Source organism: Rhinoraja longicauda, unplaced genomic scaffold (assembly GCF_053455715.1).
Source record: "Rhinoraja longicauda isolate Sanriku21f unplaced genomic scaffold, sRhiLon1.1 Scf000645, whole genome shotgun sequence".
Classification (NCBI taxonomy): domain Eukaryota; kingdom Metazoa; phylum Chordata; class Chondrichthyes; order Rajiformes; family Arhynchobatidae; genus Rhinoraja; species Rhinoraja longicauda.
This window is the reverse complement of record NW_027601861.1, coordinates 1-66,819: the sequence shown is the minus strand read 5'-3', so window position 1 is coordinate 66,819 and position 66,819 is coordinate 1. Positions and strand designations below refer to the sequence as shown.

General features: G+C 45.7%; 1 protein-coding gene across 1 annotated transcript; it reads left to right on the top strand.

Annotated features, from left to right (window-relative positions):
• Positions 1-43,822: 43,822 nt before the first annotated feature.
• Positions 43,823-64,814, top strand: LOC144591182 (putative G-protein coupled receptor 139). The gene is made up of 3 exons (XM_078395471.1): positions 43,823-43,892; positions 48,498-49,386; positions 64,577-64,814. Exons 1-3 carry the CDS (start codon positions 43,823-43,825, stop codon positions 64,812-64,814), a joined length of 1,197 nt encoding a protein of 398 aa, XP_078251597.1.
• The last annotated feature ends 2,005 nt before the right edge of the window (positions 64,815-66,819 follow it).

Genomic DNA, 66,819 nt, shown 5'->3' with positions numbered 1-66,819 from the left:
TAGACAAGTGAGGAATATCTTACCGCACTGTGTGTGCACTAAACCTCCCGTTAATTCATCGTTTTGCCCCGGTTCCAGCTCATCACTGCTGACAACTCTGGACTAACTGGTGGTTGAACTTCCTACCCGCGCCTGACACTGAACTCACATGCACTAATCCTGAACATCCAAATAAAGAAATAAATGATAGTTTATCCGATGCTCCAATTACCCACCACTCCTCAGTTGCATTTAAAATATCTGTGAGATTATTTTGTTTCGTTCTGGCCACCATCTCATAGAAATGATTTCCCATCGCCAGAGGCAGCGCAAAATAGATTCACCACGCTGTTATCTTGAATGCACAGCGTTAGCTAGAAGACAGAATCGATCGGGTGGGTTTGGTTTCATTGGAGCACAGAATTCAGAGTGTTGACTTCATTGAGGGTGATAACATTATGACAATTTTAGAGAGCGTTGATGGTCACAGATATTTCACAGGGTAGGGGAAACTAAACCCAGAGAAGATACGTTTATCAGAGAGGTAACAAATTCGCTGGATTTTATGAGGCAATATTTCCACGTTAAATGCGATGCAATCATTCCATAGGAGGAGATGGGTTCAGGTACAATCACAGGGCTTAAACAGCATCTGGACCGGCGCCTGCCTCACAGGAATGCAGCGATATGGGACAAAGAAATGTAGCTGATATTAACGTAAATTGCCATCTCGGTCGGCCGAAGGGCCTATTTCCATGCTGTTTCCATGACCATTTATCACACCACTGAAATCACCGATACTGTATTTTGTAATGAGCTCTCTCTTCGACCTCTGCAGTTAGAGCAACCTAGACACATCACTGGCCGCACAACACTGGCGATACTGTATCGGTCGGTGGTGTCACTAAAACCGTAGACGCATCGGTAATCTATCTCGCAAGCGACCAACAGGTGCTTCACTGACCTCAAACTGAACTCGAGCCTGGAAATCCGAGGAGTTCTCCCATTGATCTGCGTGGGTTTCCTCCAAGATATTCGGTTTCCTCCCACACTCTAAAGACGTGCAGGTTTGTGGGTTATTTGGCTTGGTAAATGTAAAAATTGACAATTTTAGGTATAGGATAGCGCTAATGTGTGGCGATCGCTGATCGGCGTGGACCCCGTGGGCCGAAGGGCCTGTTTCCGCGCTGAATCTCTAAACTAAACACACGACTACGTGAAAGTTAACATAAAAATCCACCACAGCGCATGTCACATTCCTCACTGTGATGGAAGGCAATAAAGTCTGAGATTCTTCCTCTTTATTCTCCCGCGCTCAGGGCAGTCGATGCATCCTCAGCCGGTGGTCGAAGCTCCCATGTCGGGGCGATCGAAGCCCTCGCGTCGGGGCGATCGAAGCCCCCGCGGCGGGGTGATCGAAGCTCCCGCGTCGGGGCGGTCGAACCTCCTGCGGCTTGGAGCTCCAGAAGTCAGTCTCTAACCAGACACCGCGACGTCCACAATGTCAAAGTCCTCAGGCGCACGCGGTTGGAGCTCCACGGTAGGTCCCCGACAGGGACCGCCAGCTCCACGATGGTAAGTCCGCAGGCTCCCGCGGTTGGAGTTCCCGAAGTGGGTGTCCAACAGAGGCCGCCAGCTCCTCCATGTCAGGCCGCAGTGCGGACGCAGATGCGACACGGCTAAAACATCGTATCTCCGTCAATGTAAGGGATTAAAATAAGTTTTCCCCAAACAGCAGCCCTCCCCCCCTCTCCCTTACTATTGAGGGAGTGTAGCGTGGGTTCACTAGGTTAATTCTCGTGATGTCGTATGTTAAATGACTGGAGCGACTGGGTTTGTATCCGCTGGAATTTAGATGGATGAGAGGCCAACATATGAGAACATATAAGATTATTAAGGGACTGGACACGCTGGAGGCAGGAAACATGTTGCCAATGCTGGGAGAGTCCAGAATCAGGGGGCATAATTTAAGAATAAGGGGTAGGCCATTTAGAACGGAGATGAGGAAAAACTATTTCACTCAGAGAGTTGTAAATCTGTGGAACTCTCTGCCTCAGACGGCAATGGAGGCCAATTATCTGGATGCTTTCAAGAGATAGTTAGATAGAGCTCTTAATGATAGCGGAGTCAGGGGGTATGGGGAGAGGGCGGGAGCGGGGTACTGATAGTAGATGATCTGCCATGATCACACTGAATGGCGGTGCTGGCTCGAAGGGCCGAATGGCCTTCTCCTGCTCCTTTTGTCTATTGTCTATAGTCACCGCCCACATAAAACAGGCTAAAGAACACGAAAACATATATTTAACACATACAAAACAACAACAAAGACGGAAGGGATGAGACAGACTATTGGTGAGGCGGTCATTGCGGGCGCCACCCGGTCTTTTGTGTGTAGTTTGCGCCGCCCAATTACAGGAAGAATACAGAGCCTTTGGTGAAGGTGAAGGTGAGGTTCACGTGTATGCTGCTGTATTAGAGGGTGTTAGTACCATGAGATTACGGGGAAATATATATAGCTCAGCAATGGACCCCTTTATCATGTGTTGAACACTGTGGATGGCTCGATTGAATTCGCATACTGGTGACTGGTTAGCAGCCAACGCTGTTCACTGTAACTCGCTACAGACGACGATAAACTCAACTCAATTCAACGTTGACATTTTCAGTTTCCATAGTGATGGTCTCGATTATCAGTCTGACGAAGGGTCCTGACCCGAAACGTCACCCATTTCTACGCTCCGGACATGTTGCCTGGCCCGCTGAGATAACCCAGTATTTTGGGCCTATCTTAGGTGTGAACCAGCATCTGCAGTTTCTTACGACGAACAATTTCAGCTTGGACCGTGATGGGTCTGGATAAGCAGTGACATTAACAGTGTGGTCAGGGATGGGTCTGGATAAGCAGTAACATTATTAGTGTGGTCAGTAATCGGTCTGGATAAGCAGTGACATTATCAGTGTGGTCAGTGATGGGTCCGTATAAGTAGTAACATTAGTAGTGTGGTCAGTTATTGGTCTGGATAAGCAGTGAGATTTTCAGTGTGTTCAGCGATGGGTCTGTAGGGGAATCACCATTTTGGAATACTAGCTTTGTTCTCGTTTCAATGTCACATGGATCTGCTTGAGTACGGCGAGTACGACCACTTTATCAGCTGACGGTACCTCTGGTGGAGAAAATCGGCAGCACTTTGTTCAGCTCCACCAGCAGAGTGACCCCATCACCGGGAGAGATGGTGGTGGCTCAGGACCTTCCCTTGGTCTACGGGTAATCATGCTGCCAAGATGCATCAGGGTGTGATGGTCCCATTTCACATTTGATACAAAACTGGATGACAAGCCTTTGTTTTGCATTATTGCTGATGTTGGACTCTAGCGAGTTAGCACGGGTTCCGTATATGTAATTAATCACATCTGTAATGAGCAGGAACTCTATCTTGCTGCTCAAAGGTTATCCACCGGATGGTAAGTTGCAAACATGTTCAGTCATCTATCGTGGCTCAGCACGACGTCAATGTTGTCAATGGTGTCACCAGTGATAATACATCTGACCAGTGTGCGATAGAACTGGGAACTGGTTGTTGTGTGAGGTGTCCTGGGAATGGATGTGGACCTGTGTGTGATGTCAGTGTGGACAGTAAAGGTCTGGATAAAGAGTGGCATTATCAGTGTGGTCAGTGATAGGTCTGGAGAGACAGTGGCATTATCAGTGTGGTTAGTGATGAGTCTGGATAAGCGGTGACATTATCAGTGTGGTCAGTGATAGGTCTGGAGAGACAGTGGCATTATCAGTGTGGTTAGCGATGGGTCTGGATAAGCGGTGACATTGTCAGTGTGTTCAGTGATGCGTCTGGTTAAGCAGTAAAATTAGCAGTGTGGTCGGTGATAGGTCTGGAATATCAGTGATATTATCAGTGTGGTCAGTGATGGGTCTGGATAGACAATGGCATTATCAGTGTGGTTAGTTATTGGTCTGGATAAGCGGTGACATTATCAGTGTGGTCAGTGATGCGTCTGGGTAAGCAGTGAAACTAGCAGTGTGGTCGGTGATGTGTCTGGAATAGCAGTGACATTATCAGTGTGGTCAGTGATGGGCATGGATAAGCAGTGACATTATCAATGTAGTCAGTAATGGGTCTGGATAAATAGTGACATGATCATATTAGATCTTGACTGCTGAGTCTTACATTTGACTTGATGTAAAATAAACGATCCTTTCTTTTTATTTCAAATGTTTGACTCGAAAGGTTTAGTGCAGTTTCAGTGTCCATAATTAATTTCATGTGGATAACACGACTTCGCTTTACATTTGTGCAGATGTAAAACTCTGACTGTTTAACATGGTTTCAGTATCTGCAATTAATCGTATCTGTAATGAGCACGAACTCGATCTTGCTGCCTCATCCACATTGGTAAACCCCCAGGTGAAGATGCATTAATTTGTAATTTTCATCTTAATAAACACAGGTTACAGTGCGTAATTACCTCCCTCCGGTATACAATGGAAAGAATAATGCAAATTGTAAAAAAGTAAAGCGCAGATTCAGCTCTGAGAAAGGGGGAGTCAAGTATCTGTGACGAACCCTTCACCCTCTGGGGAATATTAGTTCCAGCCGGTGAACACAGGGCGAGGCACTGTTCAATCTGCAGTTTATTTTGTAGTGAACTACTTCAGACCAGTCAGGCAGCATGGTCAGTCTCACAGGAAATGACGAATTCCTCTGTCTGGGCTGAGCACAGCTGTTTAGCTAGAGCTCTCACGCACTCAAACTGTAATAGAAACAAAGAAATTGAAAATAGGTGCAGGAGAAGGCATTTGGCCCTTCGAGCCAGCACCGCCATTCATTGAGATCATGGCGGGTCATTTCCAATCAGTAACCTGTGCCTGCCATCTCCCAATAGCCCTTGATTCCACTCGCCCCTGGAGCTCTATCTAACTCTCTTTTAAATTCATCCAGTGTCGGCTGTGAGTTGTTCTCCACTGCCTTCCGTGGCAGAGAATTCCACAAATTCACAACTCTCTCGGTGAATCTTTCCTCATATGACTGTCCCTCCATCTCAGGGATTAACCTCGTGAACCTCTGCTGCACTGCCTCAATAGCAAGGACGTCCTTCCTCAAATTAGGGGACCAAAACTGCACACAATACTCCAGATGTGGTCTCACTAGCGCCATACGCAACTGCAAAAGGTCATCTACTCAAACCCTCTCGTTATGAAGGCCAACATGCCATTAGCTTTATTCACTACTTGCTCTACCTGCACGCTTACTTAATTTATCAATTAAATCAAAGTAGCATTTTCCCCTTCTTGCTGCGTATATCTGGTTCACATATAAACTGAAGGAAACACTGCAATGATCAAGGACACTAAAATGACCTAATTATATGACAGGCAGTTTTTTTGTTTTTTGTTTTGTTTAATCTGCAAATTTGAGAAAATCCGATGTTTAATTCCTCGGATTTCCAGGCGAGAGTTTAGTTTGAGTGAAGCACCTGTTGGACACTTGCGAGGTAGTTTACCGATGCGCATACGGTTTTAGTGTCACCACCACCCAATAGAGTATCGCCGCTGTTGTGCGGTCAGTGATGTGTCTATGTTCCTACACCTGGGGAAGCCGAAGACAGAGCATATTAGAGAATACAGAACCGGTGATTTCAGTGTTGTGATAAATGGTCACGGAAACAGCATGGAAACAGGCCCTTCGGCCCGACGGAGATACCAATTCACGTTAATATCAGCTACTTTTATTTGTCCCATATTGCTCCATTCCTATGAGACAGGCATCCGTCCAGATGCTGTTTAAGCCCTGTGATTGTACCTGACCCCATTTCATCCGACGTAAAGATTGCACCGCTTTTAGCGTGGAAATATTGTCCCATAGAATTCTCTGAATTCTTTCCCTCTCTGTTAAACGTATGTTCTCTGGGTTTAATCTCCCCCAACCTTTGAAATAACTGTGACCATCAAGGCGCTATGTCATAATTTTAACACCGTCAATGAGGTCACCCCTCTGAATTCTGTGCTCCAATGAAACCAAACCCACCCGAACGAATCTGTCTTCTAACTAACGCTGTCCATTCCAGATAACACCGTGGTGAATCTGTTCTGCGCTGCCTCTGGCGATGGGACATCATTTCCATGAGATGGTGGCCAGAACGACACTAAATAATCTCACTGATATTTCAAATGCAACTGAGGTGTGGTGGGTATTTAGAACATCAGATAAGTTATGATTTATTTCATTATTTGCATGTTCAGGAGTAGTGCATGTGAGTTCAGTATCAGACGCAGGTAGGAAGTTCAACCGCCAGTTAGCCCAGAGATGTCAGCAGGGATGAGCTGGAACCGGGGCAAAACGCTGAATTACCGAGAGGTTTAGTGCACACACAGTGCGGTTAGATATTCCTCACTTGTCTATGGATCTCTATCCTGGGATCATAGAACAGATTCCCATCAAGCCAAACTAGATTAAGTGCACAATTAACGTTATAAGTACACAAATTCTGTTGAATGGTTATCCATGGTTAGGCAACGTACAGACATGTCCAGTCATCTGCTGTGAGTTCGCATGAGAGAAATGTGTCACTAGTTAAAATATACCAAGGCAGTGTGCGACGGAATTGGGTAACTGGCTGTTTTGTGAGATGCCCTGTTAATGGGTGTGGATCATCGAACGAAGTCCATTTGTGACCGACAGTGAGAACAGGTGACAACACCTGCTTCTGAAAAAAAAACACGTAACCATTGGTACGCCTGAATGAATCGTTCTCGGTCTCCTGCAATATCCCCTTTCCGCTCACAACTTGCGGGCAAGGTCGGCTCTAAGCCCATCCATAAATTTGCAGATGACGCCATATTGGTGCGCCAGATCAAAAACAATAACGAAACGAAGTACAGATAGGAGATAGCGAAGTTAGTAATATGGCGCCAGAACAAAATTCCTCGCCCGGAATAACTGCAAGACAAAGGTGTTAGTTATCAACTTCAGTAACCTCAACTTCACCAAATCATCATCAATTGTACCGAAGAGGAAATGGTTGAGACCCTCAAGTTCCTTGGCGGTCATATAGGATTCGTTGACCAACCACACTGACGCAGCTACTAAGAAAGGACACCAACACCTCTACTCCTAACGAGTTTGGGGAACGTCGGCATGTCTCCAATTGCTCTGAAAACGTAGAAAGATGCAGCATATAAAACATACCGTCGGTTTGTTTCACAGCTTGTTTTGGCAGTTGCAATTCCCAAGAAGGCAAGAATCCCATTCCTTCGGAAAAGCAACTAACATAATCAAAAACGTCTCCTCTACAGGTTATTCCTTCTCTTCGCTTCTCCCGTCCACCAAAAGTTACAGAAGACAAACCTTTGCGATTTAGCGCGGTGTATTTAATAATGATAAACATACATCTGCATTTTGTACTATGGTATATTATTCTTTGCACTGTCTGGTGCACTTGTACAGAAAATGTAATCATGTACAGCACAGGAAAAGCCAATGCGGCACGCGACGTCGGGCGCCACACAACTCAATTGAACTTTGCTTCTAAAGTTAAAGCTATACATTTCCAGTCTTTGCTTTTTCACCAATATGCTAAAACTTTAACGTTCTCTCAAAACCCTTCGCATCCTGCAGCGGAGGCCAAATCAGAACTCGTCTGTGAAAGAAGGAAATGCAGATGCTGGTTTACACCGAATGAAGACACAAAAAGCTGGAGTAACTCAGCGGGCCAGGCAGCATCTCTGGAGCGAGGGAATGGGTGAGGTTTCGGGTCGAGACTCTTCTTCAGACTGGTTAGGGATGAGGGAAACGAGAGATAAAGACGGTGATGTGGAGAGATGAAGACCAATGCGTGAGGTATGCAAAAACGTAACGATGATGAAGGAAACAAAGCATTGTAAGCAGTTTGTCGGGTGAAAATGAGAAGCCAGTGCGACTTGGGTGAGGGAGCGATAGAGAGAGAGGGAATGCCGGGCTACCTGAAGTGAGAGAGATCAATATTCATACCACTGGGCTGTAAGGTTCCCCAGCGAAATATGGGATGCTCATCCTCCCTACTCTACAAACGGAGGAGACCAAGGACAGAAGGGTCTGGTAGAGGCTGTGGAAAGGAGACAACCTGAGTGATAAAATCAGTAATGGTGTTAGAGATTAAGACATCTGTGGGATCATGGTCCAAGGATAAGTAGGAGGAGGTGTTTGAGAATTGTCGTCTGGCCTCAGCTCGGTAGAGGTCAACACGCCAGACTACGAAGGCACTTCCCTTGTCGACGGCTTTGATTACAATGACAGGATTGCTGCAGAGTGAGCGGAGGGCTGAAAGTTCAGAGCGGGGTGAGGTTGGAGTAGGGAAATTAGTGAGTCTGGCAGCGTTTGTGGTGGGAATGGACCGACGATGTTTCATGATGGGTCCTTGCCCAAACTTCTTCGTGGCCCCGATACCAAACCTCATTTGTCTATTGCCTGCCCAGATCCAGCCCGACCCGCGGATTTCCTCCATCAATTTGTGTTTTCCTCATATTGTTTTCGTCGGCTGCGGATTATCTGAGGCAAATTCAACCTGGTCAGATATAGTGAGAAATGGAACTGTGCAAATGAAGCGTATGATAGCAAAGAGCGGAAAGGTGTAGGGCATACACCGATCAGCCAAAATATTATGACCACTGACAGGTGAAGTAAACAGCATTGATTATCTTGTTACAATGGCACCTGTCAAGGGGTGGGATATATTAGGCAGCAAGGGAACTGTCAGTTCTTGAAGTTGATGTGTTGGATACAGGACAAATGGGCTGGAGTAAAGACCTAAACGACTTTGATAAGGGCCAAATTGTTATGGCCGGACGACTAGGTCAGAGCATCCCTGAAACGGCAAGGCTTGTGGGGTGCTCCCAGTGAGCAGTGGTGAGTACCTACTGACAGTGGTCCGAGGTGGGAAAAACCACAACCCGGCGCAAATGGGACTTGGCTTTGTTGGATTGGAACATGAACGAGCTAACACCCCAGGTCCAGCTTCCATAAATTATCACTTCTACGGGTGGTCAGTTACGTGGTCACATGGTTACTAAGTTTAAGGTAGACACAAAATGCTGGAGTAACTCAGCGGGTCAGGCAGCATCTCTGCAGAGAAGAAATGGGTGATGATTTGGGTCGAGACCCTTCTTCAGACTGATGTCAGGGGAGGGGGCGGGACAAAGATAGGATGTAATAGGAGACAGGAACACTATTGGGCGAACTGGGAAGGGGAGGGGAAAGAGAGGGACAGAGGAACTATCTGAAGATAGGGAAGTCACCCCGCTGGGGTGTAAAGTGCCCAAGCGAAATATGAGGAGCTGTTCCTCCAATTTGCGGTCGGCCTCACTCTGACAATGGAGGAGGCCCAGGTCAGAAAGGTCAGATTGGGAATGGGAGGGGGAGTTGAAGTGCTGAGCCACCGGGAGTTCAGATAGGTTGAGTCGGACAGAGCGGAGTTGTTGAGCAAAACGATCGCCGAGCCTGCACTTGGTCTCGGCGACGTAGAGCAGTTGACATCTGGAACAGCGGAGAGTAAGTTTATTATGTGTGTTGACAATTTTCGGCAGATTAGTGGGAGTGTAGGGAAAACAAACTGTGCTGAAGGTAAATGGGTGTTAGGTGGTCAGTGTAGACCCGTGGGTCAAAGATCGTGTTTCGTTGTTGTATGATATTCTGAACGAACACGTGTACGAATTGCCCTCAGTGGGAATTTCACTGCGTTCATCAGCTCCTGTCTGAATTTACCCTGGGTCACCACGTATATACACGTGTTGGTGCAGGTACTGAGAAGCTGTAAAAACACTGACGTGACCTTCGTGATATAGTAATAACCGCTGGGCGAGCCGTTAAATCCGATCTTCGCAATACCCGTAAAGATGTAAAAGACCGCTTGTGTTGCCCACAGCAAAATGAAAGTCCCTGTGATACCGAAGAGTATAACCATGGATTTCTTGCGTTTCTTCATCTCCGAATCCTTGTCATTCCTTCCGTTACATTTTAGCCCCCTGCGAGCTCTGCTGGCCGCTAAAATCCGACTGACCGTCAACACATTGAGCAGAAAAATCAGAAAGAAAGGGACACATGGAGTTAGAACGCGGTGAATGATACCGTATGCGACCCATCCAGACGACGTATAGAAGGTGCTTTTCGTGCTGCAACCCCAGGAAAGATTATCAAACTTGTAGCGAGGCTTCAACGTAAACCAACGGGGAACATTTTCCAAACAGCCCAGCACAATCACTGCCCCGATAACCACAGCCGCCGTTCTCTCGGTACAATATTTTGCTTTCAGCTTCTCACAAGAAATGGCCACAAACCGATCGAAGGTGAAGGCTACGGTCAGCCAGACAGAGACCGCGGTGGTTGCAAAGACCAGGAATGAGATAGTCGCGCACACGGGTGTAAAGCTCAGCAAAGAATACGGGAAGTGAATGAGAATTGTCAGACGTATAAACGGATCGGTGATGCCGACCATGAGATCAGATGCTGCCATGGCCACCAGGTAGCGTGTGATGCATTTGGAGAGACCGCATTTACCTCGACAGAGTATCACTATCGCCAGCAAGTTCACTGTGAGAGAGAGAAGAGATATTACGGACACAAGATCCGCACAACAGATACTGATGAACATTGTCTGATTGGGAGATGTTCAACATTGCATGCATTGACCAAATGACCTTTGATCATTTAACCCCGACAAACATCAGAGACCTCAGCCTTTGGCTAACGGTGTCCACGCAACTCACCAAACACCAATGTACACTACGCTCACAGCTTTTATTTCTGCGCATATTCTCGACAACTGTCGGCAGATTGTGCCATTCGTCTGCACGAAGGCTTCTGTACAGTAGTTACCTTAACTATTAACAGGCAGGGCAATGGGATGTGGGAGGAAACAAGAGCATAGCCAGGATTAGCGCGGAGCCGGAGTGCGAACGATGAAACATTGCAGACATTGCAAACAAGACACATAACATTAACTGATATCATAGAAAAACATAGAAACATAGAAAATAGGTGCAGGAGTAGGGCATTCGGCCCTTCGAGCCTGCACCGCCATTCAATATGATCATGGCTGATCATTCAGCTCAGTATCCCGTACCTGCCTTCTCTCCATACCCCCTGATCCCTTTAGCAAAAAGGGCCACATCTAACTCCATCTTAAATATAGCCAATGAACTGGCCTCAACTACCTTCTGTGGCAGAGAATTCCACAGACTCACCACTCTCTGTGTGAAGAAATGTTTTCTCATCTCGGTCCTAAAAGACTTCCCCCTTATCCTTAAGCTGTGACCCCTGGTTCTGGACTCCCCCAACATCGGGAACAATCTTCCCGCATCTAGCCTCTCCAACCCCTTAAGAATTTTATATGTTTCTATAAGATCCCCCCTCAGTCTTCTAAATTCCAGCGAGTACAAGCCCAGTCTATCTAGTCTTTCCTCATATGTAAGTCCCGCCATCCCAGGGATCAATCTGGTGAACCTTCTCTGTACTCCCTCTAAGGCAAGAACGTCTTTCCTCAGGTTAGGAGACCAAAACGTGACAGCATTTGTTTATATCAAATTACGTGACAGCATTTGTTTACATCTGAATTCGTTAACTGTAATGTAATGGCTCTTTAATAGAGTCAGGACCAAGCTCATTGCATTAACTTGCTTTATATAATCAGCTGCAGCAGTAGAGGTCTAAAGCGGGATTATGTTTCACGTAGCAACGACAGATGAATGTGTCGATTTTATATTCAGTTAAGCATGCTCGCCCGATTGAAACAGATATAATTTCACTACCTCATTTCAGACTATCCACCAAAGGAGCCCGGGATGCAATTCTCTCAGCTCCCGGTCAAGATTTATCCTTTCTCAGGGTGTGATTATCTGATACCTTATCCCGGGTCAGGACTCTGGCCGGCGCAATCAGTACAGAGTGACATAGGCCCGGATAAACAATTGTCATGCGGCAACTAGAGTCGGATGTCTGACCAAATTAGTTAACTATGGAAACGGAGAAAAATGTTTATTTAACTTAGGCAGTGCCGAGTACTTCATGGAATGTCTCACAGCTAATGCACGTAAAGAATCACGACAAAACAAATTACCGGAAACAGCGACGGTCGCTATTGTTGGGTAATATATATCTTCAACGCGATAGATCAATGGATATCCCATAGCTGTGATCAACAATTCGCGCCTGTGGCTCCGTCAGTCTGGCAGCGCTCTAGCTCTGTGGCGATGTCTGTTAGTGGGCACCGAGATATACAGAGCGATAGGTCTCCAGCGACATGACCTCATATCTGCTGAGTGTAATTAGTGACACTCACGAAACAAACACCTTGCATTGACTCCACCATGGGAGATTACAATCAAATAATTTAAGGATCGACTGAAAAAACCCACAATCGAGTCGCGAAAAAGGACTCTGAATAACGGCCCCGATCCGAAACATCACCTGTACATTTTCTCCAAAAATACTGCCTGACCCGTTGAGTTACACGTTGTGTTTTACTTCGCTGAAAATAAGATTAAATGCTTTGCAATGAAAGAATGACCCATGACACTGTTATTTCATTTAATGCTAGTGAGATTTTGTTCAATACCTCCAGGGCTCCTGACAGAATTATTAATGTATTTAAATTACCAGCAGTGTTATTGAATTTTGCGGCACATGCAAACCCTTCTGCCTCTGCAGTTTTCGCATTTTTCCTAAAATGAATCATCATTTATCTCTACCAAGGTGCACCATGGCATCATTGATATTATAAGACTAAAACTGAAAAAAAACGTTGAATTTCCGTTCTGCATTTCTTCTCACCTTTATGACCGCGGGTCGTAGGAGTGATATAATGCTCCCGCCGTGCATCTGACTGAGGGACTCGAGTTTATAACTGCATCCGGTCCAATATTCCGCGGTCCAGTGGTGCTTCTGACACACTCCCATCATAGAAACATAAAAACATATAAAATAGGTGCAGGGGGAGGCTATTCGGCCCTTCGAGCCAGGAGGAGGCCATTCGGCCCTTAATTATCCGTGGCTGATCATCTACAATCAGTAACCCGTGCCTGCCTTCTCCCCATATTCCTTGATTCCACTAGTCCCTGGAGCTCTATCTATCTGTCTCTTAAATCCATCCAGTGCTTTGGGCTCCACTGCCCTGTGTGGCAGAATTCCACAAATTCACAACTCTCAGGGTGAAAAAGCTACTTCTCATCTCAGTTTTAAATGGCCTCCCCTTTATTCTAAGACTGTGGACCCTGGTTCTGGATTCGCCCAACATTGGGATTTTTTTTCCTGCATTTCGCTTGTCCAGTCCTTTTATATATTTGTATGTCTCTATAAGGTCCCCTCTCATCCTTCTAAATTCCAGTGAAGACAAGCCAAGTGTTTTCAATCTTTCCCCATATGACAGTCCCGCCATCCCAGTGATCAGTCCCATGAACCTACGCTGCACTGCCTCAATTACAAGGATGTCCTTCCTCAAATTAGGAGACCAAAACTGTACACAATACTCCACGGTTGGGCCAAGGGGGTAGGGAGGGGAGGGGAGGAGTGGGGGAAGGGGTACGGAGGGGGTTGGGGGGGGGGCGGAGAGGGGAGTGGAAGGGGAGTGGAGAGGAGGGATGGGGATGGCGGGAATGGGGAGGGGTGAAGGTGATGGGGAGGAGATGGAGAGGGTTATGGGGATGGGATCGAAGGGATGGCGAGGGGGGCGGGGAGGGAGGGGTGGCTTGGGGAAGAGGTGTATTTTATGTTTAAACCAGCATCTGCAGTTCCTTCTTACACATTATCGGAATGGTGTCAGGTCAGGAAAAGTGGAGGTGCAACAAGATCTAGGTGTCCTTGTACACCAGTCACTGAAAGTAATCAATCGTGCGGGTCCCGGATTGGACATGCTAGATGCAGGAAATATGTTGCTGATGTTTGTGGAATCCAGAACTAGAGGTCACATTTTAACAATATGGGGTAGGCCCTTTAGGATTGAGATGAGGATAAACGTTTTCACGCAGAGTTATGAATCTGCGGAATTATCTGCCGCCGAAGGCAGCGGAGGCCATTTTGGTGGATTTTTTCAAGCGAGAGTTAGATTTACCTCAGCGCTAAAGGAATCAAGGGATATAGCAGGAACGGGGTACTGACTTTGGATGATCAGCCATGATTATATAGAATGGCGGTGCTGGTTCGAGGGACCGAATGGCCTACTCCTGCATCTATTTGTATGTTTCTATGTGTTGAGACAACAAACTTTTCCTCAATGTCAGCAAGACAAAGGAGAGAGTGATTGACCTCAGGAGGCGAAGCGGTACACATATCCTAGTTTGCATTGACTGAGTCGAAGTCCAGATGGTCGAAAACGTCGAATTTCAAGGAATCAATGTTGCCACCAACTTCTGCTCGGCCATCCATATTGAAGCAGCGACCAAGAAAGAACATCAACGCTTCCTTAGAAGGATTAGAAAGTTCGGCATCTCCCTTCCAACTCTCACCAAGCGAGAGATGCATCATAGCAAGCCCTTTATTAGGATGCATCGCCTCTTGGTTTTGGAACAGCTCCACACATGACCGAATGAAATTGCAGCTAATTGTGGGCGCAGCCCAGACCATCACAGAAACCATCCTCCCTTCTGTTGACTGCATTTATATCTCACGCTGCCTCGGTAACGCATACAGCACAATCAATGACGTGCCGCACGTTGGCCACTCCCTCTTCTCCCCTCTCTCATCAGGTAAAATGTATGGAAGTGTGAAAACGCACACATCCAGATTCAAGAACATTTTTTTCCGCAACTGTTATCAGGCGAATGAAACACCCTTATACAACGAGAGAGCAGGTCTGAACTACGATCTACCTCTTGGGTAGCCCTCGGATTACCCTTGATCGTACTTTGCTGGCTGAAACTTGCATTAAACTTTATCCCATTATCATGCACCCATACACTGCAATGGCTCGATTGTAATTATACATTGTATTTCTGCCGAATGGAAAGCATGCAACGAAGGTTTTTGACTGTATCTCGGTACACTTGACAATAAGCGGAACTGAACTGAACAATATTCTTTTCTAATCCATTGTTTCCACAGTATGTCTCCGATAATCTCTGTTGCAGCAAATAAAGGAGCGTAGAAAGAGGGACATGAATAATAATGAGGCAGAGAAGTGGAAGAGAGGGTCGAAGAAGAAGGACGGGCGATTGGGAACGTTAGGGGAGAGTGTAGTAGGTAGGTAGATGGAGGAATATATACGGAAGTAAGGAAGAAGGGGAAGGAATAGATAGGTAGTGAGGGAGGGGGGCGAGAGATAGCTAGCAGTCAGAGATAGAGAAAATAGATAGGGCAGAGGCGAGGATGAGACAGGAAGAGAGTAAGGTGATTTGGGAGGAGTATGGGCTAAGCAGTTGAGATGCAAGGGTGGGAAGAAAACGGAGAGATGCATTCTCTCAATGCTCTATGCATTCTCTAACCATCTTGAACAGAAGGTCGATGGGGAACGTCATCTGCTTATAGAAAATAGGTGCAGGACGAGGCGATTCGACCCTTCGAGCCAGCACCGCGATTTATTGTGATCATGGCTGATCGTCCACAATCAATAACCCGTGCCTGCTTTCTCCCAATATCCCTTGATGCTTATGGCTCTGACACCCACAATTATGAAGTGCTCCGAGAGACCGCTGCGGGAGATCATCACCATTCGCCTCTCTGCCAGATTTGACCCACTGCCGCTTTCCTACTTGCGCAGCAGACGGCATCGTTCTTGACCGAAACCAATCTTTGCTACACCTACCTATATAAGATTCATATTTATCTTCCACAGCTCATTTTCGAAAACAATGGGCAACACAGTGGCGCAGCGGGAGAGTGGCTTCTCTCCTGCGCCACTGTCCTGGGTTCGACTGTAAAGGCAGCTGCTGTCTGTATGGAGTTCATTCGCTTTCCCTGTGACCGCGTGGGTTTTCACCGAGTACACCGGCTTCCTCTCACACTCAAATGACGTATAGGTTTGTAGGTTAACTGGGTCCGTTAAAATTGTAAATTGTCCCCAGTGTGCATGATAATGCTGGGTTGTCGCTGGACGACGCGGATTCACTGGGCCAAAGGGCACGTTTCCCTACTGCATTACTAAAATAAAAATAAAGTATACACCATCAAAACAATCCCCAAACTACTGAATATAGGAATCTGTCGTGGACCAATCACATTGAAGTGGTAGCCAAGAAGGCACACCGACGCCTCTAATTCCTCAGGACAGTAAGGTGTTCGTCACACAGATCAGTCTGCCCACTATTGACTCCATTTACATTTCGGGAAGTCTCAGAATAACAGCCATCATAAATAAAGTTTTGTTCCACCACTACAATTCAATTTCCCCACCGTTTGCAATAAATAGCGCCCCACCAGACTAATAAAATAGCTTCTTCCCCTCCGTAGTCAGGCTTCGGATCGGTTCTTCGATATGTTCGGGATATTATCCAAGTCATCTATGCATTATTGCGGACATTGGACTTTGTCTCTGGAATCAGTGCGCTGCAATGCTGAGGTTTACTGTACCATTCACTTTGCTCTACGTATTCTACTTAAATTTGGTTTAATTATACTTATATGTTGTAGTATCTGGTATACATGGATAGCACGGAAAACCAAGCTTTACTTTGCAGCTCGGTGCAAGTGACAATACAAAAATCTAACCTGAAGAGAAGGATGGAGAAAACGCTGACAGAAATAACGGGTAGAGTGAGGAGAGGGAGTGGAAAGGGAGACAGCGTGGGAGGGGTGAGAGAAATGGTGAGAGAGACAGCGATAAATGAGGGAGCAACGGCAGTGGAAATTGAGAGCTAAATGCGATGGTCGTGCGGACGGTAAAGGCGGGAGTGGGAGGTAGACGATAGGCGAGTGTGGCCAGTGGTGAGGCGGGAAGAGAATGAGGGGAAACACGAGGGAGGTGAGAACGATTGAGAGGAGAGGTGGGTTGGAGCTTGTGCTCCAGCGAAGGGGGGGCGGTAATGGGAGAGTGAGGCGGAGTGGGGTACAACGAGAGAGGATGGGAGTGCGAGGGGGATTACTGATCACACTGACAATGTCAGAGCCCATCCCGACCCATCACTGACCGCACTGACATTGTCACTGCTGCCCCAAATCCAATACTGACCACAGTAATACTGTCACAGCTTAATCAGCCGGAATACTGCAATGCAGAGGCAGGTGGGAGGCTAGACGTCGGCATAGATGTCACTTATAGTTGAATAATAGACAGTCAAGGCAGTATCACGCCAGGAAACGAGAAATTGCGGCTGCTTTTCGTTGCGTGTATGTGTAGGTGCTGAGAGATGTTGAGGTCCTGAGAGGTAGACATAGAAACTGAGGACGTAGAAGGTACGTAGGACTGGGATGTTATAGCTATTATGGAAATTTGGCTAAGGGAGGGGGGGCATGGCTGGAAACTTAATGTTGCAGGATACGTTGCTACTGTCAAGATAGATGTTGGACAGAGCCGTTATTGATAAAGGAGAACGTTACGGCATTAGACCGAGATGACATTACTGAAGAATCCAGTGAGATGATAATGGTTGGGTTGCAAAAAAACAACAACAAAAAACAATGGAGGATCATCATGCTCGGATGGAGCTGAAATATTCAACGGAAATTAGTGGATCAAATATGCCAGAGGATTGCACGACTATGGTTGTCATAGCATTGGGTTTAAATCTTCCAATATACATTGGGACGGTCATAGAGTCATAGAGTCATACAGCGTGGAAACAGGACCTTCGGCCCAACTAGACCAAACAGGCCAACATGTCCCAGCTACACTAGTCCCATCTGCCCGCGTTTGGTTCACATCCATCCAAACCTCAACTATCCAGGTAACTACCTCCTCTGACAGATTGTTCGATACACCAACCATCATTTGTGTGAAAAAGTTACCCCCCAGAATCCTATTAAATCTTTCCCCCTTCACCTGAAACTGAGGTCCTCCGGTCCTTGATGCACTTACAACGTGCAAGAAACTCTGTGCATCAACCCGATAAAGGAGCCAGCGCTCGCATAAAAAAATCGCATAATTGCATCTCTTTACATTGTTGTTTACATTGGGAAGCACTGGCTTCCAAGAAACTGAACACATGTTGCAAAGCAGAAAAATTAGTTGGAAGTACTGTTGCAAGATTTGACGGAAATTGTCAATGGTATTCGCCACAACCAAAAAAAAGTCGGCTGCTTTCAGAGCTCTGCAAGGAGCTATGCAGATCACATGATGCTCCTCCTGCATTCTGAGGTTCCATGGTTGTCACGAAGAAGAGGCCTTGAAGGAGTACTGTCCCAGAAGTATGAACTGTCTGTATTTTTCACTGCGCAAGGTGACGTGAAAGCAATACATTTTTGGCTGGGCAAATTGTGTTACATAACTTTTCTTTTTGAACATTTCAATCGGCTCAAACTGTCACTTCAACATAAAGGAGGTGACATTTTCTATGCCCTTGGGAAAACAGAAGCCATGAAAATGAAGATCACCATGTGGCATATTAACATTCGTAAAGGCAATTTCTCCAATATCCTACATTTGGAAAGTTTCCTCAAAGAGTGTGATTGGGCAGTGAAGTAACCTGATCTGGAGAAAACACTGAAGGACATCATTTCCGACGTTCTGCATTTGCTGTCTAAAACATTTGAAACATATTTTCCGAGAAGAGTCTGGAGTACTTGGAAAATCAGACGTGGATAGTTATTCCTTTTTATCGCCAGCCACATCAAGCGAGCAGATTTTGGAGAAATGTCACAAGTGTTGATGGAGTTTCATTATGACTTCATTCAAAAACCTTCTTTTGAGATATACTCCTACCATGGAGACTATTGGATTGGATTACTAGCTTTCCTTGAATACAAATCAATTGCCTTGAAGTGCCTTGATCCACGTGTAATGATGACAACAACTTTCCTGTCTTAACAAGGATTTCAGACCTTGGTAGAAGTGAAATCCAAAAAACGTAATGCACTTCAGTATGTTGATTCGGTAATGTGGGTTGCTTTGGAAAAGTAAATTCAACGTCGGTTTGAGAAGCTTATCACAGGAATGCAAGGACAACCTCGCCATTGATGATAAATGTAGAAATATACTGCTTGTTATTTATATGTGGTAAACATACACAATAAGAAAACATTGTTTCTAAGAATCTAATTTTAAGCTCTAAGACAGTTATTTACTAACTTTACTTTATATAAACGCGAAAAATTCTAATAGTTTTTCTGTTCTTGACTTGGGCTGGGAGGCCGCCAGATATTCAGAACCAACCAACAGACAACATTGTGGTGATGTTTAGAGCATGCATGTGACATATACATGCCAGTACACATGCACAACGTTTAAAATATATCTGGACTTGGAAGAGTCAGCTTCTGGAGAGAAATACACCAGCGTTGATATTTGGTGGTATTGTGAGCTTTCGTCGGGGAGAGTTATAGAAAGTTATATTAGTTGGATATTAATATATGAAATCACACACTCCATGGTTTTTAAAGCTAGTTTTCCAAGAAAATATTACGTTTCCAAGCAAGCCCGAAAGGGTAGGATGGGGCTGAAGCCCAGTGTTTAGACGTTGGAATGTTTGTTTTATCATTCTAAAAGAATGATTTTCCAATTCCATTGGTAATTAAACTTCTTTATTTTTATTCCTAATTTTCTTTACATATTTCTATGATGTTCAAAACGTTGAATAAAATAAACATAAGAAATGAGATAATTTATGATTTTTTTGCTCATGTGAGAAAATAAATTATATATAAAATGTTACACAAGGGGGAATAAGACGAAAATTACCAAAACAAACATAAAAAAATTTAGTGAAGGGTGAATGAAATTTTGTGATAAAGACTCAAGGGTGAATCACACAAACATTTTAAGAAGCACTGGGGGAGACAGTCAGAACCGTAATTACAGTAGAGAAATATCGAGTACTTGAAGACATAACAATGACGAAGGAGGATGATTTAATGGAGATATTCGGGACAGGTGTTTTACAGAGGGTGGTGGATATATGGAACGCGATTTGGGGGTAGTATTGGAGATGTATACAATAGTGAAATACCGTGCACCATATCTGCGGGAAATCGCACAAACATAAATCAGTGCAGCTATTGATCAGTCTGAAGTAGGGTCTCGACCCGAAACGGCACCCAATCCTTCTCTCCAGAGATGCTGCCTGCCCACGGGGTTACGCCAGCATTTTGTGCCTACCGGTTATTGACCAGGTCAGTTAGACGGAAGGACATCACGGTATTTATTTCCGAGAGGTATTTATTTCCTACTTTTGATTTCGAGAGGGCTCGTCTACAAAAACAGATATCTAATGTTGAGGCTCTACAAAGCGCTGGTCCGGCCCCATTTGAAATATTGCAAGTAATTTTCGGCGTCATATCGGAGGAAGGGTGTGCTGGCTCTGGAGAGTGCCCAAGGGATTTTTTCAAGAATGATAACAGGAATTAGTACTTAACAAATGATGAGCGTTTGACGGCACTGGGCCTGTATTCGCTGGAGGTTTGAAGAATGAGGGGGCAGCTCATTGAAAGTAGCAAATAGTGAAAGGCTTGGATAGAGTGGTTATGGCGAGGATGTGTCCACTAATGGGAGAGTCCAGGAGAAGAGGTCATAGCCTCAGAATTAAATTACCTTCTTTTAGGAAGGAGATGATGAGGAATTTGCTTCGTCAGGGGGTGGTGAATCGGTGCAATTGTTTGCCACAGAAGTGTGTGGAAGTAAAGTCAGTGGATATATCTTTAATGCAGAGAGAGCAAGATTATTGATTCGTACTGGAGTCCCAGTTTATAGGGATAAGTCAGGATAATGGGGTTTGAAGGGAGGGAGAGCTCAGCCATGATTGAATGGCGGAATAGATTTGACGGGCCGAATGGTCTCATTCTACACCTATTACATAAGATCTCTTATGATCTTATTTCGTGTCCTCCCTCCAAACATCCTGTCTTGGTTGCCGTTCGCTGCGGCTATTTTGTTTCATTTTTATTAGTACTAAGTTCGTAGCAAAATTTCCACGCAGCTTTCAGGTATATGAATGTCAACAGCAGCGTGCAAGGAAGTTTCTGACATTTATTTGATTGCTTATATTTTTCAATGCCAAGAGGGTCAGATAGGTAAAACTGGATAGGATTGTACTGAATCACAGAGATCACGCTGTCAATGTTGGATTTTGTCCAAGAAGTAATTAGTGATTTTGCCAACTTATTGCACCTACTTCAAAGAGAGAAAAAAACTTGCTGTATTTTGACTTGTTCTTGTTTCTTGGTTTTTGGTCCTCCAAAATATTCCAAATGGAATTTAAACTGGAGGTGGTTCTGAACGTACATAATTCAAGGCGAAATCTGCCCAGATACTATACCTCCGAGGATCCGATCATCATTTACGGAATGTCAGGGAAATTCGAACCAATACAGAGTTCACTTCACGATGACTTGGAAGTCAGCTGTGTCATATATGTATGCCATTCCCTTTGGCGTGTATGTTGGAGAGAACATTGTGATGACGACGAACATTTTTAGTGCTCCCACATTTGTGGATTTGAGATTGAACAGATTCCCTCTCGAAATCGTGACGTGCATGATCCAGAAAGCCGAAGAACAAGTGACGTGGGGTTTAATATACACAGTGAATGCTTCATCACAGCACCAAACGTCCATGCGCGACACAGGTATGTATTTACCAACATTGCCAAGATGATGGTCGATTAAACCGGGAATTCTACCGGTTTTTAGCGACTGAAGGTGCTGAACGGCGGAAATCAATTGTTTGATATTAGTCACGTTTGGCTTCCTTGGTGGGTAGAGGGTTTGGATATGCTGCAAGCAATTTCAGATGGGAAATAGGCGAGTGGAAAGGAAAGGTGTATTAATACAATAAAAGTAAAGGATAATATGAAATTAAGGCACAAGCAACATTCATTTTTATCTGTTGATGCAAATAGCAAGCAGGGCCGAGGGATACTGCACGGCTTTCTTCAACTCCTCTCTAAAGTTTGTCTGAGTCACTGCATAAATAAAAGAATTCGTGCAGAAACTGAGGGTCGAAAGCATGTTGGCGCTTTCCCGGAGAATGTAGCCAGGGTCATTGAATGTGAAACCCGAGGGAAGTAAACTACTGACAATGCGAACGTAAATAAAATTCACCAAATGTGTTATCCACAAGAGCAAAAAACTGGTGGAGATGGTGAAAAGTAAAATTATGGATTTTCTCCGGGCCTCCATTTCAGGATCTTTCCGATTCTGGCCATCATTCTGACACTGAAGTCGGCTGCGGACTCTGTTGGACACGAAAATATGTCTGATGGTCAGAACATTGAATAGCAGAATCAGAAAGAAAGGGAGACAGGGTGTTAAAATGCGGTCCAGCCAATCATACGTTTTCCACACGGTTGCCTGGAAGAAACTTAACTTGATGTCACAAAACCATGGCACGCCGTGGACTACATACAACGGCTGATACACAAAGTAAAAGGGGATGTTCTTCAGAGCGCTCATGACACAGACAATCGCTACAACCACAGCCGCGTTTTTCTCCGTGCAATATCGACATTTCAGTTCCCGGTGACAGATAGCTACGAATCGATCGAAGGTGAATGCGACCGTCAGCCACACCGAACTATCCCTGCTTGCAAAAATCAGCACGGTGCTGAGACTGCAGGCGGGAGTCGTGGATAACAAGCTGTTATAGAAGTAGATCCCAGTTATTCGATTCAGTATCACGGCGGTGACGATGACCAGTAGATCCATCACCGCCATGCCGACCAGGTAATACGTTACGCATTTGGAGAGTCGACACCTTCCTCGCGATAGGATAACCACGGCCGCTAAGTTTGCTAATAACGGAAATAACGGGAAATGATAAATTATTGAAATACAATGGCACGTTGTACAATTAACATGGCTGCTCCACCACAAGCATTCACATTCCAGTTGCTGAGTGATGACTGCAATAATAGTGCACATTAGGAACACGACAACATAACGCCACCCGCAACTTGTATCGTCCAGAACGGCACAAGTTGCGTATCTATACTAGGTATGTATAAGTGTGTGTAAACATATAGGGTGTGTTTTTGTGTCTATGTCTTTGTGTGTGCGTGAGTGCGCACATATACATTGATACACATGATTTATAACATATCGCGCGTGCGCGTACACACACAAACAAATACACACACACACACACACACACACACACACACACACACACACAGATATATTATACACATATCGCGTGCACAACCCATATCCGCACGCACGCACAAATACACATTGTGTTGATGACTTAACATCTTGAAAGTCAGCATGTATTTTCCCATTTAATTTTTTTTATTTTTGCAAATCTTTGCAAGTACGCGAAAGCCGTGAGGAACGCTGGAGGTCAAACATGTCTGTGTCACTATTCAATCTGAATTTGTAATTCGTATATCATTTTTGCACCATTACCAATATTGTGTAATACAGTCGCAAGAATATTGCCACGCATATTGCGGTCGAGTACAATTCTACGAAGATGCACGGGACCTACGTGAAAGCTGAAACACGGACAATGGTTCTGAAATGAATATTGGCCATTGAATGTTAATGGCAGTGCAAAGAATAAGGCAGACGAGAGAAAAATTGCCCTGGTGATAAGACGTGCGTTCAGTGCAATGAAGGACGTTAATTGCATCCAATCCTAAATATTTATTTTGAGTATCCTCACGGGAGGTGAGCAAACGAAATGTTGAAGTTGAATTTTTTTTTCAATAGAACAATGATTCAGGCGGCATCTGAGAAATCAACCAATTGCATAACGTTCTTCTACACTGGCCAGGTAGAATAGAATAAAATTGGGTTGGGGATTATGCCGATCGTAAAATGGGAGTGGGAGATAATACAATTGGAAGCGAATGTTATAACTGGTGAGAGTTGGGATTGATTTTCTCAGTTCTGCACAGTCCCTCTTTTTAGATGAGTTTGCATTTGAAGCAGTTTAAAGAAAACGGTATCATAAATTACGTTGGAACACGGAAACAAAAAAAATATCTGAAAGTGATGCACATCGAAAGCCGAGAGTTCATAGAATACTCATTCTGCCAGACAGCATGGGTGGAGAGATAAGCACAGATTTAAGGGGACGTGGGTGGGGGGACTATAAGTGAGCAGGGTCTAGTTCTGAGAATATTATGAAAGACGGATGTTTGCATTTCCTAAAATCAGCGGTGAATGGTGGGAATACAAATTACCGAGCCAGAAGATGATGTGCTGCTTCCCGCGCTAACTTCGACAATTAAGTTTAATTTATCGGAATAAATTAAAGAGCATGGGCATAGTCGTCAGAGAGCGAGATTGACGGATTGGCAATAAATCCAGGATCTCCCTTACCCTGTTAATATGGCATTTTGCGGAACAGTGTCGTAAACTGGATTCCTATTCTCAATGTGGACTGGAGTAGGTGGTGTGCATGCAATGCAATTTAACTGTGCAGCGTTCAGCCAAACTGCGGAAGAACCTGCTGACATACGAACCTCCAATCCTTTTAAACACGGAAATGAATGTAAGATTGCTATCGCACGACATGTTATATGCTACTCAGTGACAATTATTAAAGAATAACGTGAGCCGGAAACCAGAGAGTTTGCACGTTTTGGACTTTGCATAAATTACAGCTGCTTTTCCCTCTTGAATAAATAAATAATTGAAACAATTGATAGGCCGGGGTGGCCTGATGTGGGACTTGCGAAAAAGTCGGTTGCGATCCGTCATAAGAAATAGATAGTATTGTTTTAAATGATGCGCCAGAAATGCATTAGATACAGTGACGTACATTTTAATGGAGCAAAACATTCAATTCACTAAATTAAATTATGGGGAATAATCTTTGGAAATCGGGTAATGCAGCGCACAATAACTAATTTAGCATACTATTGTGACAGTCTATCAACTTTGTGACAAGGCAGTAAGTGCAACAATACGTAATAATTAATATATATTGTCGGAGGAGAGAGTTCTCAGTACGACATAGAGTCTGTTATTCGATTGGTATTGCATATTATATTTAAAAACTTGAAACTTGAATACGACACGGGCACAATAAACTTGGCGACTACTTGTCTACTGCCCCAGAATACTCGTATTCAACTGTAACACTATTTAGTAATGTGTGATTGTGCATCTGTGCGATGTGGCTTCACTAAGGTTCACTGTAAAACAAAGCATATTACCAAAGAGTATATTTAATACCACTATATTACGAGCATCAGATGTGCCACGGAGGTCTATCATAAATAAATGGTTTGTAATATTTTTCAACAGGCCTACCTCATGGGGTACACAAGGATCGGAAAACATCGGAGAGAATCAAAATTGCTCAACTTTTAAACGATATGTTTGCAGATTGAATTCACTGTTGAAATAAATCACTCAAAATGGAAGACGCTGGGTTGATCTGAAATTAATGGTTCCACGATTGCACAGACTCTCTACTAAATAAATAATATGAGACTCACTTTACACGTCAAAAATAGAGCTACTTACTCGGAAATCCAATGATTGCTAGAACTGGGTAATAAATAGCAAAAACGAGTCCGGTGGGTGGTCGATGCATTTTCCAGTAATTACGATTGGTTTTCTCCGAGCAAAGAATGTTTTGTGGTTTTATTATTTCTGTGTGTCTCCAGTGAGTCGATTACATCCCTGTTAATCACGGTGCTCCCAAGGCACACATGATGTCATGTGTTTTCTGTTTCAATGCCAAAGACCAGATGACACAAATCAGGAGCAACTATCTGAAGAAGGGACTCAACCCCAAACGTCACCCATTCCTCCTCTCCAGAGATGCTGCCTGTCCCGCTGAGTTACTTCAGCTTTTAGTGTCTATCTTCGCAATTGACAGAAACGGGTTGTTAACAGCTCCAAAAGATATCCATTTAGCATGGTATAGATTCATCTTCAGTGAAGGAGCTATAACTGATGATACTTTTCGTATAACATTGCAATTGTTACTATACAATTAGTTCCAATTACATAAGTATGATTTGAATGACAATCGGAAAACTGACATTGTTGTAGAATTTAAAGGGGGAAATGTGATTTACAATTCGGCCATTTGCTTATTCCAATGAATTACAAAAGTGGAATTTGGTCCATTAAAACCAAATGGACAATACCTTGTCCCTTGGCGTGTACACCTCCACTTCCACCTATACCAGCACGCACACATGCATGTACATGCCAGCGCACACACGCACACATAACACACGGACACACGCAGAGGCAAATGAATGTACATGCACATAATTATCTACCAAGGACGCCCCTTGCTCTACCTGCTTCCATCTCCAGGAACCCGTGACCAGCCTGCAAACATTCCCACATGATATAACCCTTCCAGCCCTCTATCGATGTGTCTCTGCATTGCCCTCTCTCCGCAACCAAGGGTGTGTTTCTAGAGCAGGGTGTAAAATTGCAGTCACACAATTAAAAAGCCGTTTCCACAGGTGTGGTGGGCACGTAATAGATGGATCCGGGCCTAGTCCGTCAATGGGATTAGTACGTTTTACTTTGAAGTTCGGCATGGATGAGGTAGACCGTTTTTGCGCTGCACAAGTCTACAATTCTATGAAGATTTAATGCCTTCATTTGGAGCTCATTTAAACGTTTCAACGTGGAAAACTGAAACTCACAGTTTCATGAAGAATGGGTAATTAAGGTTAATTTGTCGGCAACAGAGCGCATTTGTTAAGTGCCCATCTGCGGTAATGCCGTGTCCGATAATTCCACTTTTGGGCAGCTACTCACCCCATCCCCTTGCTCCAAAGCGCACTGGTTATGGAAAACTGATTGAAAGGATATAGCATTATTTCCTTGTCTTTCCTCTTTAGTCTTTTGTCTTCAGCGACACAGCGCGGTAACAACGCCGTCGGCTCACCGATTACACGACGATCAGCTATCAACCCGTACACCAGCAGCATCCTACACACTATAGTCATTTTACAATTTTAACCAAAGCCAATTAGCCAGCAAACTGCTACGCCTTTGGAGTGTGGAAGGAAACCAGGGCACCTGGAGAAAACCCATGCGGCCACAGTGAGAACGTACAAACTACGTATCGACAGCAACCGTAGTCGGGATCGAACCCGGCCCTCTCGAGACGTAAGGCTGTAGCTTAACCGCTGCACCACTGTGCTGACCCTGTCATTTGAACCATAGGACTAAATTCTGCTGGGGGCGTCGTGCTGTGAATGGAAATACCCCACCCCCCAAATTTCATTAGAAATTATCCCATTGCCTACTTGCGAACTGAACGAGTAACGACTTGTTTAAAAGCCCATCGACCCAATACGTTACCTCTGTTCCTCTGTCAACATATGCTACCTAAACTTCTCAGTATTGTTTTGCAGTTTCTGATTCTTAACGTGGTTGTTATTTTACTGTGGACGTCAGAGATACAGCGCAGAAACCGGTTACTTGACCGACTGAGTCAGGTCCAACAAGCGATCGCCTCGGACGGTGGAACTCAATGGTTTGAGGAACTAGCACTATACTACACAATAGTGCTAATTCACAATGTTTTCGAAGCCAATTAACCTTCAAACTTGTAAGTCTTAAGAGTGTGAGAGGAATGTGACCGGGTGGCGCCACCGGTAATGGTTGCCTCGCCAACAGTCTGTGTATCAGTTCTTCTGTTTTTGGTATTTTTATTATATGTTAAAAGTATGCTTTAGTGCTTATTGAAATGTTTTATGTAGGTGGTGAGAGGGGGGGGGGTGGATTGGTGCGGAAAACTTTTTTCAGTCTCTTACCTCGATGGAGATGTGATTTTTTTCCCTTAAAGAATCCCCGACCCCACTGCGGACTAACATCATGGAGTTGGCTGCCTTTCCTGGAGAGCGACCCGGCGCTTCAAGCCGCGGGAGTATGCGGGACTTTAACATCGCGGAGCTTGCAATCACTTTGCCGGGGATTGAAGCTCCAACCGCGGGGCCTGTGGACTTTAACATCATGGAGCCCGCGGTCTCTGGTAGAGGAGTCGACTCGGGAGCTCCAGGACGCGTACAGAGTTTCGACCGCCCCGACGGGGGCTTCGATCGTCGGCTGCAGGAGATATATCGACACAAAGATACTGCAGATGATATCATCTGGAACAAAAAGGACACTGCTCGAGGAACTCATGGAGCCAAGCAACACACAGTATATGGTAATCCAATGACACTCTGACATTCGGTTTGTGTTCCACATTTAGCCTGAACAGATGCACATTTACCGGTCAATCTCTAAGAGCTTTTGTGTCGTTTCCGTTGCAGATTCCAGCATCTGCAGCCAGCCCGTTTGTGTCTGTTCCGCAATTCAGTACGATCGCATCTGGTCATCCCTATTCACTTTGTTGTATCTGTGCTTTAATGAGTCCGCGCCTGAGCGGCTGATAGTGCTGCTGCCTCTCACGGCCATGTACCCGCTATTGAATCCCGTACTTCATTCATAAATGTGCGGAGTACACACGTCCTCACTGTTGCCCGGGTGTTTAATGTCAAACCCACATCACAAACGCATGGAAGTTAGAGGAATCAGTCAAATGATCACCATGAATTGCTTATGGTAATCATGTGACTGAAAGAAGAATGCTGCCTCGATAGGCATGCTGGAAAACTGGGATTCGTATAAAATTGGTTTGGTATCACAGGCTAATTGAAGTTTCGACTTGGATGGCCGAAGAGCCTGTAGTTGTACAGTTTGTCTGACTGCCTGAATCTATCCATCTCCTTCTGACTATAGCCAATAGTTGGCAGAGAGGTTAGTCTAGTGAAAAGATGGGGCGGTACTATCCCGCGGCACACACATCCACTATCTAATTCATAGTCTTCCCTCTATACCTCTTCACAGATGCTCATTTAAACGTTTCAACGTGGAAGACTGAAATTCACCGTTTCATGTAGAATGGGTAATCAAGGTTGATTTGTCGACAGCAGAGCGCATTTGTTAAATGTCCATCTGCCGTGTCCGATATTTCCACTTTTGGGCAGCTACTAACCCCATCCCCTTGCTCCAAAGCGCACTGATGATGGAAAACTGATCAGCGATCGCCCCTTACACCAGCAGCATCCTACACACAATAGTCATCTTACAATTTTTAACCAAAGTCAATTAGCCAGCAAACTGGTGCGCCTTTGGCAAACTGGTGCGACGGGGGTTGGACCGTCGGCTGCAGGAGCTATATTGACAAAAAGATACTGCAGATTATGTCATCTGGAACAAAAAGGACACTGCTCGATGAACTCATGGAGCCAAGGAGCACACAGTATATGGTAATTTAATCACACTCATACATTCGGTTCGTGTTCCACATTTAGACTGAGCAGATGCACATTTACCCGTCAATCTCTAAGAGCTTTTGTGTCGTTTCCATTGCAGATTCCAGCACCTGCAGTCACCTCTGCTTTGAGCCATCCTGTTTGTGTCTGTTCCGTGATTCAGTTCGATCGCATCTGGTCACCCCTATTCATTTAGGGAGTCCGCGCCCGAGCGGCTGATAGTGCTGCTACCTCTCACAGCCATGTACCCGCTATTGAATCCTGAACTTCATTCATAACTCTGTGAAGTACACACGTCGCCACCGTTGTCCGCGTGTTTAATATCGAACCAACATCACAAACGCATGGAAGGTAGAGGAATCAGTCAAATGATCACCATAAATTGCTTATGGTAATCATGTGACTGAAAGAAGAATGCTGCCTCGATAGGCATGTTGGAAAACTGGGATTCGTATAAAATTGGATTGGTATCAAGGGCTTATTGATGTTTAGACTTGGATTGCCGAAAAGCCTGTGGTCGTACAGTTTGTCTGACTGCCTGAATCTATCCGTCTCCTTCTGATTATAGTTGGCAGAGAGGTAGGTCTAGTGAAAAGAGACTATCTATCCCGTCCTACCGGGTGCTATCCCGCGGCACACATCCACTATCTAATTCACAATCTTCCCTCTATATCTCTTCATAGATATTGCCTGGTCCGTTCGGTTCCTCCAACAATTTTGGTTCCTCCAGCAGTGTGGGTCAACTCAAATTGGCTGTTCCTTATATTTTTAAATCCTGTCGGGTGGTGTTGTGAGCTTCTAATTCAATGCAACATTGTGGATATTTGCTTTTCACTGTACCTCGGTAGACGTGACGATAAACTAAACTGAATACATTGAATAAACCGAACTGAATAATTGTTCCCTTTGGCTGCCCTGTAGAAGATCTTCGTATTCCGAGGAACCAAAAATGTGGCAACATTTGGGTAATCCGATCAACTAAATCTCCCATACTACAAGAGGAAGCGCGATTTCCGCGGCGTTCCTTAGTCATAGAATGTAAAAGCTGGGACGTCATCTTATAGTTTTATAAATAATTGAATGGGCCACTTCTGAAGTACAATGCATAGTTCTGGCAGCTACCCTGTGGAATGGATTATCATAGAGGTGGTGCAGCGCCCACTCAGGTGAATGTTGTATGGATTGAAGCACTTCAGTTATGAGGGGAGATGGATGGTCTGGTTAGGTTTACCCCAGGAAGTAAAATGAGAGAAACCTGATAGACATATTCAACATTACGAGCTATCGATAGAATCTTTTCCCCGTGATGCAGTGGAAGTCCCGAAGTCTAGAATACGGCGACACGGGTATAAATTGGAAGATGGTGTCATAGGTGAAAATGGGAAAACAGGAAGAAATCTTCGCGGCGTTAATGGAGAAGAGAACAAAAAATGTCTATTACAACTGCAACCGAATAGAAACAAAAATGTGGACCAATTTCATCTGGTTACGTATCGGGAATGAGGAAATAGATGACATCATATGTATAACAAGCAGACTTAAAGCTGTACGGGAAATTGCCAGATGCCCGATGCGTGGCATCTGTGTTCGGTGGACAGTTGAAGCCTTTGGTCACAAAGCAGGAAGAGTAAATCTGAGATAGAGAAAATTGAACCATGAAGCGATTCGGGATCTTGGGAAAAAGCAGGAACGGGGCATTGTTTTTGGATGATCAGCCATGATCATATTAAATAGCGGTGCTGGCTCGAAGTGGCGAATGGCCTACTGCTGCACATATTTTCTAAGTTACTATGATTCTATGATGCGACAATAAGGGGTTTAATAAAGCCAGCCGTAGGAGTGTCCTGTCATAACGATTGAGATCCAGATTTTATAAGCGAACAAACGTACTACTTTAGAACCAGTGCTATTGGGGAGGGGTTTGGGGAAGGGTTGGTAGCGTGGCTCGGCGGGTAAATTACCTGGACGTTCTATCGTTCAAATTATTTGATGCAAATGTAAACATATTAATCCAGAAATGGAGATTGGATGAAAGGAATGGATATTTCGCCGCGTGGAAGAAAGGAAGCTGTCGGAAACAAACAGTGCATTCAGAAAGTATTCGGACCCCTTCACCTTTTCCGCATTTTGCTACGTAACAGCCTTATTTTGAAATTGTTTTTTTTTTAAATCATCAATCTACACACAATCTCACATTATAAAAAAGCGAAAACATGTGTTTAGAAAATTTTGAAAGTAATTAAAAATAAATAACTGAAATATCACATTTACATGAGTATCCAGACCCTTTACTCAATACTTTGTTGAGGCACCTTTGGCAGCTTTTGACACCCAAGTCTTCTTCGGTATGACGCTTCAAGCTTGGCACACCAGTATTTTGCTAATTTCTCCTATTCTTCTCTGCAGATCCTCACAAGCTCTGTCAGGTTGGATGGGGAGCGTCGATGCACAAGTATTTTCAGGTCCCTGCAAAGATGTTCGATCGGGTTCAAGTCCATACTCTGGCTGGGCCACTCAATGCCATTCACAGACTTGTCATGAAGGTACTCCTGCGTTGTATTGGCTGTGTGCTTAGGGTTGTTGTCCTGTTGGAAGGTGAACCTCCGCCCAGTCTAAGATCCAGAGCGCTTTGCAGCAGGTTTTCATCAAGGATCCCTCTTTGCTTTGCTCCGTTCATCTTTCCCTCGATCCTGACTAGTCTCCCAGTTCCTGCCGCTGAAAAACATCCCCACAGCACGATGCTGCCACCACCATGCTTCACTGTAGGTATGGTATTGGCTAGGTGATGAACGGTGCCGCTTGGCATTCAAGCCTAAGAGTTCAATCTTGGTATCATCAGACTGGAGAATCTTGTTTCTCATGGTCTGAGAGTTCTTTAGGTGCCTTTTGGCAAACTCCAAGCAGGCTGTCATGGGCCTTTTACTGACGAGTGGCTTCCGTCTGGCCACTCTACCATAAAGGCCTGCTTGGTGGAGTGCTGCATATATAGTTGTCCTTCTGGAAGGTTCTCCCCTCTTCACAGATAAACTCTGGAGCTCTCTCAGAGTGACCATTGGGTTCTTGGTCACCTCCCTGACCAAGGCCATTCTCCCCCGATTGCTCAGTTTGGCCGGGCGGCCAGCTATATGAAGAGTCCTGGTTGTTCCAAAGTTCTTCCATTTAACAATGACGGAGGCCACTGTGCTCTTCGGGACCTGCAATGCTGCAGAAATTGTTTTATAACCTTCCCCAGATCTGTGTCTCGACGCAATCCTGTCTCGGAGGTCTATGGACAATTCCTTCGTCTTCGTGGCTTGGCTTTTGCTTTGTGTGCACTGTCAACTGTGGGACCTTATATAGACAGGTGTGTGCCGTTCCAAATTATGTCCAATCAATTTAAGTTTGCAGTAGTGGACTCCAATCAAGTTGTAGAAACATCTCATGGATAATCAATGGAAACAGGATGAACATAAGCTCAATTTTGCGTGTCATAGTAAAGGGTCTGAATACTTATGTAAATGTGATATTTCAGTTATTTCTTTCGAATTACTTTGCAAAATTTTCTAAACACCTATTTTCGCTTTTTTAGTACGTGGTATTGTGTGTAGATTGATGATGTTTTAAAAATCCATTTTAAAATAAAGCTGTAACGTGGCAAAATGTGGAAAAGTGAAGGGGTCAGAATACTTTCGGAATGCATTGTAATTGTGAATTGAGTGCCAAGTGGTGGAAGAGCTGGTGAGATGTGGACGTAGATATAGTGCAGTTTGTTTTTACGTCAGGGAGCTGCGACTTTGAACAAACTGCTTTTCAGAGAGTAATATTTAATTGTGCCACTATGCCAATGGAAGGAAAGTAACCTGATCATTGACTCGATAGAATGATAATACCATAATACCACATGACATTACAGTAGAATGAGGCCACTCGATCCATCGACTCTGCAGCGCCATTCGATCATGGCAGATCTATTTTCCCTCTGAGACCGTTCTGCTCTCTTTTTCAAGTAGCGTTTGACGTCTTGACGAATCAAGAACCTAACAACCCCCGCTTTAAAATACTCAATCTCCAGGCTTCCACAGCAATCTTTGGTAATAGATTCATAGTGGTAATATACCAATATTTGTATTGGTGATGTACAAAGTACCCCACTAGCTGGCTAAAGCAATTGATCCTCACAATTATAAAGATTCGTCCTTTTATTCGGAAACTTTGCCCTCTGGTCCTAGACTTTCCCAGTACTGGAAACATGTTTGCCATATCCACTCCATCTAGACCTTTCATTATTCGGCGGGTTTCAATGAGACCCCCCCCCTCAACCTTCTGAACTCCAGTGAACGCAGACCAGAGCCATCTAACGCTCCTCACACGTTAACTCACACATCCCCGGGATCCTTCTCGCAAACCTCCTCTGGAGTCACTCCAACGGCACCACATCTTTTCTCTAAGTGGCTAACTTTGCTCACAATATTTCAAATGTGCCCGACTAGCGCCTTACAAAGCCTTAGCAAATGTATTCTTGTTTTTTTTTTAATGTTCTAGTCCTCAAGAAATGAATACCGGCATTGAATTTGCCTTGCTTACTACCGACTTAATCTGCAAATTAATATTTTGGGAATCTTGTACCAGTGCTCCCGTCCATCTGCACCTCTGATTTCTCAATTCTCCCCATTTGTAAAATAGTCTCTGGCTCAATAATGTAATTTTGTCCATTACTAAACGAATGACATAAAGCTAATTTAATGCAGATTTAATGTGTTAAATTATATTCCCGAGAGTGGCCAGATTACCACTTTGGCCTGGAGATATTGCTGATAAGCATTATGTATGTTGATTTCACGGATATGGTTGTAATATTGATTTAATGGACCATGTTAGCATCAGCAATGGAGAAGAGTAAATGGAGACGTGTTCCTCCACAAAACAAAGCGTTCACATATTGAACGTTCTAGTAGATGCGACGGCTTCCAGACTAATATTTGTTCCTACTGTAGAATAATGGACAATCACATGCTTGGTGATCTATCCAGAGGATGGAGTCAAGAGTGTTTTATTGTCATGTCCCATATAGAACAATGAACCCCTTACTTGCTGTAGCACAAAAGAACAGAATATTTAAACATGGCACACTGTAAACAATAGGATAAACGAGAGAGAAAATTCAGATTGAATATATGTTTTATCATAGAATATCCGTGTCAATTTGAGTTTCATGTCGAATGAACCCAACTTGACACGAATATTCTACGACTGCACGTCTGTCTTCTTTTCAATACGTTTAATTTCAAATGTTGGTTTTACACTTTCTGAACTACATTATCTGGCATTCAGCACATCCAAGGTCCGCAGTGTAAATAGGAATGTCGCATTCCTATTAAATCACTTCCCGCCCAGCATAAACCTATGCTCTCTTGTACTTGGTTCCCTGACCTGGGAAAAAAAATAATATGTGTATTCGCTGTAATCATACCCCACATAATTGTGCATATATCTATAAGAGTCGACCTCAGTTTCTGTGCTCACATGAATACAAACTTTATCTGCCCCGCCTCTCCATACAGTGCGTGGCCGCGAGTCATGGTAATTCTTTCCTGCTCTCCTTCGACCTTGAAATATCTTTCTGACAACAGGGTAACCAACCCCGAACAGGATACTCCGAGCGTGACTTCACCAATGTATTGTAAACTGCAATATAACGTCCCAACGTCTGTACTCACTACCGTGACCAATGAAGGAGAGCGAGCAAAACCCCCCTTTTAGCATCTTATCCACCCGCGACGTCAAATTCAGAGAGCTATCATGTGCACTCCTTGATCTTCGTGCTCTAAAATATTCAGCGGATCCAACTGATCACTGGCAAAGACCTGATATGATTTCCTAAATTAAAGCGCCCCACACATAATTAAACGTCATAAGCTATTTCACTGTCCACTTACGCACCTGATGAAAATCGCGCTGTAATTCTTAATGCCCATCTTTAGTTTTATTTGTAAAGTTACGAATCATACCATGCACATTCTCATTCAATTCCTTGATACAGATAACAAGCAGCAATCAGCTCAATTCTGACGCATGAAGCATGGCAGTAGTCACGGCCTGCAGTCCTAAAATCCGTGTAAAATTTAGATTAAAAAAAAATAGTTAGCTCGGTTTCTCTTTTCACAAATCTCGTGTGACCTGCCGCGCGTTCAATGTAAACCATTATCTACTGTTCCTTGTGCCTACATCCGTTATCTCCTTGGTGCGGAACAGAATCTAAATGTTTTATTCAAACGACGTGCTTTATTCAAACTACAGAAATCAATTAATCGTAACTAAACACAAATTGGTCATGTGGCTGATAACGTGTTTCGACCCGAAACGTCACCCATGCCTTCTCTCCAGAGATGCTGCCTGTCCCTGAGTTACTCCAGCTTTTTGTGTCTATCTTTGGACGATATATGGAAAATATATCGTTCTGGGTCTCTGGGTTCATTGTTATTGGGGCTCTCTCCCATAACCCATGCCAAATGCTACCGCAGTAGCAGTTTCACCTGAAGACGGCAACATTTTAGCAAAGCTGCATGCAGCTGTTTATTTTGGATGAATTAATTGGCTCAACATTCCTTTCGCGGTACGTTTCTCGCTTCTGGTAGTAAAATATAACATGAGCATTTTCACAGATCCATTCACTGCAGTCTATTTGTGAAATTTAAATAAATTATCGTGAGACGTTCACACGCTTGTATCATGTAGCACGAACTTGAGGTCGGTAATGCATCCTCAGACACTGACATTTGATCACACTTTACATTTTCTTGGTGTTTTCTGGAGCAAAACTGACCCTATCATTGTCTGTTGTGGTGAGAATGGCAAGCGGTCTCAGGCGCTGCTTTCAGATCACAGTTTCTGCTGACTTGAATCCCATCCGGACAATGAGGCAGGTTTAAATCACAGTTGTCCCTCTGCTTGGTTAGCTTGCTGTCTTACGCTGGGTTACGCCAGTTCCATCTCGTTGCATCATTCTTCCGCAGTGGAACACACGTCATCTTTCGAAACAATCGTGCAACATCACGTTTATTTTTTTTCTCTGTGCGTTTTATCGACGGTACTGTCATTATCTACTCAATTACTCAAATTGAGGGCCTGGTCAAATGGGGGGCTTCTCATTAAATAGTCATTTAGCGGAGGGTCCTTATATATGTTAATAATAGGAGAGAACTAGTAAATTTTCAATTAAGGGAGGACACCGGCATATGGGGGTTTGCGGGAGCACTGTAAATTAAGTTTTGGGGGTGTATAAACAACAAATATTTACTTCGTGGAGGGAAACAATAAATGAGGAAATAGGGGAGTGCGCCTGCGAATGGGAAATCAGGAGAAGACAAAACTACACGTAAAATTAGGGGAAGGGCCTGCCTCTCTCCCTCTGTGTATACTTCCCTCTGTGAGTATTCATGTCTCTCTATCTGTTTCCATATCTCTGTCTGCAAGTGCTTCGAGCCCCATGTGTGTTCTTGGTGGTCTCTATTAAAGAACTCTACCGTGTGCGAGAGGAAACACAGGAAGACACGCCCATTCACCCAGCTAAGTAAACAATAAAATAACCAAAATGGAGCTAAAAACATCACTGAGCATTGACCTGTCCCACTGTGTCCCTTCAGTGCATTCTATTTGTTCCCACGTCCAGGCTCGCTTAAGCAATGGTGTAGGGATTATTCCCTGTTGTTCTCTCCCTTTTGGCCACATTTAGGGAAATATTACCACCGAGGTGTGCTTCTGCTCCCTGCCTACAAACAACCAATGAAACAGGAGGATCCGATGCATAGAGTTGATCAACGGACCCGGATGATATCTGACTTGAAGGCATTGAGTCAGTGGACTGGTCCATATGCAGCGATTCCGCAGCTAACCTGAATGAGTACGCGACGGTCATAACTGATTCAATCAGAAATTGAGTGGAAGACTGTGTGCCGAGGAAGTCAGTCTGAATGTTCCCCAACCAGAATCATTGGATGTACATTTACAGGTGAAGGTCACGTCCGATGCAAACAAATCAAACGATCGCGAGTGCCTGAAGAAGGCCCGCTGTGATCTCCGCAAAGCCACCAAGGATGCCAAGGGACAATTCCGATATAAACTTGAGTCCTGTATCAATACTGGGTCACACAGAGAACGTGGCAACGTCTGAATAAGATAAGTACCCGCACGGCAAGTTCCCGTAACATCATTGGTGATACCCGATGAACATGATTGCTTTCTATGCACGCTTCGAGTAGAAGGCCAACATAGCGATGATACCTGACCCTTCAGACTCCAGTGTGCCTCTCCACAGGGTGATGTAGCAGAGTTTATATCGGCCTTTCTGAGGGTAAACCCACGAAATGCAACTGGCCTGGACGGAGTTCCTGGCCGTAAACTTAGTAGCTTCGCGGACCATCTAGCGGGAGTACTCGCCGCCATCTTTCATCTTCCCCTACTCCGTTCTGAAGCACCAATTACTTGAAGAAGTTCACAAGAATCGCCGTGCCGAAGAAAAGCAAGACCTCTCACCTAAACTACCGCCCAGTCGCCTTGACATCCACCATCATGAAATGTTTTGAGAGACTAGCTATGAAATGAATTAAATCCAGTCTACCCAGCGGCTGACCACCACAACAGGTCCACGGATTATGCGAGCGCTCTAGCCCGACACTCATCCCGAGGAAAACCGGATAAGAGAGTCCTACGTCAGACTTCTATTAATCGCCTACAGCTTTGCCTTTAATACCATTATACTGACCACCACAACAGGTCCACGGATTATGCCAGCGCTCTAGCCCGACACTCATCCCGAGGAAAACCGGATAAGAGAGTCCTACGTCAGACTTCTATTAATCGCCTACAGCTTTGCCTTTAATACCATTATACCATCGAAGCTTAACACCAAACTCGCAGGACTTGAGCTTAGCACTCACCTCATAAAGTGGACCCTCGATTCCTGACCAACAGACCCCAATAAGTGAGGATAGGGGACATATCGTCCTCTGCGATAACCCTCAACATGGGAGCTCCGCAAGAATGTTTTCTCAGCTCCTTCTTTACTCCTTGTGCACCCACGACGGTGCAGCTAGCGCGAGTATTCGCCGACATCTTTCATCTCCCCTAATCCATTCTGAAGTACCCACTTACTTGAAGAAGTTCACAATCATTCCATTGCCGAAGAAAAGCAAGACTTCTCACCTAAGCTACCGCCCAAAGCAAGACCTCTCACCTAAACTACACGCTGGACGAAGTATACACTAACGTCAAGGACTTATACAAAGCTCTCCCCTTGATTTGGGGAATTAGAAGTCGCTGAAGTTGATCACTAACACTTTCGTCTTGCTGGCATTCAGAGCGAGTTTTTGTCCTGGCGCTATGTTACAAACGTATTTAGTATCGTCATTGTTGTTGATCCAGCCCACCACAGTGGCTTTATCTGTAAATTTGTAAATGGTGTTAGAGCCGAAATTACCCGCAACTCGTGGTTGTAAACGGAATATTGCAGGGGACTGAGAAAGATTCGCTCAGGCGTATCAATGGTCATTTTTTTGGGCAGCAGGTTTTGTCACCTATACACTGTCCGTCAGAAAGTCGAGGATCTAATGGAAGGTGTGCTCACTCCTGTGTTCAGGTAGTGATGCAGGTTAGTTACGGAGGAAAGGCAGCTGAGATAAGTGCAATGTCTGCGATGGGGTTGGTTGGGATATCGGTATTGGACTCTTCGCTTTGAAAGGACCGTTCATAAGTCTGACAACAGCGGCAAACGAGTTGTTCTGCGCGACACGAGAGGGGAGGATGGAATGATAGAGATGAACATATTCCTTGATTGTGTTGGCTGCTCTCCCGAGGCAGCGCAGATGGAGATAGAGTGATGCGGAGGTCATGTTGGTTTGAGACATGACTATGCATGGGGAGGCCATATCATTTGATATATTTATGGCGAAAATGTTGGAATATTGGACAGATAGCATGGAAAAGGGACCGAAGTGAGTCTCCTCCAGTCCCCTCCTCACTGTGATGGAAGTCCAGAATGTATTTTCTCTTCCCCTGCCGTCTTCTCCCGTAGTCAGGCTGTTGAGGTTGCCACGTTCCAGGCCGCGCCGGATGGTTAAAAGTCCGCAGCGGGCCGACCCAAGCCCCTCTATCCGGGGCGGGCGAAGACGCTGCCGCTGCCGCTGCCGCTGCAGGAGCTCCCGATGTCGGCCCCCACCCAGGCGCCTGCGAGCTTCCGACTTCCACGCGGCCCAAGTAGCCTCTGGAGGCAAATCGCAGCCGCTCCCGCAGCGCCACCACAGCCTCCGAAGGCAGCCAGCTCCGCAGATGGTGAGTCTGGTCCGCGGGCTCTGCGAACCAGAGCTGCAGGTGGTCCCAGATGGAGGCCGCCAGCTCCAGTTGTTTGGCCGTTAGTAGGCCGCAGCGGGAACGGAGACACCACCCAGAAACAAAGGTCGCTTCTCCGTTCGGAGGAGACAGTTTTACAATTTTACAGTCCCCCCCACAAACACACACACATAGTGCACAACCACAAAAACACGACATCACATCTACAATTAAGACCAAAAAAAAACAAAAACACAAAGACAGCTGGTTCTGGACTCGTCCAACATTGGGAACATTTTTCCTGCATCTAAATTGTCCAGTCCTTTTATAATTTTATATGTCTGTATAAGATCCCCTCTCATCCTTCTAAACTCCAGTGACCACAGGTCTAGTCTATTCAATCTTTCCTCATATGACAGCCCCGTCATCCCGGGTATTAACCTGCTGAACCTACGCTGCACTGCCTCAATTACAAGGGTGTCCTTCCTCAAATTAGGAGACCACAACTGTACACAATACTCCAGATGTGGTCTTACCAGGACCCTATACAACTGCAGTAGAACCTCTTTACTCCTGTACTGAAATCCTCTCGTTATGAAGGCCAACATGTCATTAGCTTTCTTCACTGCCTGCTGTACCTGCACGCCAACTTTCAGTGACCGGTGTACAAATACAGCCACGTCTCGCTGCACTTCCCCTTTACCCCTTCCCCCTAATCTGACAGCATTTAGATAATAATCTGCCTCCTTGTTTTTGCCGCCAAAGTGGATAACCTCACATTTGTCTATATTTCACTGCATCTGCCACGCATCTGCCCACTCACTCAAACTGTCCAGGTCACACTGCAACATCCTAACATCCTCTTCGCAGTTCACACTGCCAGCCAGCTTTGTGTCATCCGCAAACGTGCTAGTGTTACTTTTAATTCCTTCATCCAAATCATTAATATATATGGTAAACAGTTGTGGCCCCAACATCGAGCCTTGCGGCACTCCACTCACCACTTCCTGCCATTCTGAAAAGGACCCGTTTGCTGCAACTCTTTGCTTCCTGTCAGCCAACCAATTCTCTATCCATGTCAACACGCCATCCCCAAAACCATGTGCTCTAATTTTGCTCAATAATCTCGCGTGTGGGATCTTATCAAAGGTTTTCTGAAAGTCTTGATGCACTACACCCACTGGCTCCCCTTCATCCATTTTACTTGTCACATCCTCAAAAAATTTCAGAAGATTAGTTCAGCATGATTTCCTTTTCATAAATCCATGCTGACTTGGATTTATCCTTTTACTGTTATCCAAATGCACCATTATTACCTCTTTAATAATTGACTCCAGCATCTTCCCCACCACCGATGTCAGGCTAACTGGTCTGTAATTATTCATTTTCTCTCTCGCTCCTTTCTTGAAAAGTGGGATAACATCAGCTATCGTCCAATCCACAGGAACTGATCCTGAATCTATTGAACATTGGAAAATGATCACCAATGCGTCCACTATTTCTAGAGCCAACTCCCTGAGTATCTTGGAATGCAGACCATCAGGCCTTGAAGATTTAACAACCTTCGGTCCCATCAGTGTACCCAATACTATTCTCGCCTAATGCAAATTTGATCCTGAATCTCCAGATGTGGTCACACCAGGGCCCTCTACAACTGCAGAAGGACCTCTTTACTCAAAGCCCCTCGTTATGAAGGCCGACATGCCATTTGCTTTCTTCACTGCCTGGTTTACCTGCACGCTAACTTTCAGTGACTGGTGTACAAGGACACCAAAGTCTCTTTGCACTTCCCCTTTACCTAACCTGACACCATTGAGATAATAATCTGTCTCCTTATTTTGCCGCCATTTACGGTTCTGTACAGGTCACCCCGGCCCCATAAGAGATCCAAATGGTCCAGAAACCTAAATCCCTGTCCCCAGCAACAACTCTCGGCCATACAAACATCTCCCCTATCGTGTAGGAAAGAACTGCAGTTGCTGGTTTAAATATCCCCTATCGCTCTGTTTTAACCTCACCAGCACGAGGTACCTGAAGTAAACCACATAGAACTATCCTAGAGTTTCTGCTTTTCAGCCTTTTAACTAATTCCCTTAACACATGTCCCGTGACCTCCTTCTTCTTCCCACCTGTATCGTTTGTGTCAACATGCACAACACCTTCCGGGTGCTCTTCCTCCCACTTCAGGATGTCCTGCGGCCGGTCAGACACGTCCTGGACCGTGGACGCCATCCTGGCGTCTCGACTGCTGCCGCAGAATCTCCTGTCCGCACATCGAATTATCGAGTCACCGACCACTGTGACTGCCTGACGTGGCTCTTCTCTGTTGAGCCTCGGCGCTAGGCGTGTGGTCGGAGCCCTGGCTGCGACTTGAACCTTCGTCCGCCCTGACAGTTCCTCGTGTAATTGCCTTGCTCGTCGTCACCTACCTTCGCGCTTTCTTTACCCTCGTTTTGATAACCTCGCTGTAGGTCTGGTCCAGGAATCCCTCGTTTTCACGAATGTTCCTGAGGGCATCCAGCTACTGCTCGAGTTCCCTAACGTAGTCGTTCAGGAGATGCACCTGGACGCAATTTCCACAGTTGTCGTTGTTAGTGGCACCAGCAGTGTCCTGACTTCCCACATCCTGCAAGACACATACTGCAACAACAGGCCTGCCATTACAACTGTCGCCAAATCACTAATTCACTCACAAGACACACGGCACAATGTTGATTGAAACTTATTCCCCTCTCTGGAGCTGATGGCCTCCTTGCCCCAGCCTCCTCGCCGAAGGCAATCGACCAAAAGGCTCACACTTTATCTCACCACAACACTTCCCCTCAACACAGCCTCTCTCCTTACGCGGCCAGTCCGCTGACTCTGCCTTACCCTTATTTCCTGCTCAATTTACCAGTTTAAGGTCGCAACCAGTCCAATGGTTACCTTTAAATTGACTTTATTACCTGAGATTGCCTTTAACTTGTCGTGCCCCTCAGCTTCACGGCCCCATCAATATTTGGAGTGATCAGCCTAATGGCAGCTTAATGGCAAGACGCAATAAAGTGACCGAGCGAAATATACCGTCAATGCGGAAGAGTCAATTGGGGAACAGAGGAAATGCTGAAAACGTCTCATTTACGTGGATGTGTCCGTACATCCATCGGTATAATATCCGCCAGCGAACCGCATGTTCCCCTAAAATCACTTCATACCACACTTCTATGTGCTGCAACCGGTTATAATTGATCGGTGACCGGGAAACAACGATCCGACGCAAAACCAGAGAGCAGTGCTGAACTACTATCCAACTCCTTGATGACCTAGCTTTCACCCTTGGTCGGACTTTGCTGGCTTTACCTTGCACTAAACTTTATTACCTAATTATGTATTCCCTTATCACTGTGACTAGATCGATCGTAACCATGTGCTGTCTTTCTGCGGACTGGTTAGCACGCGACAAACGCTTTTCACTGTACCTCGGTATACGTGACAATATATTAAACTCATCTAAACTAAACTAAACTAAACTAACCTAAGCTTAATTATTAAAGCGGTTTAACCTTTATGACACTAAATTGTCAACCTACTAGACCGTGAGAACTTTATGAATAACTAGTCCAAGTGGACCCGTTGGGCCCAAACCTCTCGTGCATTGGTGCAGCAACCTCTCCTCCCCCCCTCCCCCTCCCCTCTCCCATCCCCCTCCCCCTGCCCCCTCCACCCTCCCTCCCTCCCTCCTCCCCCTCCTTCCCCTCCCTCCTTCCCTCCCCACCCCCTCCACCCACTCCCCTTCCCTTCCACTTCCCGTCCCCCTCTCCCCTCCACCCTCCCTCCCTCCCTCCCACTCCCTCCCTAGGAGACAGATTTAAACTTTAAAATGTGAATAATTTAAAAAATATAACACCGATTTCAATGAACCTCTTCCATTAGCACCAAAGGGACGACGGTGAGTAAAGTGGGCATGAAATTGTCGCGCTATCGTGTACCGTTTTGGCTGGAGTTCAGGAACAAACAAACAAACGAAAGTTTTAGTATATAGATTGCATGTAATACCCTCGATGAACTAAACCAATCACACATGCACAATGAGTAAAAATAGTTCTTCCTAACTGTTTGTTCAGTGGCCTGTGGCTGACGTGACTCTGGAGGGCGCTAATTAGTCGTTGCGTGGTGTATAAGGACACCTTGATCAGGTGCATGTGGATAGTTGGAACGCTTCGAACGACTGAACGCTGCTTCAGGTAGAAAATGGAGTATCCGGCGATTTTCCACGTCGCAAGAATTTACTATCCTGTACTTGCAGCGATCGGCATTCCTGGTAAGGGACTAGAGCGGACTCGGCGACCGTTTCAAAAGTTAGGTGGCGCAGCGGTGGAGTTGCTGCCTTACGCCTCTTACAGCGCTTACAGCGCCAGAGAACCGGGTTCGACCCTGACTACGGGTGCTATCTGTACGGAGTTTGTACGTGACTTGCGTGGATTTTCTCCGAGAACCGGTTTCCCCTCACACCCCAAAGACTTACTGGATTGTAAGTTAATTGGCTTGGTAAATATTTTTAAATGTCCCCTGTGAGTGATGGATCGTGTTGATTTGCGGGGATCGCTGGTCGGTGCGATTCGGTGGCCGAAGGGCATGTTTCCGCGCTGTATCTCTAAATTAAACTAAAGTAGACTTACACTTGGACCGCCAAGGCCAAGTTGGTGGTTGCTAACCATTTTAAATTGCCTGCTCATTCACATACTGATGTCTCTGACCTGTGCCTTTGCCAGAGTGAGGCCGCACACAAAACGAATGTCCAGCACCTCACATTCCGCTTGAATAACTTACAACCTGATTGATTGAATTCTCCAATATTAGGCAACTAAAATACACCCACATCCGCTCCCATCTCCCACTCACTTTTTACCACCGAGCCTCGCACCTAATTCTATCCAAAACCTCCCCTTTCATTGCCATTCCTTCCTCTGGCTTTGCAATGGATATCCTTTGCCCGATCTCACAACTTTTGTCTTTTGACCTCTGCGCATTTCAGTTTATTTCTGAGGTACAGCGCGGAAACAGGCCCATCGGCCGACCAAGTCCACGTCGACCATCGATCCCCGCACACTTACACTATCCTACGCACACTCGGTACAATTTGCACATGTACCAAGTCTATTAACCTACAAAACTGTACGTCTTTGGAGTGTGGGGACCAGGGCACCCGGGGAAAACCCACACAGGCCACGGGAGAACGTTCAGTCGGGAACGAACCGTGGTCTCTGGCGCTGCCAAGCGCTGTAAGGCAGTAACACTACCGCGGCACTACCGTGCCGCCCCATGTTGAACCATTTGCTCATCTTTATCCACATATAATTCGCCTACTTTGCCCCGTCGCGCCTCTTTTATAGCGTTCTCCCACCATCACAACCAATGTGAAGAAGGGACCTGAGCCATTGCCTGACCCGCTGAGTTACTCCAGCACTTTCTACCTATCCATGTTCTCCAGAGATGTTGTCTGATCCGCTGAGTTACTCCAGCACTTTGTACCTGCCCGTGTTCTTCAGACATGTTGCCTGACCCGTTGAGTTACTCCAGCACTTTGTACCTGCCTGTGTTCTTCAGACATGCTACCGGACCCGCTGAATTACTCCAGCACTTTGTACCTGCCCGTGTTCTGCAGAGATGCTGTTTGACCCGCTGAGCTACGCCCGCACATTGTACCTATCCGTGCTCTCCAAATTGCCTTGGCCCACTGAGTTACTCCGATACGTTGTGTATGTTTTCCTTTCAGTACTACCATTCCTTGTATCTGCTATTTGCGTGGCTCGGCTTTCATAATACTCTTCCTACAACGTTGACTAGCCGTTTATTACGACACTACAGATCTCACTGAATGGACGTCGTGAAGAGAATTAGGCTGTTAATAGACAAAAAATGCTGGAATAACTCAACGGGACAAGCAGCATCTCTGGAGTGATGGAATGGGTGACGGTCGGATCGAGACACTTCTTAGACCCTTCTTTTCGACGCGAAACGTCACCCATTCCTTCTCCCAGGAGATGCTGCCTGACCCGCTGAGTTACTCCAGCATTATTTGTCTATCTTCAGTTTAAACCAGCATCTGCAGTTCCTTCCTACACAAATTATTCTGTTATTTAATTTTCAAATATTGCTTCATATTACATTAATGGTTCATTCTATAATGAAGTTTGAAGTCGAATTTCAATGTATTCATTTGCAAATTTTATTGCATTATCAATCTGAGCGCAAACTGGATGCAGTTATTACTTGTGCAGAGTACATGAAATAATCCAGACTGCATACAGAGCGCAGACCCGATAACATTCAGTGTTAACACTGATCTACACAAACTACGAATATGGACACAAAATGCTGGAGTAACTCTGCGGGACAGGCAGCATATCGGGAGTGAAGGAATGTGTGACGTTTTTGGTCGAGACCCTTCTTCAGACCGAGACTCACGGGATGAGGGAAACGAGAGATATAGACGCCGACGTCGAGAGATATAAAACAAATGAATTAAAAATACGCAAAAAAAGTAACGATGATAAAGGAAACAGGCCGTTGTTAGCTTTTTGCTGGGTGAGAAAGAGAAGCTGGTGTGACTTGTGTGGGGGAGGGGTAGAGAGAGAGTGAATGCTGGGGTTACTTGAAGTTATAGAAATCAATATTCATAACACTGCAAGCTGGTCAAGCGAAATTTGAGATGCTGTTCCTCTAATTTGCGTTAGCCTCACTCTGACAATGGAGGAGGTGTCGGACATAGAGGTCAGTGTAGGAATGGGGAGGGGGATTAAAGCGCTTGGCAACTGGGAGAACTTGTTCTTATTAAAGCCAGTTATTTGAAAACAGAGAAGCAAATAAATTTCGAGCAGTGTAAATTTCATCACGGACAGGGAAATTGAAACAAAACACGACAATAAAGTTGCCATTCCTGACGACGTCAGTCTTCCATATAAAATAAAGGCTGCATGTTCACCTTCTCCTGATCAAACAGACACAAATGTAAACGGCGCTCCGCTCACTGCATAATAGAACCGCCCAAATCATGCTTAAATATGCTGATACCCTTCCTGCTACTTGACCGCCGGCGTGAAACTGGTGAAGTCTCAGTTGTCTATCAATGGCGGTGCGTCGGTCTTACAGGCCACCCACAGGCCTTCTCAATCAAACCAGGTGGTTAGTATAACTGGTGGTAAGACACAAGGTGATGGAGTAACTCAGCGGGCCAGGTATCATCTCCGGAGAAAAGGAATAGGTCTCGTTTGGGGTCGAGACCATTCTGCGGACTGAGAGTAGGGGGAAAGGGAAACGAGTGATACAGACGGGAATGTCGAGATAAAGAACAAACTAGACCAAATCTCTCCTGCATTGGTGCAGCACCCTCTCCCCCCCTCCGCACTCCCCCCTCCCCTTCCCCTGCTCCCGCCCCTCCCCTTCCCACCCTCTCCCTCCCCCTCCATTCTCCCTCCTCCCCTCCTACTTTCCCCCCATTCCGTTCCCCCCACTCCATCCCGCACAACCCCCGTTATTCTCACCTCCCCCTCCCTCCACTCCCTCCCCTCCTCCCTCCCTTCGAGATAGATTTAAACTTTAAGAAGTGAATAACTTAAAAAATATAACAACGATTTCAACTAACACCAAAGGGACGATGGTAAGTGAGGTGAGCCTCAAATTGTCGCGCTATCGTGTACCGTTTTGGCTGTAGTTCAGGAACAAACAAACAAACAAACGAGAGTTTTAGTATATAGATGGATGAAGGATATGCAAAGATGTAACGCTCATAAAGGAAACATGTCAGTGTTAGCTATTTGTTAGGTGAAAACGGGAAGCTGGTGTAAATTGGGTTGTGTGGGGGGGGGGGGGGGGGTGGGGGTGGACAGACAGCAGACGTCTCAAACCAATAGCCAGATCGGGACTATTTTTCTCATCCTCATTCTTTAGGAAACGGGGCTTCCCCTCTTCCATTATAGATGAGTCTCTCACGAAGGCCTCCTCTACATACCGCAACTCCGCTCTTGCTCCCCCTCCCCATTTGTAATAAGGATAGAGTCCCCCTTGTCCTTACCTTCCACCCCATCCGCCTGCGTATACAACATATTATCCACCAACATTCCCATCACCTCCAACGGGATCCCACTACTGGCCACATCTTCCCATCTCCTCCCCTTTCTCCTTTCCGCAGAGATCGTTCCATCCGTTACTCCCTGGTCCATTCGTCCCTTCAAACCCAAACCACCCCCTCCCCAGGCACTTTCACCTGCAACCGCAGGAAATGCAACACCTGTCCTTTTACCTCCCCCCTCGACTCCATCCAAGGACCCAAACAGTCTTTCCAGGTGAGGCAGAGGTTCACCTTCACCTCCTCCAACCTCATCTATTGTATCGCTGTTCCAGATGTCAAATCCTCTACATCGGCGAGACCAAACGTAGGCTCGGCGATCGTTTCGCTCAACACCTTCGCTCGGTCCACCTTAACCAACCTGATCTCTCGGTGGCTGAACACTTCAACTCCCCCTCCCACTCCTTGTCTGAACTTTCTATCATAGGCCTCCTCCATTGTCATAGTGAGGCCCACCGCAAATTGGAGGAACAGCAATTCATATTTCGCTTGGGCACCTTACACCCCAGCGGTATGAACATTCACTTCTCTAACTTTAGCTCTGTCCCTCTCTTCCCCTTCCCCTTCCCAGTTCTCTCACTGCCTTCCTGTCTCCAACTCCATCCTTTCTTTGTCCCGCCCCCTCCCCTGACATCAGCCTGAAGAAGGGTTTCGACCCGAAACGTCACCCATTCCTTCTCTCCTGAGATGCCGCCTGACCCGTTGAGTTACTCCAGCTTTTTGTGATACATTCGAATAAAATAACGTCTATCTAATTAGCTGAGGAAGCATATCTTTAAAAATTCTTCTTTCTTTCAGTTAATTTATTGGCGATTTTGATCCTGTGCCGCGGAAACTATGGTCTCTCCAAGTGCGTTACCCGCTACCTGGTGGCTATGGCGGCAGCGGATCTGATGGTGATAGGCGTTAATGTCGTACTGGAGCAGATAAATTATATATATGTGTATGCAGAATTCTTGATCACTACTCCAACTTGCGCTCTGATAATCGTCGTACGAGCCGCAACCACGAGCTGTTCCGTTTGGTTCACTGTCGCATTTACTTTCGATCGATACATCGGTATCTGCTGCCAGAAGCTGCGGAATCAATACTGCACCGGGGGAATAGCGACTGCGGCGATAACAACAGTGGTGGCAATGAGTTGTGCAAAGGCTATCCCATATTATTTTGTAGTGGAGCCAAGGCGTTGCCTCGGCACAGCTGAATACCTTACGTCACCTCAGTGGAAAGCCTATGACCTGTTTAGCAATATCATGACTCCGTTATTGCCGTTCGGGACTATTCTGCTGCTTAACGCTTTAACAGTTCGACATATTATAGCGGCAAATAAACTTCGTCGGAGACTCCGAAAGAGTCGTGAGGATCAGAAAGATTCGGAGGTAGAGAACCGGAGAAAGTCAATGATATTGCTCTTCGCGCTATCAGCCAATTTCATATTATTGTGGATACCCAAAGTTGCTTATGCTGTGAACTGGCAACTATCAAACTATGCCTACCAGGACAAGTATTTCAGCAGTCCGATATATATCCTACAGGTGTCTGGATTCATGATGCAGTTGCTCAGTACCTGCACCAACTCCTGTATCTATGGACTGACGCTGCGGAAATTCAGAGAGGAATTCAAGAGCGGGATCAAGTGGTTGTTTGCATTAAACGGACTGCTCTGTAAAAAACAAGAGAGGCAATTGTAAGTTCGTTCTTCTCAATAAATGTCTAGAAAACCCTCAATTTCTAGCTTGTTTCACGAAGGTGTCTCAAGTCACGAGATGGTCTTTTTTCCAGCACTAATATTCTAATTGATTGAGTTTAATCCGGATGAATGGGTCTGCGCAGTGGGCACGACCCAGATGTGCTAAATCAATTCATTGTTGCTTTGTGATATATTAATGGCATAGATTAGTTAACGCCGAATACCTACTTTCACGGTAGGATTCGTGAATCGTATCCACCCTACTCCTTTGGCGTCATCTCGTGTTCTGGGTCTAACACCTCCCTTTAAGTGTGGATATATTTGCACCTGCTGGCATTCATTTCAAGAGGGCGAGAATATAAAAACAGGGATGCAATGCTGAGGCTCTATACGGCGTTGACCGCATTTTGAATATTGTGAGCAATTTTGGGCACCATATCCGAGGAAGGATGACCAACCTCTGGAAAGGGTCCAAATGATGTTTACAAGAATAATCCCAGGAATGAGGTAACATATGGTGAGGCCACATCTGGAGTATTGTGTGCAGTTTTGGTCTCCTAGTTTGAGGAAAGCCGTCCTTGCTATTGAGGCAGTGCAGCGTATGTTCACGAGGTTAATCCCTGGGACGGAGGGACTGTCACATGAGGAAAGATCGGAAAGACTGGGCTTGCATTCAGTGGAGTTTAGAAGGATGAGAGTGGATCTTATAGAGATGTATAAAATTATAAAAGGACTAGACAAGCTAAATGCAGCAAAATTGTTCCCAATGTTGGGGGAGTCCAGAACCAGGGGACCCAGTCTAAGGATAGAGAGGAGGCTATTTAAAACTGAGGTGAGAAAAAACATTTTCAACCAGAGAGTTCTGAATTTATGGAATTCTCCGCCACAAAAGGCAGCGGAGGCCATTTCACTGGATGCATTTAAAAGAGAATTCGATAGAGCTCTAGGGGCGAGCGGAGTCACGGGATTTGGGGAGAAGGCAGGCACAGGATTGCTGCTTATAAATGATCAGCCATGATCACAATGAATGGTGGTGCTGTCTCGAAGGGCCAAATGGCCTCCTCCTGTATGTATTGTCTATGTTTCTATGAGTTTTTGACGACACTGGGCCTGAACTCACTCGAGTTTAGAAGAATAAGGGGGGACCTCATTGAAACGTACAGAATAGTGAAAGGCTTGCAAAAAGTGGATAGAGTCAAAGAGTGAAAGACTGATACAATTTGAAACATGCCCTTTAGCCCAACTTGCCCACAGTGGCCAATATGTCCCAGCTACACTAGTCGAAACTGAGTACTTCGAAGTTCACGATAAAATAGGCAGAAGTCAGCATGGATTTGTGAAGGGGAGGTGTTGCTTGAGAAATTTCCTGGAATTCTTTGAGGAATTAAATAGCAAAACCGGCAAAGGAGGATCAGTAGATGTTGTTTATTTCGATGTTCAGAAAGCCTTTGATATGGTGCCACACGTTGGGTTGCTTAGGGAGATGAGAGCCCCAGGTATCAAAGCGCAGATACTAGCATGGATAGCAGGTTGGCTGGATGGCAGGAGACAAATAGTGGCAAGGAAGCGGACTTTTTCTGGGTGGTCGCCAGTGACTAGAGGAGTTTCGCAATAGTCGGTGCTGGGGCCGCTACTCTTCACGTTTTATATAAATGATTTGGACGAGGGGATGAAGGCTTTGAGGCAAAGTTTGCGGATGATACTAAAATAGGTGGAGGGGCAGGTAGTGTAGAGAAAGCAGAGACTCTGCAGAATGACTTGGACAGATTGGGCGAGTTGGCAGAAGAGGGGCAGATGAAATATACTGTAGCAAATTTTGTAGTCATAAATTTCAGTAGTGGGAATGAAGGCGTAGACGGTTTTCCAAATGGGGCGAGAATCCAGATATCGGGGGTGAAAAGGGACTTGGGTGTGCTGGTGCAGGATTCCCAAAAAAGAATCGGCAAGTCGAATCGGTAGTAAAGAAAGCAAGCTCATTTATTTCAAGAGGGCCTGCATACAAAAAAACAGGAATGTAATGTTGGGGCTCTAGAAGGCGCCGTAAGACCGCATTTGGAATATTATGAGCAATTTTGGGCACCATATCTGAGGAAGGATGTGCTGGCTCCGGAGAAGATCCAGAGGATGTTTGCAAGAATGATGCAAGGAATAGGAAAGTTGACCTCTGATTAGCGTTTGTCCGCACTGGGTCTGCACTCGCTGGAGTTTAGAATGAGGGGGGACCTCATTGAGGCATACAGAGCAGCAAAAGGATTGGATAGAGTGGATGTGGAGAGGATGTTTCCATTAGTGGGAGAGTCCAGGACGTGAGGTCATAGCCGTAGAATTAAAGGACGCTCTTTTAGGAAGGAGACGAGGAGAAATTTATTCAGTTAGAGGGTGGTGAATCTGTGGAATTATTTGCCACAGAAGGCTGCAGAGTCCAAATCTGTGGATATTGTTAAGGCAGTGATAGATAGATCCTTGCTTAGTACTGGTGTCATAGTTTATGGGGAGAAGGTAGGAGAATGGCTTTAGGAGGGAGAGATAGATCAGCCATGATTGAATGGCGGGGCGGCCTTGATGGGCCGAATGGCCTAATTCTACTCATATTTCTTATGACCTCATGACTTTATGACCCACATCCTCCTGCGCTCCAAGTAAAAGAGTCCCAGCCTACTCAATCTGTCCCAATAGCTCAGACCCCCTAGTCCTGGCAACATCCTCGTAATTCTTCCATATATCATGTAGGAGGGAATTGTATACTTTGCCGTACCCTATATTTGACTTTACTCCGATCGGCACAGAAACAAAATAAAACAGCTCGTAGATCAGTGGTGAGTCTATGTAACGAATCGGTTTATTAAAGGGTTTTATCAATGTACATAATATAGAAGTGTGAGTAAGCCCTAACTGCTTCCGTTAAATTAGGGCATTTGCAAATATTTACGCCAGCCATGACCTGGGTGGCGAATCTGTGGAATTCTTTGCCACGGAAGGCTGAAGATGCCAAGTCTGTGGATATTGTTAAGGCAGAGATATATAGATTCGTGATTAGTACAGGTGTCAGAGATTATGGGGAGAGGCAGGAGAATGGGGTTAGAAGGGAAAGATAGATCAGCCATAAGTGAATGACGGAGTAGACTTCATAGGCCAAATGGCCCAATTGAACTCCAATCCCTCTTACCCTTATGAACTTTTGACCTTCTCCCGAACATTGGGTCTACCAGATTTAATTAAACCCATCCACCTGTACTGTGATATGGAAAGAGGTTACTGCACAGCTGTAGACACACAAAAATGAGGGGGGAGGATTAGTCCGGTAGCATATTATTCAATTAAGTATTGCCCAGTGGTGTGTGGGCTGCACGAATATGCTCAAGCACTTGACTGTACAACATGGGCAGTTGAATTCTCAGAGCCCATCGCTTTGATGGGGAATATAATTCCACATTCTCCTCAGAGTACAGTACAAAGTTTAGAGACAGGACAGTTAACATCAGTATCAGATAACCGACGAGTGAAATTGGAGAGTATACTATGACCAGCGGACAAGCACGCACACAGTCAAAGACAATGTGGTGAATCCAGACAATGCTGCGAAGGAAGGAAGAGAGCACGAATTCAAAGAAGAGGTCGAAGAGTTAGAATATCGTCAGTCTGTAGGTGAACCTTTGGAGGGGTCAGATGTGCAAGAATCATACGTGGATAGATCCAGGAAATATTATAAAGTTACCCACGAACAGCATGTGTAGTGATAGGTAGAGATGGAAAAGTGGTGAAAGGGGAGCAGATTCAGGGGACAGGATCAGCAAAGGTCGCAGAATTTGTGGCCTTGACCCAATTTGTGACTAGGAGAGTGGGCAGCGACTTGGCAGATGAAATTTAATACTGATAAATGTGAAGTTATGCATTTTGGGGAAAAAAATCATAAAGAAAGTTATTTTCTAAATGGGGAGGAGCTGCGTGGTAATACAACGCAAAGGGACCTGGGGGTACTAGTACATGAATCACAAAAAGTTAGTATGCAGGTGCAGCAAGTGATTAGGAAGGCCAATGGAGTCTTAGCCTTTATTGCCAGGGGGGTAGAGTATAAAAGTAGGGAGGTGTTGCTGCAGCTGTGTACAATATTGGTAAGACCGCATTTGGAATACTGTGTGCAGTTTTGGTGTCCATATTTAAGAAAGGATGTACTTGCTCTGGGGGCAGTGCAGAGAAGGTTTACACGGTTAATTCCAGGGATGATGGGGTTGACATATGAGGAAAGGTTAAGTAGGTTGGGACTTTTCTCATTGGAGTCCAGAAGAATGAGAGGCGATCTTATTGAAACGTATAAGATCGTGAGGGGCCTTGATCGGGTGGATGCGCTAAAGATGTTTCCGATGATCGGGGAGACCAGAACTAGGGGGCATAGTCTTAGAATAAGAGGGGGCTCTTTAAAAACTGAGATGAGGAGAAACATCTTCACTCAGAGAGTAGTTAGTCTGTGGAATTCGCTGCCTCAGGGAGCTGTGGAAGCCGGAACATTAAATAACTTTAAAACGGAAATAGATTGTTTTTTAATAGACAAGGGAATTAGGGGTTACGGGGAGCGGGCAGGAAAGTGGACAAGAGCTATTGTTAGTATAGTAAGACCTGAGTAATCTCCTGGACAAGTTTCGATCGCCTAGCTTGGGGTCGGAGAGGAATTTCCCGGATTTTGTTTCCCAAATTGGCCTGGGTTTTTAACCCGTTTTCCGCCTCTCCCAGGATATCAGACGGTACTTTTGGGTGGGAAGAAGGGCGATAGTGGGAAGGTGGTTGGGGTAGGATCAGCCATGATCGTATTGAATGGCGGAGCGGGCTCGAGGGGCCGGTTGGCCTACTCCTGCTCCTATATTCTTGTGTTCTTGTGTTCTTGACGCAGACCCTCAAGTTAAGAAAAGGAAAGACAGTGAAACTCTATACGACAGCAGAAATGCCTTTCGGGTTGCACATAATTACACCGATCAGCCAAAACATTATGACCACTAACAAGCGAAGTGAATAACATTGGTTATCTTTTTACAATGACACCTGTCATGGGGTGGGATAGATTAGGCAGCAAGTGAACAGTCAGTTCATGAGGTTAATGTGTAGGATGCAGGAGAAATGGGCAGGAGCAAAGACCTGAGCGACTTTGTCAAGGGCTAAATTGTTATGGTCAGACAACTGCGTCAGAGCATCTCTGAAAAGGCAAGGCTTGTGGGTTGCTCCCGGTCAGGAGTGGTGAGTACCTACCGACAGTGGTCCGAGGAGGGACAAACCATAAACCGGCGACATGGTGTTGGGCGCCCAAAGCTCATCGATGTGCGGGGGCAATGAAGGCTACCCCGTCTGGTCCGAACCGACTGTGGGAAGACGACAGGCCGGTGGAGGGAGTGTGATGCTCTGGGCAATGTTCTGCTGGGAAACCCTGGGTCCGGCCATTCAAGTGAACGACATTTTGACACGTGTCACCTACATAAATATCGTTGCAGACCAGGTTCACCCCTTCACGGCAGTAGTATTCCCTGATGGCAGTGGCCTCTCTCAGCAGGCTAACGCGCCCTGCCACACTGTACACATTGTTCGGGAATGATTTGAGGAACATGATGAAGTGTTCACGGTGTATCCCTGGCCTCCAAATTCTCCAGATCTCAATCCGATTGAGCATCTGTGTGGGATGTTCTGGATCGACAAGCCCGATCCACGGCGGCTCCACCTCGCAACGTACGGGGCTTGAAGACCCTGCTGCTAATGCTATGGTGCCAGAGCCAAGTCAATCACCCGATCTAAAGCCAATTGAGCATGCCTTTACTGACGAAAAAACTGAAGGGGACTTGCCGCCAAAGTAAGCACAAGCTAAAGATGGTTGCAATACAGGCCTGGCTGAGCATCACCAGAGAAGACACCCAGCAACTGGTGATGTCCGTGAATCGCAGACTTCAAACAGAGATTGCATGCAAAGGATATGCAAGAAAATACCAACCATGACTAGTTTCATTTACATGACATTGCTGTGTCCCAAACATTATGGTGCCCTGAAATGGGGGCACTGCGTATAAACACTGTTGTAATTTCTACATGGTGAAACCAAAATGAAAAGACATGGCCTTTATTAAAATCTGACAATGTGCACTTTAACCACACAAATCTCAAATTGTGGAGTACAGCGGCAAATAAATAAATGACGGGTCTTTGTCCCAAACATTATTGAAGGCATTGTATGTCTCTCTATTTTCCACAACTCTCCTGCTCGCCCTCACTCCCCACTCCTACGCCTTTCGAGGGAAGTGCGGTTAAAACGATTAGTCACCATGGGATGTAACAGCTGTCCCTATACCCAGGCCCTCAAACTCCTAGTCTCCTTCGAGGTGAGACTGAAGCGCACAGGCACCTCTTCTAATCTCATCTGATCCATGCGATATTCCAGATATGGCTCCTTTCAATCGCCGTGGTCAAGTGTAGAATCAGCCCCTGTTTCGCCAAACACTTACCACCGTTCCGCCAAGGCCTGCCAGATCTTCCCGTTGCTAACTATTGTATCTCCCCATCCCACACTGACCTTTCTATCCGGGGTCTTCTCCATCGTCAGAGGGAGTCTGCAGGAAAACTGAAAGAACGCCACTTCATGATCAGCTTTGGTACGTTATGGTATGAACATTGAATTTTCCAATGTTCCGTAACTGACGTGCAAATTCCCGTTTCCCCCGCTCTTCCTCGTGTATCACACGGACTCAACACCTGTTCATCCCCATTACCTACCCTTCGACCGATATTCCTTTCTCTCTCTTTCTAATTCCTTCCTATTCAATCTTTTTCAGCCAACGGTCGTCCCGACATTCACTAAACGGCCCTTTGGGGCTCATTTTTAAATGGGCTGTCCCTGTGACTCACTCACTCACTCTTTCCCGCTCCCTACCCCCTCCACTCTAAACTCTGACTCACCATCTCCCAGAAAGCTTTCCCACACCTCTCCTCTCCAACCGCTCTCTTACCCCTTCCACCAACCCCCTCACCTCCCCCCAAAATCCCCCTTCCCCAAACCACCCCTCACCGTTCCCTCAAGGATCTCCCTCTTCCCATTGCCCCAAATATTCCCTCAACCCCGTCCACCACAAAATCACTCCTCCTTCTATCATCCTTTTCGTACCAATCTCTCTCTCACTGCAACTTAACACTTGCTCATTTCTCACCTGCAACCTCTCCATCACCTCCACTGCGAACTTTCCTTCATCCCCTACCCCAATCCACCCCACCCTTCCGCAAATACCTCCTCAAGCCTTCCCCCAAACCCTCCGAAACAGTATATACATTGAATTCTCCAATCTTCGGTAACTTCTAAAAAGCGTTTCCTTCCTAATCCTTTGCCCACCAACACCACTTTCTTCTTTCCACCACTCCATTCCCCTGACCCTTGGCTGACCCAACACCAGTTTCTCCCGCCCCCCTCACTGAAGGTCTGCTAACTAGCTTCACAGTCCGCAACTATGTTCAACAATTTGCTTATCATTAATATACAACGTGAGGTGCAGCGGCCCCAGCACCATGAGGTGATCCGATGCCAGCCTTGATTTGTCCTGTATTTTTCCCTGCTCTCTCCACTACAATGTCTGAAGAAGAGTCCCGCCCCGATATGTGAGCTATCCATTTTCACCAGCGTTGGTGTCTGTCCGTTGAGTTACCCCAACATTGTGTCTCTATCTCAGCCATCCCAATATTGTCATGTTCATCAGTGTTAGGAGCAGTATTAGGCTATTCAGCCCACCTTGTCTACTCCCCCATTCAAACATGGCTGATCTATCTCTCCCTCTTTACCCTATTTTCATGCGTTCTCCTCATAACCGCTGACACCAATATTAATCAAGAATCTATCTATCACTGCCTTAAAGATATCCACTGACTTTGCCTCCACAGCCTTCTATGGCAAATAATTCCACAGATTCACCACCATCTGACTAAAGAAATCCCTACTCATGTCGACACCATATTCCATCTGCCACTCTCCGAAACCATCAAAGTGCTCTGCAGAGCCCCTGCTTTCTCTACACGACCTGCCCCTTAACCTATTTCCGTATTGCCCACAAAGCCTTCAACCCCTTCATCCAAATCATTAATATACATCGTGAAGTGCAGCGGCCCCAGCACCGAGCCCTGCAGAACTCCGCTCATCACTGGCAGCCAACCAGTAAAGCGCCCCTTTTTTGTCACTCTTGGCCTTCTACCATCCAGCCAAACTGATATCCTTGCTAGTATCTGCCCTTTGATACCATAGGCACTCATCTTGCTTTGCAGCCTCCAATGTGGCACCTTTTCAAATGCTTTCTGAAAATCTCGGTATACAACATCTACCGATTCTCCTTTGGCTGTCCTGCTATTTGCTTCTTCTAATAATTGCAGCAAATTTGGCAGGCAAGACGTCCCCTTCACAAAGTCATGCTGACTTCGGCCTATTTTGTCGTGAACTTCTAAGTTTCCCATAACCTCATGTATCACAATGGACTCTAAAATCATATCAACCACCGGATGGACTAACCGGCCTATATGTCCCACTATTCTGCCTTGACAAGATCAAGTCAAAGTGTGATTATCCTGCAGTAACTGACATTCCAAAACATTCCCAACACCGACAAGACACGGATCAGAAGCAGAATTGAATATAATTAGCGACCAGTGGAAATTACTGGAATACAACAGGGAACTGCAGGGGCTAAGCTATTTAAATCCTCAAATATGACTTGCTGGACAAGACCAACTGTAATGGAAACAACCTTGCTGGTGGTATACGGATTTCTGGGTCCGTAAACGGACGAGCGCTGGTAGACTGCAACAGGATAAAAATGGGGAAAGGGACAGGGCAAGTAGACGGCGAAGGAGTATAATGTATGAAATGCGATGTTACCCATTCTGGGAGAAGCAACAAAATATATAAATAGTATGAATTTACACCAAGGCATCTGTGAGTTCTACGAGATGAAAAATAAAATGTTACATGCATGCACAGCAAATAATTACAAAGGCTGTCGTAAAGTCAGTGTTTATTTGCAAATGGTTGGAATATTATCATAAGGCGTGTGGGTGCAACTTTACAGGGTGCTGGTAAGTCCACAATTTGAGGACTGTGTAAAGAGATTCACATTGGAGTCCATGTAGAGTAGGTTCACCAGACATTCATGGGATAATGTAGGAGACGGTTTCGAAGAAAGAGTAGATTTTATTGAAATAAAATTATGAGGAGGACCAAACTTGAATGCAATGAGAAAGTTTCTCCTTGTGCAGGTTTCTAAAACTGGGGCACGTTTAGTTAATTGTATTTTTGCCACATGTACCGAGGGACAGCGAATAGCTTATTTGTTGTGTGCTATCAGGTCAGCGGAAACACAATACATGTTTACTCTCAAGCTGTCCACGTTGTACAGGTACACAATAAAAGGCATAACGTTTAGAACAAGACAAGGAGGAAGGGATGAAGGAAGGGAGGAGAGAGGGAGGGATAGAGAAGGGGTAGAAAGAACGGAACAGAGTTTGTTTTAGTTTATTGCCGCGTGTACCGAGGTATAGTGAAAAGCGTTTTTGTTGAGTGATCCCCGGCCAGCAGATAGACGACACATGATTACAATCGGGCTATCGAGATTGTACAGGCACATTATAAGGGAGTAATGTTTCGTTAGAGGGAGAGAGGGAGAGAGGATAGAGAGAGAGAGGATAGAGTTTAGTTTAGTCTTGTTTATTATTACACGTATCGGGGTGCAGTGAAAAGCTTTTGTGTTGTGTGTTATCCAGTCAGTGGAAAGACTGGACATGAATACAATCAAACTGGCCACGGTGTACAGATACAGGATAAAGGAAATAACTTTTGCTGCAAGGGATGGAGGAGAGAGAGCGACAGAGAGAAGGCGAGGAAAGCGAGAGGGAGGGATAGAGAAGGGGTAGAGAGAGAGGGACAGTAGTTGACTTCATGATTTTCACGTGTATCGAGGTACAGTGAAAAGCTGTTTGGCTGCGTGCCAACCATTCAGCAGTGACAATGCATGATTACCATGGAATCGATTAGAGTGTACATATACGTGACTGGGGGAAAACGTTTAGTACAAGATAAAGCCAATAAAGTCCGATCAAAGATAGTCCGAGAGTCATCAATGAGGTAGATAGTAGATCAGCACTGCTCTCTGGTTACGGTAGGATGGTTCATTTGCCTTATTTATTGTATTGTTCACTGTGTACTATGTTTACATAATCTGTTGTGCTGCTGCAAATAAGAATGTCTTTGTGTTCTTACTGGCATATGTGAGAATAAAACACTCTTGGCTCTTAACTGCTGGGAAGAAACAGTCCCTGAAGCGTTTTCATACTTCAGTAACTTAAGCCAGATAAGAGAGGGGAGAAGAGGGAATGGCCGAAGAGGGACTGGCCATTGATTATGTAGCTGGCCTTGCCAAGACAGCGTGAAGTGTAGATGGAGTCAATGGAAGGAAGGTTGGTATGTGCGATGTCCAGGCTGCCTCCACAATTCGCTGAAATATCTTGGTCTTGGTCCCAAACCAAGCTGTGATGCATCCCGAAAAAATGCTTTCTATGGTGCATCTGTTGAAGTTGGTGAGAGTTATAGGGGACATGCCGAACTTCTAAGGAAGTAGATGCATTGGTGTGCTTTGTTCGTCGTGCCTTCAATATGGATGGTCCAGGAAAATTTGTTGGTGATAGTGACAACTTCTGTTGGAATTTGAAGTTTTCAGCTGTTTCTACTTCGGCACCATCACTGAAGGAGGTGTCGAGAAATCTACCTACTGGAAGCTGGCCAGTCGTTGAAAGCAAATGGGGTTGGTTCCAACGGCTCGGGACGATCCTGAATCTGCTCTGCCTTTCCCCAGCTCAGTTCAGCCAGTACCAGCGCTCCGGCATGGCCTCAGTTGCGGCAGGTTCGATTTCGCTGGGAAATGGGGTAGAGAGGGAAACACATCCACTATGATTGAATGACAGAGTAGATACGATGGGCTGAATGGCCTAATTCTGCTCCTATGCCAAATGGTCTAATATTAATTGCATTGAAGTAAACACAGCCCATTAGGTTCAGCATATTATTTCACCTCTCCCCGCGTCCTTACTATTGCTGACCTATGCCATCTCATCGTGCAGTGGAGTTGCTGACTTACAGCATTAGAGACCTGAGATCAATCTTCACCACGAGTTCTGTCTGAACGGACTTTGCACATTGTCCCTGTGTAGGTTGTCCCCGGGTGCACCTGGTTTCTCCCTCACTCCAAAGACGTACAGGTTGGTAGAGGTTGGTAGGTTAATTGGCTTCGATAAACGATTATAACATTAATCCTGGTGTGTATGATAGTGCTAGTATGCAGGGTGATCGCTGTTGGCACGAATTTGGTGGGCCGAATGGCCTGGTTCCATGCTTTATCGAGAAACGAAATCACTCCAACCGTTTTCTGACCTAATAGTGTGATTCCCACCCCTGTGCCCCTTTAGTTGAAACTCTCCCGACATGCACTAGCCTCTTGTTTGGATGGATTTGTGATGTTCAGGAACTACAGAGGTAAATTACATCCATGCTTTCCAAGTCCAAGGTTGGTAACCACTGGGACACACAGACAGCAGAGGAAACGGCAACTTTTTCATAATTACTCAAAAAAATAAGATGTCGAATGAACCCAATGCGATCCTGAAATTTGCTGCCAGGGTGAATACGTCGAGGGCGATATCTGTTGTGGTCACCCAGCATCAGAGGACTTTGCTTCAAAATAAGAATACCAAACAAGCGTCTGTCGTGTTTCAGGCAGCGATTCATTTTGAAGCTACGTCCTTTTATCCTGCGGTTATGCCGGTTTGCTACAGATCCTCCCATTACTGGAAAGATCCTATGCACATCCACTCTATCTCGCCGTTTCATTCTTGTGGCGAAAATAGATGAACTTCGAGCTTGGAATTGGTGCTTGGGATCAAGATGTTGTGGCCTTTCCGGTCAAATTGTTGTGAAAAGGACATGACTGGCAGCTCAATGCTCCGGGATTTCTTTAATGTTTTAGATGTGACATGGAGGGAGGGTAGAACGTGGAGATTTCTACAAATAAGGCGACTATCACCCCCCTGACTACAGGTGTTATCTGTACGGAGTTTGCACATTCTCTCTCGACCGCTTGGTAGCCTATGTGTTCTTCGGTTTCCTCCAGATTCCAAAGACCTGCAGGTGAATTTTTTAATAGACTTCTGTAAATGTTCATTAGTGTGCAAGATAGTATACGGCTGACCAATGGTCGTTGCAAACACGTTAGCAAAAGGGCCACCTTCCATGCTGTATCTCCAAAGTAAACTTCATTTAACTACCAGCAGCTGACGATCCTGTCCGCGGGAGAGATCGTGGTTTTTTTCGGGACGTCCCGATCATTATATCAAGATACATCAGATCATAAATCTTGAATCGTTTTTTTGGCATTTGATAGCTGACTGGATAACGAGCCATTTTAACATTATACAAGTGTTAATACAAAGAGTGATCGAGTCATAGAGCGATGCAGTGTGGAAACAGGCCCTTCGACACTCGACTTACCTGCCTGCGCCTGGTTCATATCCATCCAAACTTGTGCTATCCATGTACCTGACTAACCGCTTCTAAAACTTTGGGATAGTCCCAGCCTCAACTGCTTCCTCTGGCAGCTTGTTCCGTACACCCACCACCCTTTGTGTGAAAAGATTACTCCTCAGATTCCTATTCAATCTATTCCCTTTCACCTTGAACTTATATCCTCTGGTCCTCGATTGCCCATACTCTGGGCAAGAGACTCTGTGCATCTACCCGTTCTATTCCTCTCATGATTTTATACACCTCTTTAAGATCACCTCTCATCCTACTGCGCTCCAAAGAATAGAGACCCAGCCTACTCAACCTCTCCTTATAGCCCAGGCCCTCTGGTCCTGGCAACATCCTCGTACATCTTCTCTGAACCCTTTCAGGGTTGAGAATATCCTTCCTATAACATGGTGCCCAGAATTGAATTGAACACCATACTCTAAATGGGGTCTCACCGACGTCTTATACAAGACTTCCCAAATTCTATATTCAATACCTTGACTGATAAAGGCTAATGTGCCAAAAGCCTTTTCGACCACCTGTGACTTGACTTTCAAGGAACCATGCACCTGCATTCCTAGATCTCACTGCACTACAACGCTCCCGAGAGGCCTACCATGCACTGCGTTGGTCCTGTCCTTGTTAGACGTCCCAAAATGCAACACTTCTCATTTCCCTGTATTAAATTCCATGGTCAGTGTCTGTAATTAATCTTGGATCTTACACCTTTTTTGGAGCATATACTGCTCTATCAACAGCAGGAACACGTTCATTGGTTATATTAATCTTGATTGCCCGTTGTAATAATATTAAATACTACCCTCAGGTGAATAATTTTTTTAAAGTTTGAAAATAAAAATGGGAGCTACAGATTGAGTATTGGCGAGCTGAGCATCTATGTAGTGCCCAAACCCCACTGGAGAATAGCAGTTCCAGCTGGAAAACACAAGCTGCAGCTCTGCTCAAAATGCAGGCATTTCATATAAATGACTTCAGGACAGTCAAAGGGAAGATGCACATTCATAGGGTGAACATCAAGGTCGACTGAAACAGAATGACCATTTCAGCCCTCTTGGCTGTCCCTGCATCGTTTAACAGAAAGGTTTCTCTTTGCCATGGTCCAGTTTGTCAATTAATTGAATGGCCATTTTCCCCTTCAATGTGTGTATCTGGGATAGGGACACTGAAAGGGATACTTGAATCATCTGGTAGAGTTGAAAACGAACTAATGTACATGCCAGGTAATTATATTATTTTGCTCTTTATATGCACATTTTTATAAAATTCAACACCCGTTGATGTTAACTTCCTCTGACCGCGAAGGTAGACTGGAGTGGTTACTAACCCCGAAAAATGCGGAAATGGTTAAGAAACAGTCGGTATATGTCAGCGGTGTACCAGGCGCAAAAACCGCAAGCAGCTGCTGCTGTGTTTGGCAGAGATAAATTGTACTTATGAGGTAATTAAATGCCATATCTAAAGGAGTCGCATTTGTCCCAGTCGCAACAGGGACAGAGTCCACCTAGTCCTCATCATTCATGCCTTCAGCCGTCGCATATCGCACATAAGCCTCCGACATTTTCGCCACCCACCACGAGCCACATCTCTGCCATTTCCGCTTTCGGCAGAGACCGTTCCCTCCATAACTTGCTGGTTAACTGATCGCTGCTCACCCAAACCATCCGCTTCCGAGGTCCTTTACCCTGCAACCGCAGGACATCCGACACCTATCTACCTCATCCTTCGAATCTACACAAGGACCACGACAGTCCTATCATGTGAGGCAGGGGCTTACTTGCAACTCCACCAAACACATTTACTGTATTCACTGTTCCAGGTGTGGTCTACGGTTTCCGGTTCCGGAACTGTGCACGCGGCAGCTCCAAATTTGAGGAAGGATATTCTTGCTATTGAGGGCGTGCAGCGAAGGTTTATTAGATTAATTCCCGGAATGGCAGGACTGTCATATGTTGAAACACTGGAGCGACTTGGCTTGTGTACACTGGAATTTAGAAGGATGAGAGGAGATCTTATGGAAACGTATAAGATTATTAAGGGGTTGGACACGTTAGAGGCAGGAAACATGTTCCCAATGTTGGGGGAGTCCAGAACAAGGGGCCACAGTTTAAGAATAAGGGGTAGGCCATTAGAACTGAGACGAGGAAAAACGTTTTCAGTCAGAGAGTTGTGAATCTGTGGAATTCTCTGCCTCAGAAGGCAGTGGAGGCCAATTCTCTGAATGCATTCAAGAGAGAGCTAGATAGAGCTCTTAAGGATAGCGGAGTCAGGGGGGTATGCGGAGAAGGCAGGAACGGGGTACTGATTGAGAATGATCAGCCATGATCACATTGAATGGCGGTGCTGGCTCGAAGGGTCTAATGGCCTCCTCCTGCACCTATTGTCTATTGTCTATTGTCAGCTAGCCAACAGTCGATTGTCTTTTTCTTTATTTGTACTTGTTTAATTCACATTTATTTTGTGGTTTGTTTTGGATAGTTAGTTAGTTTATTGCACCATGTTGTGGTGGGGGAAACGTTTTATCTCTTTCCTCGTTGCGGAGATAATTTTTCGCCGTGCCCCCGTCTCTGCACTGCAAGAATCAGCTGGTCGCTTTGTTGACTAAACCAGGGATGACCTGCAGGAGCTGCGACTGGCTGGCTTTGCCAGGGTTACACCAGAAATCCCCAAGGAACTGAGGAGGGAATACAGGGGATGCCGGACTGGAGTAAAACGACGAGCGGAGAAAAGGAGGTACGAGCCATACTTGCCTGCCATCACAACGAGGAATGTGAGATCGTTGGCGAACAAGATGGACGAGCGAGCTGTGCTGTCCCAGAAGGAGTACAGTGAACGGGCGGCACGGTAGCGCAGCGGTAGAGTTGCTGCTTTACAGCGAATGCAGCGCCGGAGACTCAGGTTCGATCCTGACTACGGGTGCTGCACTGTAAGGAGTTTGTACGTTCTCCCCGTGACCTGCGTGGGTTTACTCCGAGATCTTCGGTTTCCTCCCACACTCCAAAGACGTACAGGTATGTAGGTTAATTGGCTGGGTAAATGTAAAAAATTGTCCCTAGTGGGTGCAGGATAGTGTTAATGTACGGGGATCACTGGGCGGCACGGACTTGGAGGGCCGAAAAGGCCTGTTTCCGGCTGTATATATATGATATGATATATGATGATATGATATGAAAGCAGTGTGATTTGTTTCACTGAGACATGGCTCCACGAGGACATACCAAAGCTTAACACCAGTGAGGAGGACTTTCAGACTGTTCGGTGGACAGGGACTTCAGTGAGAGTGGCAATTGTAATGGTGGGGGACTTGGTATTCTCGTTAACAACAAATAGTGCAACCCTGGTCACATCACGGTTAAGGAGCGTGTGTGTCGCCTGGACATTCAACTGATGGCTGTGGAACCACGTCGATACTATGTGCCCAGGAAATTCTCACACGCCATTGTGATGGCTGTTTACATTCCTCCGTCCGCCAACCGTCTGCGCACGTGTGACGTCATCCCCACAATCACCGCCGGATTCCAGCCACAACACCCGAGTGCTTTCATCGCTATCTCGGTGGAATTCAACCACGTGACTTTGTTCGCTACCCTGCCCACTTTCACACGGATTATTGACTGTCCCACGAGGGATATGAAAATATCGGAGCTGCTGTATGCCAATTTTAAAGAGGTCTACAGCTCCATCGGCATTCCGCCACTGGGACGATCCGACCACAATCAGATTCACCTCCGACCAAGCTTTAAGCCAATGGTCCAGAGGCTGCCTGACCAAAAGATAAGTGAGGAGGTGGTTACAGGACATTGATGGACTCACGGACAGTGTTATCAGCTATATAAAGTTCGGTGTGAATAACGTTGTCCCTGAAAAGACTTTCCCCAACATCAAGCCCTGGGTCAGCAGTGAAATAAAGGCCCTTCTCAACCAGAAAAAGAGGGCCTTCAGAACGTTGACAGAGAGGGGATGAAACGGGTACAGAAAGACGCGAAGTCGAGACTAAGGCAGGACAGGAACGACTACACGATGACGCTGAAGTGGAAACGTCAGCAGAACAACATGAGGGATGTGTGGAACGGTGTGGAGCACTACAGTATACAAGACGACCAGTGGCCTGGGGAGGGAAAGGAATCAGGACCGGGCCAATGAGATAAACTTGATTTTTTAAAATAGTTTCGATGGTGGGACCTCTCCCCATCACCCCCCCCCCCACCCCTGCTCTGCGTCAGCTTCTCCCGCTTAATCCCCCTGGTGCATTTCCTCTGCCCTTTTCCGAGCCTGGCCATCAATGCTGAGCAGCTGTGGAAGGAGCTGAGCAGACTCCACCGAGGCAAAGCTACGATAGTGTCAGCCCTAGGATACTCAAGGCGTGTGCCAGACAGTTGTGCGGAGTGCTGCAGCATACCTTCAACCTGAGCGTGGAGAGGGTGGCTGAGATGTGAAAGGCATCGTGCCTGGTTCCTGTACCAAAGAGGACGGGCCCCAGCTCCTCCAATGACCACAGGCCAGTGGCGTTGACTTCGCACATCATGGAGTCCCTGGAAAGGCTGATGTTCACTCACCTGCGACCCCGGTTAAATCCTACCTGGACCCCCTGCAGTTCGCTGACAAAACAAAGATGGCGGTTAAGGTCGTCATCATGCACCTGCTCCATCGTTCCTACGCTCACCTGGATATGCCGGAAAGGATTGTGAGAGCCATGTATTTTTTACTGCTCCAGTACTTTTAACCCCATCCGCCCTGTGCTGCTCGGGAGCAATCTAACGAAGATGCGAATGCATGCTCCATTGGTGTCCTGTAACTCCAACTACCCGATCACAAATTATCTGGGCTACAGAACTGTGTTTCGTACACGCCAG

Excerpts from the sequence above, each read along its gene's own strand:
- LOC144591182 (XM_078395471.1), top strand. The coding sequence starts at position 43,823 with ATGGAGTATCCGGCGATTTTCCACGTCGCAAGAATTTACTATCCTGTA. Across the intron at positions 43,893-48,497 it reads TGCAGCGATCGGCATTCCTG|TTAATTTATTGGCGATTTTG; the intron begins GTAAGGGACTAG and ends TCTTTCTTTCAG. Across the intron at positions 49,387-64,576 it reads AAAAAACAAGAGAGGCAATT|GGATGACCTGCAGGAGCTGC; the intron begins GTAAGTTCGTTC and ends TGACTAAACCAG.